The sequence below is a fragment of the Silene latifolia genome, chromosome 5 (assembly GCF_048544455.1).
Source record: "Silene latifolia isolate original U9 population chromosome 5, ASM4854445v1, whole genome shotgun sequence".
Classification (NCBI taxonomy): domain Eukaryota; kingdom Viridiplantae; phylum Streptophyta; class Magnoliopsida; order Caryophyllales; family Caryophyllaceae; genus Silene; species Silene latifolia.
This window is the reverse complement of record NC_133530.1, coordinates 40490216-40562304: the sequence shown is the minus strand read 5'-3', so window position 1 is coordinate 40562304 and position 72089 is coordinate 40490216. Positions and strand designations below refer to the sequence as shown.

Genomic DNA, 72089 nt, shown 5'->3' with positions numbered 1-72089 from the left:
ACTATAAATACATCAACTCAGACTCATTGTAATCACAAGTTACAAACAACATATTCAATCTATAACAAGTTATATTTCTTCATAGTATCTTCTCTATATTAATCCAGAAGCATTTCAAGCAATTTTATGCTTCCACGTCATCAATGTGCAGTTTTTTTTTTTTTCGGAAATTGAGTTAGTGGTGGGGCCTGCTGGTGTACAAATACATTTATTTGATAAAATGTCGCGCGATTAAACACACTTGATACAAGTCGATAATTAATTGTATACTAATTAACTTCGTAAGAATTTGTTTACAGAAATTATTTTCATTGAGGCAATTAATTACATAATTAATTATAAAGTCCATAATTACAATTAAATATTAAATATATCGTCTATTTAAATAGACTGTATTAAGGCAATAAATTTTGGACGGAACTAAGGTCTAAGAATAATATAAATACAAATTGACTTTACGCTACAACTTTTGCTGGAAAAATAGTTATACTAATAAAATTACCTACTATTATTATAAAGAAAATAGAGTATAAAATATTCATTTAAATTTATTAATATATTTAAAATGTCAATTATTATATAAATGTTCTTCAAAATATACCCGTGCAATTTTGCACGGGTTGAAAACTAGTCAATATTAAAGAGCAAAACTGTATACGTGAAATCCATGCAACTCCTACTACGGTTCTACCTGTCGTACGTTATTGTTGTTATTTGTAAAAATTTTAGCTTAGTAAACCCTTTTTTGTGCTGCAAATCATCTTCTTGCACTAATAAACATACTTTTTAGGTGCTTACCTATGCAAAAGTACTCATTTTTGTTTTCCTTTGAAAACAGGGGTTTTGGTTTAACGGAAACGACAAGCGATAATCCAATCAAAGCTCAAAAACAAATTATGTTGCTCCGTGAGCTCAATCATTTGCTCAAATTAATTACTCTAAAGATCACCGAAATTAGGATTTGGAGTTGGAAAATTTGAAACTTAATGAGGCAAACTATTAATATTATCCATCGAGTACGCTAAAAAAAAAAGCAAAAAAAAAAAATTGTGACACAAGAGTAAGTGACAGACTGAAAGTTGTATGCCCATTAAATGTAAATTTATAATCAATTACTTACTAAACTACTAAAACAGTAATATAGCGAAAGTAAGGGTCGAACCCATAAGGAAGGACAAAGTCAATTAAAGTGTCTAAAAGTATAGAGTGCAATAACCAGTTTAGGGGGTTGATTTGGTTTGATTAATCTAAAGAACTAAGATTTAGGCTTCGTTTGGCAGTACACTTCGTACCTGATTTCCCTCAAGTAGCTTTTTTGTCAAAAAAATCAGGTACCTTATTTTTTTTAGAGTGTTTGGCAACTACCTTTTTTGACAAAGGTACCTGAAATGAAATGCTACCTCATGTAGCATTTGAGAAATCAGGTACCTGATTCTTTTTTGTCTACCGATTTTACCCTTGTTTTTTAATGTTGTCAACTAAAATCTCATTCAATACCTTCTCCCAAATAACACAAACAACCGTTAAATAAAATTCTTCAATACACTTCATCGGAAAAAATCGGTTTTTTATATGAGTTTAATAGAGAACTAATGTTGTATTCATAGATACATTTTTCAATGATATATTGTTTGAATTTTTTTTTTCTTTTACCTAATCGTGATATGTTAATTATTGTTCTCATTCTCTTTGAAACATGTTGGAGACTTGCGCAACTACATTGAAAAAACTACATTACGAATTTCTTAATAACAACACCAATTAACCCTGGCAAAACGGGTCAACGGGTCGGGTTCGAGTTCGAGTTCTGGTCGAGCCAATTCGGGTCGGGTAAGTTCGGGTCTCTCATTGATTTCAAGTTAATTCGGGTCGGGACGGGTCATTTCGGGTTTTGGATCTGTTTCGGGTTTGTTGGTCGGGTCTATTTCGGGTCAAGCGGGTCGGGTTGTTTCGGGTCGGGTCATTTGCGGGTCAATGATTAATAGAGAAACATCATTTCAAGTCTTTTTGGTTCAATTAGAGTTATATTTTGTCAGGTCATTTTCGGGCTTGATGGTTTCGGATCGGGTCTTTTTCGGGTCAAGAAAGGTCGGGTCATATTTGGGTCAGGTCGGGTCAATTTGGGTTTTCGGCTCACACTCGGGTGATGTAGTTCGGGTCACTTCGGATCTCGGGTCAACATTTTCGGGTCGGGTCAATCGGATCGGGTTGCTTTTGCCAGGTCTAACGCCAATGATAATAACACAAGAATAATAGCAAAAACATAAATGATAACAATAATAACCATGCCCTTTTACGTCATTTGATCAAATATCAGCTACCTTTTCAGCTACTTTCCAAACACTTTTAATAAAAATCAGCTACCGTATCAGCTCCTAATTTTCAGTTACCTTTTCAGCTACCTTATCAGGTTTCAGGTACCTTTTCAGATTTCAGGTACCTTTTGAGGTTTCAGGTACCTTTTCAGCTAGTTTTGCCAAACAGAGCCTTATAAGCAAATAATAAAATGTACGAATACAGATGATTTAAAAGGTCTTAGAACCAAGCATATATCCACACTCAACAACAATTAATCATTGTAACACGGTTTCAATTACTAATCTTGATTACTCTATTGTGAATGTAAAATTCCAATTCTCCTTACGAATCCCCCTTACTAATAAGAGAATAAAAATTCTCTTAATTTAAAAGGCATATACACTACTACAAATACAGGCAACTACTACAAATACAGGCAACTACAACGACCCTTTAACAACGCTTATTCACGAAAATCATCAAAAGACGTTGCAGAATTGATGCCGCGAATTTTACCAAACTTAATTACAGCGGTTCTGTATTGTTAACCGTTGTTATTGGTTTTAACAACGGGTCATACTTGACAAACCGTTGTTAATATAAAAACTAATAACAACGGTTGAATCTGTAATACATTTTAACCGTTGTTAATAATTTGGCGCAAAATTAGTGAAAAGTAATCACAACGGTTATATTAGAACCCGTTTTTAATACTTTTTAACAACGGTAGTAGACTCAATAACCGTTGTTATTAATGTTATGAAAATCTTAAGAACAACAGATTGCTTTATTCTTCTATACGCTACAAAACACAAACACAAGCTAATACTGCTACTATATCATCCTCCATTCCTCCCTGATCGTCTCTCTGTCTTCATCTCCGTCACTGTTGTCACCGTCTTCTCTCCCTCATCGTGTTTATCAATCAGGTATATATATGTTTCTTAGCAACGCTTATAGATATAGGATTTTTTGGGTTATTATCTAATTTGTTGATATATTAGCTTAATTGCTTTCCTGAATTTCGTTTATTTGTTTGCCCTATTATTGTATTTTCTGAATTAGTTGCCTATTATTACGAATGTAGAATAATGACTCGAACTTGGATGATTGATGCAAATATGAGTGACCGCAACTATAAGGATGGTTTAGCTGATTTTTATGAAGTCGTTTCGAACAATTTGAAAGGTTCTTCTAGTATTGCATGTCCTTGTGAAAGATGTGGTAATATTAGCTATATGACTTTTTCGGACGTTAAATTACACCTAGAAAAGTAGAGATTTAGTCGATCCTATACACGTTGGATTTTTCATGGGGAATCATTAGAGGAAGAGAATAGCTCTGAAGAAGATAATGTTGAGGTACACGAAAGGCTAACTGATGATCCTGAGTTTGCCGAGTTTTTTGAGTTGGAAGAGTTGGAAGTAGAGAAGTTGAATGTTGGGTCTATAGATAATGAAGAGAATGATGATGAGTCGATTGCTTTTGAAGATGTAGGTGATGACACTAGTAATTGGGATGACCTTAACAACATGTATGAGAAGTTGTGTGAGTCTGAATCACCTCTGTATCCTGGTTGTAAGTTCACAAAAATGTCGGCTGTGGTGAAGTTGTATAATATCAAGGGGGCAAATGGGGTGAGTGACACGTGTTTCACTAGTTTTTTAGCCTTGATAAAGGAGTTGCTTCCTGATGGTAATGTTCTACCTGTTAAGACATATGAGGCGAAAAAACTAATAAGAGGAGTGGGTATGAAATATGAGAAAATACATGCATGTCCAAATGATTGCATATTGTATCGGAAATTATATCAAAACTTAACCAATTGCCCTAAATGTTTGAAGTGGCGTTATAAGGATAAGGAAGGGATCCCGGCTAAGGTGTTGTGGTATTTTCCATTGATACCAAGAGTCATAAGGATTTATGCGAATCCCGATGATTCAAAAATGTTAACTTGGCATGAAACAGGAAGAATAAATGATGGAAAGCTAAGACACCCGGCAGATGGTATGCAATGAAAATCGTTCGACGCTAAGTATCTCGAGTTCGGCAATGAACCTAGAAACTTACGTCTAGCGTTGTCCACTGATGGAATGAACCCATACGGAAACATGAGTAGCCAACATAGTACTTGGCCAGTAGTGTTGGCTATTTATAACTTACCTCTATATGTGTGCATGAAAAGAAAGTATTTGATGTTGTCGTTGTTAATTTCCGGCCCTAAACAACCTGGAAATGATATAGATGTATATTTGGAACCTCTTCTAGATGATTTGCGATTGTTGTGGGATAGTGGGATAGAAGTATTTGATGCATATAAGAACGAAACTTTCAATTTGAGAGCGATGTTATTGTGTACAATATCTTGACTATCCGGCTTATGGCGACCTTTCTGGGCACACAGTTCATGGGAAATAGGCTTGTCCATTGTGTGGGAGGATATCGAGTCTGATTACTTGAAGTCTTCTCGTAAGTATGTGTATATGGGAAATAGGAGGTTCTTGTATCATGACCATTGTTATCGCAAGATGCAGAAAGCATTCAATGGAAGACAAGAACTTCGTCAACCTCCTAGAATTTTGAGTGGGCATGAAGTTTATCAGAAAGTAAAGCATATTGAGATAGATTATGGGAAGAAGAGCGGCTCTAAATTGTCTACTCGTGGGTATAAGAAAAGATCCATATTTTTTTATAAACTTTCATATTGGCCTGACCTGGAGGTCAGGCATTGCCTCGATTTCATGCACATTGACAAAAATGTCTGTGATAATATTATCAATACCCTTCTGAATGTTCCTGGTAAAACAAAGGATAACGCCGCAGCTAGGGAAGATATGAAAATGATGGGTATTAGGCTAGAGTTGGCACCACAGAAGAGAGGTAATCGTACATTTTTACCGCCAGCAGCTTATACCCTTTCACGGAATGAGAAAAAAGAGTTATGTGCATGCTTGAATGGAATTAAAGTGCCACATGGTTATTCGTCGAACATCAAAAGCGTAGTGTCGATGCAAGACCTAAAACTCACCGGGTTAAAGTCACATGATTGTCACACTTTGATGCAACAATTACTACCTGTGGCTATTCGTTCCATTTTACCTGAAAAGGTAAGATATGCTATAACTAGATTCTGTCTCTTCTTCCAGTCCATATGCGATAAAGTCATCGATCCCGATGACGCGGATTCATTGCAGGACCTCGTTGTAACCTCTCTTTGTCAGTTGGAAATGTATTTTCCACCCTCTTTCTTCACTATCATGATTCATCTGACCATTCACTTGGTTAGAGAGATTTTGTACCTTGGGCCCGTGTACTTGAGATACCAGTATCCTTTCGAAAGATTGATGAAAGTCTACAAGGACTATACATCTAATCGGTATCGGCCGGAAGGTTGTATTGCTGAACGCGCTATTTTAGACGAAGCTCTTTCATATTGTTACGCTCATCTCTCCCATGAGGAGTTGATTGGGGTTCCTAAGAATCGTCATAGTGACTGGATGACCGGAAAAGATATTAGGGGCCGGGTTGAAAAAATTGTGACACCTGAAATGTTGCATTTAGCACATACGTATGTGCTAAACAACGAAGATGAGGTGCAACCTTATATTCAACAACACAAAGATGAGCTCAAATACGATCACGCAAACAAGACCGAGAAGTGGATTGCAAATGATCATACGAAGACGTTTGCAGAGTGGTTTAGGAATATTGTCTTAGAGTGTACGAATCAAACTGGTGATGACATCTCTCCTAGGTTACTACGTCTTGGTTTAGATCCAAATGCCAGGGTCACCTTTTACAACAATTTTGCCATTAATGGATATACTTTTTACACCCGCGAGCAAGATGAGTTGAGCACAATGAAAAATAGTGGTGTGAGTTCTGAATTTGAGGCAATGCACTTTGCTACTTCAAAAGATAAAAAGCCTATTTGGGGAAAATGCCTTTATTATGGTGTTATTCAAGAAATATTGGTACTAGATTACATTGATTTCACAATGCCTTTGTTTTGATGTAACTGGGTTGATAACAACCTCCATTGTGTCCGAAAGGATAAGATGGGATTTACGTTGGTCAATCTGGGTAAGGTTGGCAATAATAAGGATGATCCTTTCATAATGGCATCCCAAAACAAGTGTTCTATGTCACCGATCCTATGGATAAGAAGTGGTCTGTTGTACTGTCTATAAGGAGTAGAAGGAGTAGTCCATCCGGTAATGGTGATGATGATCAGGATGTCGTTTTTGAGGGAATGGATCACTCTACCACTGTATCTTATTTCGACGATGTTGACACTGATCATGAGGACACTGAAAGCATCTATATGCGTGATGACCATGGTGAAGGTATTTGGGTTAATGAAGAAACTATGACATCCAAGAAACGTCCCCGATCCTGAGATGGTTCATCAGGACACAGTGATATGGACGACCTACATTTTGAGTCATTTTTAGACCAATAATTTGATGGTTTAATTTATTGGTAAATCAATAATGGTCATTGTTAAATAAAAATTCCCAAATTTGCATGGCATGGTAAATCCTGTAGCTTAGATATGCAGTATGCATGCATCTTTCTTTGTTGTCTTATTTTCTTGATCTTATTATTAGATGTGGATGTTTGGTGTTAAAATTGTTTGAATAATGTTGCAAAGATATGGTGCTTCATTGCTTTATTACAGTATGTATTGTTACAGGTTTGGACTGTAATGGAATTACAGTAATTTTTTTTAAAAAAAAAGGTTCAACAATAACAACGGTTATATTTAAATTACCCGTTGTTAATACTTTCAACAACGGTTATAGTTACATTACCCGTTGTTGTTACAATCAATAACGGTTATAGTTACATTACCCGTTGTTATTACTTTCAACAACGATTGTAGTACCCCTACCCGTTGTCATTGATTTTTTTGACATATTTCATTTTGGCGCAAATTTGGTGAAAATATATTACAACGGGTATATTTTAACCGTTGTAATAAAGTTTTGACAACGGTTGATTTTTATTGACCCGTTGTTATTAACATATAACAACGGTTTTGCTTTGAGCACCCGTTGTCAATAGTTTGTCTTAATAAAAACCTAATTTACAAACACATACAGCATACCACACAAACACACACAACACCAGTTCAACCGTTGGTATCCTGAGTTTATTATTCTCTCTTCCTCGCTTTCTACATTCTAGTTGCCAGTCGTCGCCCAGATTCCGTTGCCTTCCCTTATCATCCTGCTCGTTCTCTTTATCATCATCATCATCTTCAGGTATGTTCACTTTAATTTTGTGTTTCGTCATTAGGGTTTTAAGACGATCATCTTTTTTCTTTTTCATGCATCTGCTTGTTTTTCGTCTTCTTTGTTATCTTTATCATCCCGCATCATCTGCTTCACTCCTCTTATTAGGGTTTAGGATTTTAGAAGCTCAATCTGTTGTTTTAAATTTTCATTCCTATTAGGGTTTAGGGTTTTAGATAATACTCTGCATGTACGTTGTTAAGTTGTTCATTTCCTATTTCATTCATATTTGGGTTTTAGGATTATCATGGGTGAAAACGGAAAAGAAGTCAAAAGAATAATAAGCCTGGGGATAATAAGCCTGGTGAGAGGGGTGCTACGAAGTGCCAGAAAGCCCTTGCAGCTATAGCCGCTAAAGACCCGATGAAAATAACATGGAGCTCGAAGGGTTTCCCTACTGGTCCAAATGCGGGTTATTTATCCAGTTGGATGACATTAGAAATTTGAATCCAAAATTGGCAGAGTTATACTTGGCTCGTGTAAAGGAAGCCTTTATTATACCCGATGAATGTCATGATAAGTATTTAATGCATAAGGCAGGGGATGTCCTAAGGCAGTGGAAGTGTGACGTTGCTAGGGATTGGTTGTATGTGGACAAGGCAACGGGGGAGATGCGTAATAACCCACCGGGAGACAATAAGTGTCCCACCATCAGTCAGGAACAATGGGATCTTTTAAAAGAGATGAGAACTACTGAGAAGTTTCAGGTTAAATATCCTCGCCTTTTAACGATTTACCGATCATTTTTTTAATTAATGAGTCCTTTATATAATCTTTTTATTATCTCATCTACTTGCGCTTTTATATAATTATTTAAAGGCCGTTAGCAGAAGAAATCGTGCTAACATTTCATGCATGAAGAGGAAATGGTATGGTTCTCGAGGCGGTTATGGAAAGATAGAAGAGAACCTCGTAAGTAGCATGCATTCCCCTGTGAGACCTTATTTTTTTAATCACACTTGGACTTCCATTGATACACATTTACATGTATAAATGTTACCATGTTAATGTGTAGGTGGCAAATGGAGTGACCAACTTGGATCGGCATATAACTTATAAAGAAGGGCACACGCCTAAAGGATCCCGGTCGCGTGACAAATATGATGAGGAAGTGTTGGCCAACATAGTAAGCATTATTTTATTAAGACGAGTTCATTACTAACTTTATTATTTTAGTCACAAATATAATTTGAAGTTTATTTAATATATTATAGGACAACGTATTGAAGGAGGTAGAAGAAGGGAAATTCACTCCCAATGGTCGTAATGACGTTCTTGCTAGAGCGATTGGCCGACCCGAACATCCAGGTCGATTGAGGGGCGTCCCGTTATAGGTTTGAGTAATGAAATATTATGGGACAACTGCTCCGATAAAGAAGAAAAGGAAGACTAAGTCTGAGAAGGCTGACATAGTACCATTTATTCTATTATTTTCATTTAAGTTCAATTCACATGTTATTGTTGGGATAAAAATTGCTGAAACATTACATTCTTGGCACGCAGCTTCAGTTAATGGCATCCGTACTACTAAAGTTGCATGCTGGAGGCAAGCTTTCCGAAGAAGAAGTGAAGATGATGGAGGATGTCATTTATAAAGGGGGTAATAAGGTACAACAGATTGGTCAAGAGGCCGCTACTACCTTGGCAATACATGAGAAGGAATTATCGGTCAACGAGATTCAGAAAGATCAGGTACCTAATGCTTCTGAAGTTGTAACAACTAAAGCCGATCAGGTACCTAATACTTCCTTATTTTTCTTTTCTTTTTTTTGGGTAAGATCAGGGGGTGTGTTCCCTGTCAGCTCTAATGCTATAACTTCTGACATCGTGCCATTGGTTAATTTTATTAGGTAAATAATGGGTCCGAAAAGGAGATGCAACTTGAGAAGACGGTGATGGAAAACAAAGATACATCCCCTTCAAATCGGTTCACTGTTTTTTTAAGGTATGCATGAAGTGTTTAATTAGTTAAATTTATATGAATTCTATTAAATTTTGGGATATAATAATGTATGTGTATATTCTTCAGGCCGTAAACAAGAGGCCAATTATTCTTGCTGACCCTAAATTCGAAAATCCATATGTGCGTGTTGGCGGGGTCTCGTAGAAATGCACACCAAATCAAGCAGAAAAACTTAGTTCATGGCGAAAAACTTTTGCCGAATCATAGAAAAGTAGAGATAACTATAGTCTTTCCAGGCCATGAAAACTTTCAACCGCCTGTCCCGATTCGTGACGACAATACAATTAAGGGAGATGCGGTTGGAAGTTTCATCCAATGGCTCAATCTCACATCTACTTGGCTCGGTCGTCTCGCCTCGGCCAAAAAGCGATTGGGGTTAGAAGAAATACTTTTATATATATGTTACATTTTTAATTGTTGAATGTTTTTATATGTTAAATTTATATGTTATTTTTTTTGTAGGGAACAAAAAAGCCGGCTTTGGCGGATAAGCCTAAGTCCACAGACATGTCAACTACCTCGTCGAGACAACAACTTGATGAGGTATTTAATTAACTTCTCCATTTTTATGAAAACCTCCCTTTAACTTTTTTTTGTTTCTGTATTTCTAAAAAGCATGGAAATTTTTTGTATGTAGGGAACAGAAAAGCCGGCTAAGGCAGATAAGCCTAAGTCCCCGGACATGCCAACTACCTCGTCCAGACAACAACTTGATAAGGTATTTAATTAACTTCTCCATTTTTTTAAAAACCTCGCTCCCTTTATTTATATTTTGTCTGTATTTCTAAAAAGCATGGTAATTTTGTGTAGGGGACAAAAAAGACTGATAAGCCTAAGTCCCAAGTCATACCTGCTACTACTACCTCATCATTGAAAGAGCAGGTTGATGAGGTATTTAGTTAAGTACGCTTTTATTTTTATTACTCCAACTAGCTAGCTAGGATATGTTACCTTTGGATTTTTTATTATTTTAATTATCTACATGTGTAGGCTGGTGGTAGTAGCACAAAATCAAAGAATCGTTATTTCCCCGAACTGAAAGAAGTTAGGAGTTTAAACTCCACAAAATATTCTGGGAAGGATTACATGCAAAGAGTAAGAACGGTGACGATGAGGAAACTGCATGAGGAGGCTTGCCGTCGCATAGCCAACGAGCAATTGATAATTATTCCGCTCGAGGAGGATATTCTAGGGGTTGAGCGCGAAGCACTTATGTCATGGGATATGCTAGCCATTTGGGCTGGCCTAGACCAGATTGATGTCCAACACCTATTTGTTTGGATGAAGTAAATTTCTTAATAAATCATTTTATATTCTAATATTCTGACTACTAGATAGTGTTTTAAATACCGGAATTAATACCGTAATAATGTAGGATATTGAAATTGAGAGTGATCCCCGAGAAGAAGATTCCATCTGATCAATACGGATTCCTGTGCCCCTATATTTTATCTTTATTTATTCCGGAATACTCGTTCGGAGATCGGGTAGATTATATTGCTCAGCAATTGGCGACAACCAAGAAGCTGATTTTTGCCCCTTATAATGAAAAAGGGTAATAAACAAATTAATATTACGTTTCCCCCTACAATTGCATTTTCATAACTAATATATGTACTTGTTAATAATGATGATGTCTCTTGATGTAGGACTCATTGGGTGCTACCAGCCATCATGCCGACAAAGAAGAAAGTTTTTTGGTTGGACTCTATACATAATCAACCAAGCGAGACTTTTAAGCGCTTGATTATTAAGTAAGTTTATAATACTGATTTATTTATAATAACATTAAGTTTCAATTTTTATTTATAGCAAAAAGCTCATTTTTGCCCCTAAAAAAATGAGTTTCTGCCTCTTTTTTTTTAAAAAAAAAAAAAAGGGCCTTTGAGAAGAGAAGAGCTAACGAGCAGGATCAACCCACGAAAGATTCTGATGATGGCCCTACTTTTATTACGATAACAGGGGTACGTGCTCAAATATAATACATTAAGTGCAAAAATCTGTGTTTAATACTAATACAATACCTAAAGTTCAAGATTCCGATGTGAGTCTTCTCTCGTTTGTTTGTTTTTATGTAATAATAGGGCCATCGCCAGCCGGATAGCATACAATGTGGATACTACGTTTGTCGGTTCATGTTGGAGATTATTAGGCGAAGATTTATCCTTATTCCAGAAAAGGTTATTAATTTAATAATGTGTTTATTACTTTTTTTAAATTAGAGCTGATGTTGTCTTGTTTGTTTGCTATACCCATGATGTTGCTATGCGGATTTGATGTTGCATTGTTACAATAATGTCTTGTCTTTGTTTTTTCCGCAGTATGTAATCAACCCATCACAAGAGATTCAGCCATACAAAAGTTTAGATATAGACGAGGTAAGGGACATGTTGGGCAAATACGACTTAGAACATAGAAATGCATGATACTCAGAGCTTAGATCAGCTTATTAGTAATTTTTTTGTTGAAGTTAGGGAATGATTAGTTCATGTAAATTTAACTCCTTGTAAGTATATATATATATATATATAGAGAAAATTGTTGATTACAGCCTTTTAAAAATCACTTTTTGAAAATTACAGCCTTATATAATTTTTTTTGTAAATTACATCCAAAATACTACTTTTCTTCTAAAATTGCACCAACTTGAGGATTCCGGTGAATTTTGATGATGTTTTGATGTTGTTTGGGGTGATTAATTGGTTTGTGTTAAGGAGAGGTAAGAAATCTGGGTAAGTAGGCTCTCAAATAATAAAGGGTATATCAATAGAACATCAACAAAATTCACCGGAATCCTCAAGTTGGTGCAATTTTAGAAGAAAAGTAATATTTTGGATGTAATTTACAAAAAAAATTATATAAGGCTGTAATTTTCAAAAAGTGATTTTTAAAAGGCTGTAATCAACAATTTTCTCATATATATATATATATATATATATATATATATAGAGAGAGAGGGAGAGAGAGAGAGAGAGAGAGAGAGAGCAAAGTTCTTCTAAGTCCCTTTTTTTTGAGTCCATAAGTCCCTCCCACAACCCTTGGATCATGCATGGTGCAAGGTTGAGATTGAAAGCAAAAAACACACTTAACACTAATTAATTCACTTCTCTCTCTAGTTTTAATAATACATTCACTAATTCATTATCATACACAATTAACACCATATTTTGTCTTATACTTCAAAGTTTATGAAAATTTTGTTAACATTTTTCCCTTTTCGGTTTTTTTTTTTTTTTTTTTTTTTTTTGAGACAAGTTTTTTATTGTTTCGTTTTTTTTTTTTTTTTTTTTTCGAGACAAGTTTTCGACATTTTAGGATTTTACGAGTGTAATTCTAACAAGAAAAAGTGTAATTTTAAGGAATATTTTCGAGAATTTAGCGTTTTACAAGTTTAACTTCAATTTTTTCCGAGTGATTTTAACGAATAATATTTTGAATTTTTGTAATTTTATCACAAGTTATTGTAATTTAGCATTTTACGAGTGTTATTTTAATGACAAACAGTGTTATTTTAGTCCGGATAAGTGTAATTTCAAATCCAATGAGATTGTTATTTTTAGTCAAGGAGAATATAATTTTAGTCCGAAAAAAGTGTAATTTTAGTACGAAAAAGTATAATTTCGGTCCACGAGAATGTAATTTTAGGCCATTGAGAGTGTAACATTAGTCCAATGAGAATATGAGAATATGACCAAGTCCATTGAGAGTATAACATTAGTCCAATAGAGCTAAGTGTAATTCTAACAGAGAATAGTGTAATTATAACAACAAAAAGTGTAATTCTAACAACAAAAAGTGTAATTTTAGCCGAAAAAAGTGTTATTCTAGCAAAAAAAAAAGTGTAATTTTAACAGAAAAAAGTGTAATTCTAACAACTAAAAGTGTAATTTTAGCCGAGAAAAGTGTTATAGTGTTATTGTAGCAAAAAAAAGTATAATTTTGACAGAAAAAAGTGTAATTTTAATGGAGGAAAGTGTGATTTTAACAGATAAAAGTGTAATTCTAACAACAACAAAAAATGTAATTTTAGCAGAAAAAGTGTAATTTTAGTCGAAAAAAGTGTTATTCTAGCATAAAAAAGTGTTATTCTAGCCGCAAAAAGTGTTATTCTAGCCGAAAAAAGTGTTATTTTAATAAAAAAAAGTGTAATTTTAGTGGAAAAAGTGTAATACCTTAAAAATAAGACTATATTTTAAATATATCTAAGATTAAAATCAACAAATAATCTTAGATCTATTTTGTACATCTAAAACTAAAATAAAAATATCTCACAAAATAAAAATAAGAACTAAGAAAAAAAATATAAAGAAAATATTTTATATTTAGTAGATTTAATATTAAAATATTTCATATTTAGTAGAAAAAAGTGTAATTTTAACCGAAAAAAGTGTTATTTTAGCAGAAAAAAGTATAATTTTAACAGAAAAAAGTGTAATTTTAATGGAGAAAAGTGTAGTTTTAACAGAAAAAAGTGTAATTCTAACAGAAAAAAATGTAATTCTAACAACAAAAAGTGTAATTTTGGCCGAAAAAAGTGCAATTTTAATGGAGAAAAGTGTAATTTTAAAAGAAAAAGGTGTAAGGAACACCCATCTCTACACATAAAAAACCAAGACAAAATGAAAGGAGAGGAGGCATGCGTATTTCATCTTCATTTGTTGAAGGTCTACACATAAACACCAATATACTCCGATTTTAGTATTTATCTTCATTTGTTGAAGATCTATAAACTAAAATAACCAAAAAAAAAATAAAAAAATTAAAACATTGAGGAACACAGAACAAAAAACGGGTATAAAAGGAGAAAAGGAGAACAAAAAAAAACGGAGAAAGAATAAAAGGAGAAAAGGAGAAAGAAGAAAAAAGGAGAATAAAAGGAGAAAAGGAGAAAGAAGAAAAAAGACAAAACAAAGGAGGACGCTATTTGAAAAGCAAACCAACAAACTGAAAAACGCTATTTGAAAAGCAAACCAAGACAAAGAAGAAAATGGACGAAACTAAGGAGGACGTGTTCTTGTTGTTGGCGGTAGGTGGAGAGCGGGTGCAGATCTGATGGTTGGTCAGTGAGGTGGTGGTTGGCGCGGGTAGGGCCGTGAGTGGTGGGTTTGACAACGGTGGAGGTCGGGGTTGTGGAGAGGAGGATGGTGTTGTTGGTGTGGTTGTTGTAGGTGGCGGTGGTGTTACATATTGTTGTTGTTGTTGATGTCGGTGGTCGAGATCTCAATTTCTTGAGGAGTCGGCGGTGGTGGTGTTGTTGATGTTGTGAGGTGTTGTGGTGGTGTGTGGCGGTTTTTGCGACTGGAGTGGAGTAGGTGTGGGGTAGTTTCGGTGGTGGTGGTGGGTGTGGGTATGCGGTGGTGGTGGAGTAGGTGTGGGGTAGTTTCGGTGGTGGTGGTGGGTGTGGGTATGCGGCGGTGGTGGTGTGTTATTGGCGGTGGGAAGGGAATCAGTGGCAGCGGGGTGGGGAAGTGGTGGTAGCCGGTGGGTTGGGCTGGAGAGAAAACGGGGGGAAATTTTTTGATTTTTTTGTTTTTGAATTTGTTTGGTTTTTTAGAGAGGAGAGGTTTTTGAGAGATAAAAAATGAGTGAAATTATGAGATATGAGAGAGAAGTGGTGTTTGGAAAAGTATATATATTAAATTAGTAGTTAATTAGGAAGAGTTAGTGATTAATTAGTATAGGTAGTGAGAGAGTGGGTTTAATGAGCTTTAATCCCCTTCTTTTTGCTTTCAATCTCAACCCTCCATCTTCCTCATCCAATGGCTCTAAAGGGAACTTATGGACTCAAATGTAAGAGGTGGACTTAGATGATCTTTACACTATATATATATATATATATATATATATATATATATATATATATATATATATATATATATATATATATATATATATATATATATGATGCTTCATTGTGGTTGAATTGAATCTATTGAGTTAAGATGAACCCACTCGATTTGTCTTTGGTATAGGGTGTCTTTCTTTGATATATGCAGGTTTTTGAATGGCATGAAACATATTTAATTTTTAAAAACATTAAGAGTTCGTAATAAAAACGGTTACTAAAAAAAACCGTTGTGAATACCTTTTACAACGGTTACTAAAAAAACCGTTGTGAATACCTTTCACAAATACCGCGCATAATATTCAACAACAGGTTTTAAACGAAGAACCGTTGTTAAAAGTCTTCACAATTTTGGAGGGAAAGTTACAACAACGGGTTTTAAACAAAGAACCGTTGTTACTACAAATTTCAACAACGGGTATGTAGCATATACCCGTTGTTAAAAGTCTTCACAATTTTGGAGGGAAAGTTACAACAACGGTTATACATATGACAACCGTTGTTATATTATTCCCACCAAAATTTTAAAACACTTTCCACAACGGCTTACACGCAACAACAACGGCTTTTAACCGTGGTGAATACTTTCGACAACGGTTTAAGTAAATAACCTAACCGTTGTAAATACCTTTTACAACGGCCGTTTTAACAAAGTCCGCTTTTTGTTTTTACAACGATTTTTACCCGTTGTTATAGCCTGTATCTGTAGCAATGATAGCTAAATAAGGTAACAAGTAAATTTTTTTTTCATTACGTTATTATCTTTTTAATTAATATATTTTTATAATTAAACTCTGATCTTTTAATTAAAATTCATATTTATGACTTTTTCATTAAAATCCATAATTTATTATGCAATCATTTCCATAGATATTATTCTTCATCAGTTACACTCTAAAATTACGCAAACCTGCTTCTTATGCAGTCTTTAACATAATTATTGTCATCACTTACACCCTAAAATTACGTAAATCTGTTTCTTATATTATCCTTCACCAATTACACTCTAAATATGATGTATATTTTAAAGGGCGTAAAAATTTATGTATTTTCTTAATTAAAAATAAAAAAATATTAGTCTAATTATTCGTAAATCGTCTTTTTAAGTGCGTGATATACTATTTTTACCTGTTTTTGTTATAAGTTTTATACGCGTTTTAATTAGATTTTACATTTTTACATCACTTAATTGTAATTTAATGTCACAAATTAGTTTCATGCAATGATATAGGATTATAGAGTTAATTTTTATAGTAAAGTAAAAATGATTTAAGACAAAAAATAACTTAACTTAAAGTGTCTTTCGATGGTAATAAACTTTCATTTTCTACCTCTTACTAAGATTATATTAGTACATTATAACATTAAAGGTACAGTTAATTTTAGCAATTAATTTAATGAGAATGTCTCTTTATAAAACAAAACTAAAAAAATACCTCACTGTAGCACGGGGATCTACACTAGTAGTCAATTAAAACGAATCTTGTTCTTAATCAACCCTAACTATTAAACAACCCTAACAATCCAGTTTAAGATTTAATTCAACAGCAGCAATATAATTTAGAGAATTCGATAGGGAACAAAGAGCGCTTACAATCTAGTTGCAGTTTAGATATTTATGTGAATCACTTCTTTTTTTTAAAAATTGTCATCTCATTAATAATCAACTAAGCGTAGGTTACAATGAAGATAACAAATAGATAAAGGAAAATCAAGATTGCTAACGTAAAAAATACATTCAAAATAACTATCTAAATATCGTAATGGCGCCGCTCCAAAATCATAAATTTCTTGAATCTATGAATAATCGATGTCTTTGCATCCTTCTTGATGGAGAGAAACAGTGTAGCCGTCTTGATGTATTCATCCACGAAACAAAAATCGATAATCTCCCGTCGATTAAAACTTATTATATTGATAACAATCCCACGAAAAAATGGAAAAACCCCGAAAGAAGGGACGGAACAACAGATCTCGCCAAAAGGGAGACTATTATTGAAAATAAGATAGATCTGCATAATATTAGTTGTTTAAGAAAGCTTTTGTGGGGCTTACCATTGATGGATGATCGATGGAAGCCCCCGAATAATAATGGAGGCTAGGTTTTTAGAGAGGGTTTTTTTAGAGAGAGAGAGAGAGGTTGTTCAATTTCCCAGTTTTATTTTTTCTAAATATTTTGTTTTCGATGTGAATCACTTCTAAGTACTAATATCAATGTATCCCGTTCAATAATAATTCTTAGATGTTACTAGTGTAAAGTTAATCTTAAATCCTATTCAATTAACAATACTAACAATAGAATGAAGAAATCGGTTACTAGTTGCCCACCTAACAATTATAAATCAACATTCATATAATTAAGAGCTAAGCAATTCACAATAATCAAGAAGAGAAATAAAAACATTCAAACTCACAACCGGATTTAGAGTGCTTCAATCGCTTGAATCCAAGATGAAAGATTAGATACACATACTCTAGAAAATAACAATAGGGTTTTGCTTCTCTAAAACATGCGTAAGTATTTTCTAAAACTGAAATAATAAGTTATATAGTAATTAGGTAAAATAACTAGATTAGGAAATAAATTAAAGTACTAATAATAATAAAATTATCGAAACAAACCGAGTAAAGTAAAGAAGCAAACACGAGTCTTCATAACGCTGAATTACGGGAATTACGGGACCAAAGCACAAACATGTGTCAAATGAAGGTCGCGCGTGTATCGCGCTGGTGTCGCGAGTCTGTTGAATGTGTGTCGCGAAATTTGCTGCTGCCAACTCCTCTTCTCTTTATTGTATGCGCGCATGAATAGTGCAACATATGCTTGAGTTAAGCGCGCAAATCAAAGTAACTTCATAGATTTCCCGTCCCACCTATCCTCGGACTTGGACTCCGTCTTTGACACACAAAACCGACCCACAAGCTCTTCTTCATCGTTTCCAAGCTTCATCTTCTATTTTGGGATCCAAGTTCCGCCATTGTTACTTCAACTCGGCATCGGTTTCTCAAATCCCATTACAAACTCTATTAAATAACTAAAAAACAAGTGTAATCGGTAGTTACATGATATAACTCACAAAGTACCGCTTTTGACACTTGAACTTCACCAATTCGACGTTCTTAATACATACTAAAACCGTCTCATCAGTAAGAATATGGTATATGCATCCTTTGTTTTAAGTTTATAAGAATTTATATGGTATATGCATTCGACGAAATTTTTATCTTGGTCATTTTGAAACAGACTCTTTGTGTTACTAACACAAGAGTAAGGTTGCATACATCTGATCTACTTTACCCCACAATTTGCCGGAGATAATGAGGTATGTTGAGTTTATGGATTCAAGTACCTAAGAGGGGGATGGGGTGAATTAGGTACTATTTTAAAAATTTATAACTTCAACTTTATTGAATTAAAGTGAGTTACAAGAACAAAAGAGATGAGAGGATACTTTGAAGAATATTGAAAGATTGAACAAGTATCACTATGAATGTTTGTTTAAGTATGAAAGCAACAATCGTTCGATTGTATCTATTTGTCTCATTTGTGAAATATGACTGCAGACCAAATGCGACAAAGATGATGAACTGTTGCTTCTAAGTTTAAGCGAAACAAAACAAACAAACAAAGTATAAAGCAGCGGAAATAAAGTAAGCACTTGAACACGAGATTTTTGAATTGGTTCGGCAAGAAACTCAAGTGCCTACGTCCAATCTACTTTTTTTATTACTTTCCTTTAGTGATCTACTCCGACAACTAAAAGACCCTTGTAATAAAAGACGCCAACCTACTCCGGTTGCAAAGCTAGTACAAGAACTACTCCGTTCTTATGACAAGCTAACTCGCAATCTACTCCGATTGCCAAGAGTTAAAGGACTACTCCGTCCTAGAACTCAACAACTCACAACCTACTCCGGTTGTCAAGAGTTAAAGACTACTCCGTCCTAAACTCTACTAACACACTTAGAATGTTATAGGATCAAGTTTCCACTAACACATTCTTAACAAAGAATAGAGGTGGACAACTTTTACAAGATCAACAATTCTTAAGCAAGAGAGTTTAGTATAGAAAAGCAACAGTAGCCACGACTGTAACAACTTGAAGACACTTGAAGACTTTTAAAGGATTTTGCAAATAAAACACGATTTTAAGCTTTAAAAACAATTTGCAAACATGAAAGAATTATTTCAGAAAAGTCTTGGGATTTAATGAAGGAGGGACACGGTTTATATAGAGGAGGTGAGTGAAGGGGGTTGCTAGGGTTTTGAAGGGTCAAAGACCTCACATGTGAAGGGCAATAGCAACCACCCAAAACTTGCACCAAAGAGGCCTCTTTTGCAAAGGTAAGAATAGAGAAAGATGGTTTGAAAAATAACCTTAAAAGCTCATGCAAATTCAGAAAACAAAGAGAGAAAAGACAAGTCACATGATGACAAGTTGACACTAAAATGGCAAAAGGCATTCTTTGTTTTCTTAAAGAATCAAAGGATTGAATTTGCATAAAGAGGAAACATTTTGAAAATAATTCAAACCACTTTTTATTGAATACCATCTCCTTAATAAAATCTGATTTTTTTATCTTTGAAACAATAAAGGTTACGTGAAAGCATTTGAAAGATAAAAAGGGGTCTTCAAGTTTTTACGAGTTGTGGCATAATCCAAACAGCTGTTTGCGTGTGAAAGCAATAGTCGTCTGGACTGTTTCTATTACTCTAATATACTCTACTTTCTTGCTTGTACATTAGATGACACTTGACTTATTACAATGGGATTAATAACAACTTCAACACTTCTTAATCCATGCTTGATATGATCGTATATCCTGAAAAGGTAAACTACGATGACACAAATCAAATGGGCATGTTATCATCAACATAAGGAACCCAACAAATTCCCCCTTTGATGATGACAAGCCCCAAACGAATGTATAAGCAATGTAAACACCTTAATTCAAGATTTAAGCAAGCAAGATCAAATGATAGAGAAGGGACAATATTACCTTACCTAAGGCAAAAGTTAGAATCAAATTACCATGACAATTTTACATTGCCCCAAAACAAGAATCAAGCTAAGAAGGTTAGACAAGCCATTAGTTTAATCAATAAGCAAAGAGATTCAAAGCATGAGTTTACCTTTTCCCCCTCTTGACATCATCAAACGGATAGGGATGTCACAAGCATTAGAGTGCAGATATTTCATAAGAAAACACAAAAAGACACATGGAATTGTGACAAGGTAACAAAGTCAACATAAACAAGGATTAAGCATAAGCTAACCAAAGTTCAACATAGCTAAACAAAGTTTAAAATACACCACCAAATGTCAAGATAACAAGCAAAGAAAATAGTCTTAGAAAGGCACAACCGGTGGGACAAAATGAAAGGGTACGGGTAAAAGTTTAATAGGCCGAGAGGGAAGGGAAGGCTAAGGGGAGGAAGCTTGTTCACCATCCGAGCCACTACCCAAAGGATCATCATCCACATGAGCATCATCACCAACTTCTTTTGTTGACACAAGGGTGGAAATGATATCCACCTCACCACGGATGAGGTCCATAGTAGAAGCAAGGGCCGAGATTGCCAAGTCCTTTTGACGAGCATCTTCCCTAAGCCACGCACCCAACTCAGCCACGACATTAAGCACTTCCCGCATACCACCCGTATTCACTTGACTTGATGACCCAACCTCCGGGTCCTTCTTAATTTTCACAAAAATTAATTCATCATTTTCAATCTTGATAAGCATCTTCCCCATTTGCCCATCACTCATAACATCACACATATCCAACGAACCCAAGCTAGTATTCACTAACACCCCTTTGTGCCTTGAGCACAACCGATAACCACATTCCATAGGGTAAGTGAATCATGCTAGAAGAAGGTCGACGAAGCTTGGTCGAAATAAGGTGAAAACGTTTAAACATTAACCCAACTAGGTTCACCTTCTTATGGGTAGCAATATGATAGATTAAGTATTGTTGGGCTATGGTGAGTTTTCCCCTATCACCCGAGGGATAAATGGAGCGACAAAGCATATTAAAAATGATACGGAGAGGAGGGGGCATTTGGGTGTTACTCACGGGTCCAGGAGAAACAGTTTTGGGACACACGACTTGGGCGACATTAAGTGGTGAGGCATAAGGTAAAGCTACCCAAGTTTCGGAGGGGAGTTTGTCGTATCCTCCGACAGGAATATTAAGAGCAGTAGCGAAATCAGATTGAGACAATTTAAGGGGCTTACCGTTCACCTTAGCCGTAAGAGTTTCACCCGACTTATCAACCCGAACAGTTGCAAAGAACTGAATCACTTCGCTCACAAATACCGGCTCACGCATCTCCAATAACTTCTCCCAACCTTGAGCTAAAACCATATCACGGACTGTGTGAAAAGCAGGCGGCTCGAACCATGTTTGGTTGTAAACCCGAGGAGAGTGAATTGCTTTGATGTTCATCAACCTCTCACAATTTTTGTAAATGGAGGTAGGGAGGTCGATACTCTCAAGGTGATCCCAAACAATGGCCAAGTCCCATTTTGGGGTTAGGGAGACCGGATCAGAGGGAGAAAGATACACAAGCTTTTTCTTCAAAGGTTTCGATTTTTTCAGGGGAGGTTCACTCGGATTTTCAATTGGGGTATCAACAATCGGGTTATCAACATTACTCTGCTCGATAGTTTCTGAAATTGGGGGTAATTGGGATGAGGAGGCTTTTTCCTTTCTTTTGTTGTTCTTTTTCGCCGGAGTCGGGTCAGACTCGCCGGACTTCGACGGATTTTCATTTAAATCAAATTCGGTTTCATCTTCAACATCTTCAACCAATACTGTAACCGGTTCAGAGGAGGAGCTCGGAACAGTGGAGCTTTTCTTCCGACCACCACGTGTGCGTCGTCCTACCATTGTGGAGATGGGAATGTCGTCGGATGATGGTGGATCAGTGGGGTTCAATGATGGTTGAGGGTTTGGTGTATCTGGGTTTGATGAAGGGGTCGAGTTTGAGGTTTGAGGTGGGAATGCATAGGATGTTTTGGTTGGGGTCATTGTTGGAGTAGTTGATGTCGGTGGGTTGGATGTGACAGGTGGTGAGGTAACTTTTGTGGGTTTGATGGGTATGGTTGTGTTGAAAGAAGTTTTTACCATTGTGGGTTAAGGTAGATTAGATATTAGATATGAGGGAGTTGTGGATTTGGGAGATGAAGGGTTAGTGGATTAGGTTATTTGGACGGGTAGGTGTAGGTGATGGGTTGAGGGAATTAATGGCCCATTTAATGAGGTAGGAGAGGTGGTTGGCCCAACTAAACAAATTTAATCACTCGAAATAAAAACGCAAGGTAGCATATAATAAACGTAAATTTAGATATGAGGTTGAGTGATTACCGACTCACAAATACGGTGTCAATTTTTGGTCTAAACATGAAGTCAATGCACTTAGAACACTTAATAACATATATCCAATTTTAATTTAATCAATTAAGGAATTTTGTAAAACTCACAATAAAATCACAAGCTATTAATTAACCCAATTTCTAGTCTAAATTTCTCAAAATGTTCTCTTGCAAGTGGCTTAGTAAAAATATCGGCAATTTGATTTTTGGTCTTACAAAAGATAAGCTTAATATGTCCTTTTTCCACATGATCACGAATAAAATGGTGACGAATATCAATATGTTTGGTTTTAGAGTGTTGAATAGGATTTTTGGAAATATTTATTGCACTCGTATTATCACACATTAAAGGAATGGAGTCAAAAATAATACCAAAATCCAAGAGTTGTTGTTTTACCCAAAGGAGTTGAGAACAACAATGTGCCGCACTAACGTACTCACTTTCGGCCGTAGAAAGAGCTACCGTGTTTTGTTTCTTTGAGGCCCAAGAGGTCAAGCAAGGACCCAAGAACGTTGCAATTCCGGATGTACTCTTTCTATCTACCGTGCACCCCGCATAGTCCGCGTCCGAAAAGCCTATAAGATCAAAAGGACAATGTAAAGGGTACCATAGGTAAAGATTTTGTGTTCCAATCAAATACCGAAGAATTCGTTTAACGGCTTTGAAATGTGATTCTTTCGGATTTGCTTGGAACCTAGCACATAAACACACGCTAAAGAGAATGTCGGGACGACTTGCGGTCAAGTAAAGAAGTGAGCCTATCATACCTCTATACACCTTATCACTAACATTCTTACCGAGTTCATCCTTGTCCAATTTGGACCCGGCTACCATAGGTGTATCATGAGGCTTACCATTAGTCATCCCAAATTTCTTAAGCATTTCCTTAATATACTTTTGTTGATGGATCATGATTCCATCCTTTGATTGCTTAATTTGGAGCCCAAGGAAGAATCCTAGCTCACCCATCATGCTCATTTCAAACTCCGATTTCATTAGTTCCGAAAAATATAAGTAAAGGAGTTCATTTGTTGCACCAAATATAATGTCATCAACATATACTTGTACAACCAACAGTTCACGGATCTGTTGCTTCAAGAACAATGTTTTGTCAACAGAGCCTCTTTTAAAACCATTTTCAATAAGAAATTTAGACAATCTATCATACCAACATCTTGGTGCTTGTTTTAAACCATAAAGAGCTTTGTCTAATTTGAAAACATGGTTAGGCAAATCATTGTTCTCAAAACCCGGTGGTTGCTCTACAAAGACATCTTCTTCCAAATATCCATTTAAGAAAGCGGTTTTGACATCCATTTGGAAGAGTTTAATGCCTTTGTGAGCCGCAAAAGCTATAAGCAATCGTATGGCCTCAAGTCTAGCTACCGGTGCATAGGTTTCATCGTAATCAATACCCTCTTGTTGGTTATAACCTTGCACCACTAGTCTAGCCTTGTTCCTTACAATTTCTCCCGAGTCATCAAGCTTGTTGCGAAAGACCCACCTAGTACCAATGACGGTGCGATTAGGCGGTCTAGGGACTAAGTGCCATACCTCATTTCTTTTGAATTGATTGAGCTCATCTTGCATGGCAAGCACCCAATTTGCATCGATCAGGGCGATGTTACATTTGAAGGCTCAATTTGGGATAGGAAGGCATTATGGGCACAATACTCATTGAGGTGAGCGAGATTGTTGACGGATGATCTTGTTCGGATTCCCGAGTTGAGATCACTTGTGAGATTAGTGAGTGGATGAGAGCTTTGATGTTTCCACTTCTTTGGAACAATGGTTTCTTGTTCCCCCTCAACAAAGATCGATCACAAAGATCGTTTTTCTATTGGCCTGGAAGGTTCTTCATTCTCACTGCTTTTGGGTTACTTGATTGAGGTGGATGCAACATCGTTGGTCTGTTGCTTCCAGAGAGGAATCAGAAGTACTACGTGTTCCCCCGAGTTGCTTTGCTTTCCTTTGAAGGTGACACAGTCTCGTGTCTGTTGCAATTCATCTTTGGGAGCTTCTTCATCCGTGAACACGAAGTCTTTTCGAACAAGACCAATCTCAAACTCATCATCCTCGTCCTCATCATCATCATCCATGTTTTGTACCTGTCCAAGCACACTAGATTCATCAAAAATGACATGGATGCTTTCTTCAATTGACAAGGTTCGTTTATTGTAAACTTTATAGGCCTTGCTATGATCGGAGTACCCAATAAATACTCCTTCATCACTACGTGGATCGAACTTACCCAAGTTGTTTTTACCATTGTTGTGAACAAAGCATTTGCTTCCAAAACATCTAAAATATGAAATGTTGGGTTTTCTTCCACGTAACGATTCATAGGGAGTTTTATTTAATATACTCCTTATCATGACACGATTATGAATGTAGCAAGCGGTATTTACCGCTTCGGCCCAAAAATTCTTAGGCAACTTACTAGATAATAACATTGTTCTAGCCATTCCTTCAAGGGTTCTATTCATCCTTTCAACCACACCATTTTGTTGTGGGGTTCTAGGAGCCGAGAAGTTATGGTCTACACCATTGTCATCACAATAAGCACCAAATGATGAGTTTTCGAATTCGGTTCTCATTGAAACAAGTTTTAAACCAAGTTTATTTTGAATCTTTCTTAACCAAATTAGAAACTCATCAAATGTCTCATCCTTAGAGCTTAGGAAGAGTGCCTAAACGAACCTAGAGTAATCATCAACAATGACACACACATAACGACTACCACCTCTACTTCTAGTTCTCATTGGTCCACATAAGTCGATATGTAACAATTGCAAAGGTTGAGATGTACTCATAATTCTTTTGGATTTAAAGGAACTTTTAACATGTTTTCCTCTAGCACATTCATCACATACTTTATCAAAATCAAACTTTATATTAGGAATGCCTTCAACTAAGTCAAGTCTTTTAAGGGTATTAAGAGTTTTTGTACTAACATGACCAAACCTTTTATGCCATAACCAAGGATCATTGTTCATTACACTCATGCAAGACATGGTGTGACCGGATAGAGAGTTCAAATTAGTTAAATAAACATCTTTGACACGTCTTCCTTCGAGTATTAGTTCATTAGTAGTGGCATCAAAAATTCGACACATATTGGCACGAAATTCAACAACATTACCCTTATCACAAAGTTGAGAAATGCTAAGGAGATTATGCTTCAAACCTTTGACAAGCCGCACATTGTCGACACAAAGTAAGGATGACTTACCAACTTTTCCAATACCAATTACTTCACCTTTCTTGTTGTCACCAAACCTTACCGTGCCACCATCATACGCTTTAAGTGAGAGGAATTGGCTTCTATCACCCGTCATGTGACGAGAGCATCCACTATCCAAGTACCAATTGCGGCCGCCTCTCACCAAGCCCTACACAAGATTAGTTTTTGAGTTTAGGAACCCAAATGAATTTGGGTCCCTTTTTGTGATCAACATAACTTGTGGTGTCTTTCTTAATGTTCATTTCTTTTAATGTTTTGGTGTTCTTATCAATGTCATCAAATCGTTTTGTACATCCATTGAAAACATGACCATTGTCACCACAATAATTGCAAATGATGTATTCGGGAAGACCTACATACTTCCTTCCTCTAAAATCGTTTTTAGGCTTCGGATGCAACAACAAACCCCGACTGTTCCATTTGAACCCCAAACCAAAGAGATTTATCACATTTCTCGGTTTGATTCGTGAGGAAGTTTAACACGGTTTGACTTCCTTCCCATTTTTCAGTGATGTTCTTAGCATTAACAAGTTCATTGGTCAAGTCATTGACACGTGAGAGAAGATGCAAATTCTTTTCCTTTTCTCTTTTAAGTTCATCATTGTTAACACTTTCTATGGACAATCTCTTCTCAACAATGAAGTCATGGGTGTGATTGTTGAGTTTAGACACGAGATATATGATTCTTTCTTTGGACTCTTCATATTTAGATGTCATCTCGTCAAGTCTTTTGCTTAGATCAACGACTTCATCGGATCTATGGTGAGGAGAAGAGCTAGAAGTGCTACATTCGGGCATACCTTTTTGAAAGAAGGTAAGCCTATCATGGAGATCTTCTATTTCATTTTTGAGACAAACAACCTCACTCTTAAGACACTCATTTTCATTTTCCAACCATTCACCTTTTCTTTTAAACTTGTCTAAATCGTGGTCAGAAGCAACAGTCTTAGACACTGTTTCTCTTAAGTCTACAACTTCAACTACAAGGTCATAGATCTCATTTTCAAGATCATCTTTGACCTTCAAAAGATCATCACGTTCCTTGGTTAGTGAGGAAACTTGCAACACCAAGGTAGTGTTGACATTTTCAAGGTCAGAGACGTCCGTGGGTGTCGACCTAAGACGCTCTAGTTCTTTAGTCAAATGTTTGTTTAACTTGTTGACTCTTTTAACTTCATTATATGCTTCAGATGTGACAGTGACGCAGTCTGTTGCTTTTAGTTCATTTTTCAGATTAAAGTTCTCTTGAGCAATTTCCTCAATCTCATTTTGCATTATATCAAGCTTATTAGTTTGAGACCGACACTTATCAAAAAGTTGGTCAAGAAGCTTACATACTTTCTCTTTGGAGTAAGTTCTAGCCTTGGCCTTTAGATGATTTACCTCGTTGTCGGAATTGGAGTCGGAATCGTCGGGGTTAGCCATGAGGCATCTTAAATTTTCAAATTTTGAGGTTTTTGAGACTTTTTCTTTATCATGATTTGCAAGACACATTTTAGCCTCAAGTTCCTCCTCGATGAGTTCCTCATCTTCCTCGGAGTCGGACATTCCCCATATAGCACTCATGACTCTATGTTTATAGTCCTTTTTAACCTTTTCTCTTCTTTCCTTAGATTTGATTTCTTCCCACTTGGGACATTCTTTAATTTGATGAGTTTTATCACCACATTTAAAGCATCCCACGGTGGAAGTAGGTCGTCTCTTAGGAAAGCGTTTTTTCGAGTAATTATTAGTGAACCCTTTGTTTCCTTGTCCATTGACCAACCCGGCTAAGTTCCTTGTGAACATAGCAAACTCGTCTTCCTCCTCATCTTCTTCATCACTTGGAGAAGATGTGAGGGCGAGACTCTTTCCCTTTGATGACTCACTAGAATGCTTATCGAGGTTAAACTCGTGAGCCATTAGTGATCCCATTAGTTCATGAAGAGATAGGGTTGACAAGTCTTTAGCTTCCTCTATGGCGGTGACTTTAGGTTGCCACTTAGGAGTTAGACTACGAAGGATTTTTCGAATGGTGTCCTCGGACTCGAAATTCCTTCCTAGACTTTTAAGCTCATTAATAATACAAGAAAAACGAGAAGAAAAACTATTTAAAGACTCGTCCTTTGACATTCTAAACATTTCATATTGTTGCATGAGAAGGTCAATACGGTGTTTTCTTACTTGGGACGTCCCTTCATATGCAAGTACAAGGGAATCCCAAATAGATTTTGCCGTAGGACACCCGGAGATTCGACTAACTTCCCCCTCACCAACACAACGTTGAAGAATCGACATTGCTTTGGAATTCTTTTCGGCAAGCTTGAAGTCGTTCTCATTGTAATTTCTTTCCTCTTTTGTCTTGGTGAAACCGTTAAGAATATCGGTTTCCTCAATGACAAGAGGTCCATTTTGGATGATGTTCCAACATTGACAATCGATACTTTTGATGTAATGTTCCATTTTGAGTTTCCACCAACCAAAATTCGAACCGGTAAAGACCGGGATCTTGGAGTGTTTCTCGGAATCCATTACCCACGAATCAAACTCTAAGGCGGTTAGCCTCGATCAAGAGCACGAGGCTCTGATACCAATTGTTGAGTTTATGGATTCAAGTACCTAAGAGGGGGAGGGGGTGAATTAGGTACTATTTTAAAAATTTATAACTTCAACTTTATTGAATTAAAGTGAGTTACAAGAACAAAAGAGATGAGAGGATACTTTGAAGAATATTGAAAGATTGAACAAGTATCACTATGAATGTTTGCTGAAGTATGAAAGCAACAATCGTTTCCGATCAGTATCTATTTGTCTCGGTTTGTGAAATATGACTGCAGACCAAATGCGACAAAGATGATGAACTCGTTGCTTCTAAGTTTAAGCGAAACAAAACAAACTAACAAAGTATAAAGCAGCGGAAATAAAGTAAGCACTTGAACACGAGATTTTTGAATTGGTTCGGCAAGAAACTCAAGTGCCTACGTCCAATCTACTTTTTTTTATTACTTTCCTTTAGTGATCTACTCCGACAACTAAAAGACCCTTGTAATAAAAGACGCCAACCTACTCCGGTTGCAAAGCTAGTACAAGAACTACTCCGTTCTTATGACAAGCTAACTCGCAATCTACTCCGATTGCCAAGAGTTAAAGGACTACTCCGTCCTAGAACTCAACAACTCACAACCTACTCCGGTTGTCAAGAGTTAAAGACTACTCCGTCCTAAACTCTACTAACACACTTAGAATGTTATAGGATCAAGTTTCCACTAACACATTCTTAACAAAGAATAGAGGTGGACAACTTTTACAAGATCAACAATTCTTAAGCAAGAGAGTTTAGTATAGAAAAGCAACAAGAGCCACGATCAGTAACAACTTGAAGACACTTGAAGACTTTTAAAGGATTTTGCAAATAAAACACGATTTTAAGCTTTAAAAACAATTTGCAAACATGAAAGAATTATTTCGAAAAAGTCTTGGGATTTAATGAAGGAGGGACACGGTTTATATAGAGGAGGTGAGTGAAGGGGGTTGCTAGGGTTTTGAAGGGTCAAAGACCTCACATGTGAAGGGCAATAGCAACCACCCAAAACTTGCACCAAAGAGGCCTCTTTTGCAAAGGTAAGAATAGAGAAAGATGGTTTGAAAAATAACCTTAAAAGCTCATGCAAATTCAGAAAACAAAGAGAGAAAAGACAAGTCACATGATGACAAGTTGACACTAAAATGGCAAAAGGCATTCTTTGTTTTCTTAAAGAATCAAAGGATTGAATTTGCATAAAGAGGAAACATTTTGAAAATAATTCAAACCACTTTTTATTGAATACCATCTCCTTAATAAAATCTGATTTTTTTATCTTTGAAACAATAAAGGTTACGTGAAAGCATTTGAAAGATAAAAAGGGGTCTTCAAGTTTTTACGAGTTGTGGCATAATCCAAACAGCTGTTTGCGTGTGAAAGCAAAGAATCGTCTGATCGCTTTATTACTCTAATATACTCTACTTTCTTGCTTGTACATTAGATGATACTTGACTTATTACAATGGGATTAATAACAACTTCAACACTTCTTAATCCATGCTTGATATGATCGTATATCCTGAAAAGGTAAACTAAGATGACAGAAATCAAATGGGCATGTTATCATCAACATAAGGAACCCAACAAGGTATTGTTGGTGTTATTGTTGGTGTTTCGAATGAAGTCGTTCTAGACTCTGGTCAACTACAAATGATTTAGTTCTAGTTTGAATAGACTCAATTTAGAGCTCGTTGCATCAGGACAACAATATACATCACCAATCACTTAAGTTAAAAAGATGGTAAACACTTATCAACCCTTTCGATGCAGTTCAATTGTATTTTTCCACTTTAGCACATTGGTAAGGTTTTCATGCACGAGTGAATTTATGCTTTTTAGAAAGAAGACATGGATTGCAAAAGTAATTTCGGAATTATTGAGCTTCTTTATTTATTGACCGATGACTTTCTAAATGAAGAAGTGTATGTTTTATTTGAGACGTATTTCAATGGTTTAGCAATAGTTGCCAACAATCTGGACACAAGTGTAGCCAGATACATTAATTGAGTAAGTTGAATAACTTCACTTTAATTCAACCAAAAGGAAGATGTTCATTTTTTTAATCGACTGCCAAAGTTGAGAAGATTACAAGATTGATAGCCATACCCATGGGTCACGATTGATTGATTATTATACATTTACAGGGGCGTACACATGTCAAAGAATTGCGTACGACAGTAGTGATGTAAATTTTGTTCATACAGCTAAATAAAGTGTTGTGGTATAACACTCCTTAAGTCCTTATACTCCATATGACAACATATTTTAATCATCAAATAGAGCTAGAAGCTCACAGTCCTACACTCGTTACTTGAAATTGGAAGACGGTAATATGATTGTTCTTTATGGCATTATTGGCATGTCGGCAGTGGCGGATAGCAGAGGCGCTCGTCCCGGCTGGAAAATGAAAATCCCGCAAGTTTTAGTTAAAATCTCGCAAGATTGACATAGGACGAGATACATGATGGTGGTGGTGAAAGGTGAAAATATATTTTCAGTTTAATACGGAGTACAAAATCATAGCGATGTCAAAATTAAACACGATTTATACAAAAATGAACATCCTCCAGACGGTCTCCGTTCGATTCTTCGTGAAGACATTTTAGGAGTAGCCATACCTCGTCTAGTTACTAGTTAATTTTGTTGTTGTATCGGGGCTTTGCCCCTCTTTTGCACCAAAAAAAAAAAAAAAATACTGCCATAACATTTGCTAATACATTAGAATTGGTATCCACTATCCCGTAATCCAAATAAAGGATTTCTTTAAAAAATGAAATTTATATTAAATTTTTCGTACACGAATACCGTTGTGAAAAGAAAGTATAAGCATCTTCTTGAAACGGTTAAAACTCTCATTTTCCAAGCCAAATTACCAAGAAAAAACCAAGGAGATTTCATCCTCATCGCCAATTATTATGCCTTATTTTTTTCTTTTACTTAATTTGGTTAAGTTTAATTAAGCTTCTTTCAAATCAATTTACGTAAGTTTACCTTAGATTTATCAACATTAAATTAATCTATAAATGACGTAAAAAGTTAATTAAAATTGCGTAAGACAAAATATGTCATATGGCACCACAATAGGAAGTACCCAAATGTTGGAGATACAGGAGACCCTATCATCAAATCATACATAATTAAGTAGTAGCAAATCATGTTAGACATTTAATTAACACCACTATACTAATTGAAAGGGGGCAGCTTAATTAAAACTCTTGTCTTAGTGGACAATAGACATCTCATTTTCATAGCTTCAGATTGGATAATTACACATGCGTCTCCATAATCTAACCAATTACTGAATTCAACATTTTTCTTATTCTTATGGCAATGCAAGACTCACACAAGTCTTCTAACTTTGTTTACTTTATTTACATGGATCAGGAGAAGCCTTCAACAAATCGTCAATCTTGTTGATTGGTAAATTTCTTTATTGTGTTTTTTTGTCTTTCATTGTTATATGATCTTGTAGCAACGGTATCGTCCAAGGATTCACATACGTTTATCACTTTATCTCATTTAATACGCATTATTACTCTCTTTCTATTGAGCTGGCCTGTTAGAAAAATCCCTACTTAGAGCCCCTTTTCTAAGTCTTAGGACTTGTTTATTAGCTTTTTTCTCACCTCATTTCAATTTAAATCAGCTCACTTTAATTCAGCGGCAGCTCATTTCAGTTCATAAATGTTTTTCCATGACTGCTTTGATGTTCTATGATTGGTATACCAAGTTTATACATTTAAATTAAATTATGAGGCGTGAAAGTGAAAACAGCAATTGACGTGATACCTTCTTTAAAACTTGAGGCGTACTCCCTCTGTTTTTTTATATATGACTTTCTCACATTTCGAGACACTCCCTTCTCTCTTCAATATCTCTTAAAATATAAGACTAAATATTATGATATGTATACTCATATGAAAGAGTTTTTCGTAAGGAATTTAATGGTACCATTTTTATATTTTTTGAACAAATATATTTTTGTAAATATTAAAGTCAAAGGCTTACCTCGTAAATGCAAAACGTCATATATAAAAAAATGGAGGGAGTATTATTTATCACTTTCCACTTTTTTTTTCAGATGTTCGTATATTTTTTATTATGTAAGGATATGTATTTATTAAACTCGCTTTTGCTTTGAAAAATGTTTTTCCTCTAATGTTATAGTGTAATTTTATCTTGAAAACTGATTCGATAGAGTAATGGCGGAGCCAGGATTTGAGTTTAGGAGGGAAAAATACTGCGAAGGATGTTAAAGATTGAAGCTTAGAGACATCGAAGGGCCTTGACACGAATATTTAGATAAAAGAAAAAACATAATAAATTTCAGACGGGGGACAATTTGTTCCAAAGTTTAATTAAATATGGTACGGAGTAAACAAAAAGCAGTTAAGGCGGGTTTGATTGCTCTTAATCTACGTGTTAAGTTTGTGGTCAGTAAGCTTCATTTAGGCCATGTTTTTTCTGACTTATTTTCAGCTCACTTTAGTTCAACTCAGCTATATTCAGTTCAGTTCAGCTCATCTTTGTTCAGTTCAGTTCAGCTCTCTTAAGTTCAGTCCAGCTCAGCTCAGCTCCATTCAGTTCAGTTCAGCTCCCTTCAGTTCAGCTCCAATAAATTCAGCCAATTTCAATTTTGCGAATCTTAAACTTAATAGTTTTTATTAATATTATATTTTTAATATTTTTAATATTTTTAATATTATTTTTAATATTATTATTATTTTATTTTTATTTTTATTATTATTATTATTATTATTATTATTATTATTATTTATTATTATTATTATTATTATTATTATTATCATCATCATCATCATTAATTTATTATTAATTAATCATCCTCATTATTGTTATTATTATGAATCTTATGGTTATTAAAATCAATAATATTCATATTAATATAATTAATACTATTACTATTATTATTATTAATATGAATATGAATATTAATTAATAATAATATTATTAATAACATTGTTAATTTTAATATTACTATTATTAATACCTAATTATTTTTTCATATACGAATTTTACTCTTTCACACAGACTTTTCATAACGTTCTATTATGTACCTTTTTCACCTCAAATTGAACCAAGTGAACTCTTAAATCAATATTTTTTCCTAAAACTAAATTTAGTCGCTCAAATAACTTAAAACTTACAAGATGGATTCTAATTTTTAAAATAATTAATTAATTTACTTGTTATCAATTATTAATATTATTTGTTGAGTTTGAATTAATCAACCAAATTTTATTTATTTGTTAAAGATGAAATTAGGGTCTGTCGATTTTTATTTATCTAATTAATTAAATTAGGATTGTTGGTGCTTTGTGGTGGCTACCTAATCTGTCAAATTAGGATGATAAACGGCTAGACTTTAAATATCAATCTAGCAAATTGGTGCTCCATTATTTCACCTAATTAGATTGATGGCGAACCGTGGTTCATGGTGGCTACCTAGTTAATCACTCAAATTAGTATAATTATTATTATTATTATTATTATTATTATTATTATATTTAGTAATAATATTAATATTAATATTATTTCAGTTCAATTCAGCTCTAATCAACTTAGTTCAGTTCAACTCAGCTTCATTCAGTTCAGTTCAGCTCAGTTCAGTTCAGCTCCATTCAGTTCAGCTCAGTTCAGTTCAGCTCTAAAAAGCCTATCTTCTTCCTTAGCCAATGTAATCAGGCTATTGTACTGTACTTAAAAGTTGAGGTGAGCCTCTCCACTCAAGTTTTCAGTGAAGTAACTACGTCGTGTTTTCGCGTAAACATAATTTAATCCTAATTATTTATGCAATTATGCAAATGTTTTAGCAGATGATTTGCTAAGGTACATGCATAATGTAAATCCCACTTCTTAAAAGACTTCTTAATTAATTAATTAACGGAGCCTTTCTTATTTTTCAGAAACATTGGTTCTGTTTTCAGTACGGCCATACGAGGTTAACTATGAAATTATGAATGGGTTAAAAGAAGTCATGATCTCCTTACTCTTTGAGTCTTTGAGACATTGGAACAACCCAGAGACTTTTTATTTGGGCTTACCTAAATTAAGCCCAACTATTCCTTTGAATTCACACCATCAATTTTATGCTAGAGTAAAGGCTCGATAATTAGTACGTACTCCTTCTATTCCGTTAATTGTTGTCCTTCGGTTTTGGCACAAGGACCAAGTAAAGAGGAGGAGATTATTAAATGACAAGTAGACCAAATTGTGTGTGTGAATGATCAAATTGCTCATCTAAATTTATTCTTAAATAAAAAGGATAATAATTGACTGAGAGACCCCAAAATAGAATAGGAGAACAAATGACCGGGACAGAGGGAGTAATATTATACAATTAGCGTACATGCACTATTTTATTGCAAAATTCTCGGTTGTGGCTAGACAAGACAAAAGCCTAGGAATTTTTTGGCAAATTGGTGTTTATTAGCAAAATAATTAGGGAGTTGGGGTTGGTTTGAAACTATTTAGATTTATGGTGTCCACGTCATCAGTTTTTATTTTTTTTCCAGTTTTTATGGTAAGCCGCTAAGTTTCTTAGCGGCTTACTATTTTTTTTTATTTTTTTTTTTTGTAAAAAAAAAAAAGTGAATAGTAAAGCCGCTAAGAAACCTAGCGGCTTTACTATTCATTTTTTTTTCAAAAACCGTCACCTTGTAACACTGATGACAGCCTATTCTAGAAATGAATAATCACCAAAGCCGCTAAGTTTCTTAGCGGCTTCCTTATTTCTCTATTTTTCATACACTTATGACATTTATTATCAAAAAAATGACAAAGAGACAAAGCCGCTAAGAAACTTAGCGGCTTTGCCTAAAAATTGGAAAAAAAAATGAAACTGATGACGTGGACACCATAAGTCTAAATAGTTTCAAACCAACCCCAACTCTCTAATTATTTTGCTAATAAACACCAATTTGCCAAAAAATTCAAAGCCTAGAGAATAACAAGTACCCACATAAGTAATACTTAACCCGTCGCGAATTTGTGACGGATATGTCCATCACAAGATAAACTTGCTCAATTTATTGTATTAGCTTGCAGTCTTGCACTACAAATGTTAAATCTACCATGAGATGGTCTTGAATTATAGGGTACCCTAGATAACCTATCTTTCGGACTAGTATTAGGTTCTACAAAATTACCAGGATTCGATACCCTGGCCCAAGTCAAGACTTTCCTATGGGCTACGATCTTTTGGGGTTATTTTCACAGAGACACAGACCACGGCTTCTTCGGGTACGATCATTTTGGGGTTATCTTCACAGACCGGGGGCCGGGACAAGGTAGATTTTGGACAAGTAAAACACAAGAATTCAAATTTTAACTGGTAAAAACACAGGAACAAGAACGACGACATGATCGCAGTTGATACTGTAGAGCAAAGAATACCAAGAAATTCTGATGGATATACCAGCACCACACAAATTAGACATAAATGGGACTTTTATTCACGTAATTGCTTATACGAGATCATGATTTCATAACTTGTCCATGGCTCAGAAAAAAGCAATAGTAACTAAACAGCGAATTAAGAACATCGCACACAAGAAAGAGTAACAAATCCAACACGGGTCTAACAACAGACAACGGAACCACCACGAAGGCGGAGGACAAGGTGGAGCGTGGATTCCTTCTGAATATTATAGTCAGCCAAAGTGCGCCCATCCTCCAACTGCTTCCCTGCAAAGATCAACCTCTGCTGATCTGGAGGGATCCCTTCCTTGTCCTGGATTTTCGTCTTAACATTATCGACAGTGTCCGAACTCTCAACTTCCAGGGTGATGGTCTTCCCGGTAAGAGTTTTCACGAAAATCTGCATCCCGCCTCTCAGACGGAGCACCAAATGGAGGGTGGACTCTTTCTGGATGTTGTAGTCAGCCAGGGTACGGCCATCCTCAAGTTGCTTTCCGGCAAAGATCAGCCTTTGCTGGTCCGGGGGGATACCTTCTTTATCCTGAATCTTGGTTTTGACATTATCAATGGTGTCTGAGCTCTCAACTTCAAGGGTGATGGTTTTCCCGGTCAGCGTTTTGACAAAAATCTGCATACCTCCCCTCAGACGCAGGACAAGATGGAGGGTTGACTCCTTCTGTATGTTATAGTCGGCCAAAGTACGTCCATCCTCCAACTGCTTACCGGCAAAGATAAGCCTTTGCTGGTCTGGTGGGATGCCCTCCTTGTCCTGAATCTTAGTTTTGACATTGTCAATGGTGTCAGAGCTCTCGACCTCAAGAGTAATGGTCTTGCCAGTAAGGGTCTTGACAAAGATCTGCATTCCTCCCCTCAGACGAAGGACAAGATGGAGAGTGGACTCCTTTTGAATGTTGTAATCTGCGAGGGTTCGGCCATCCTCAAGTTGTTTTCCAGCAAAAATCAGCCTTTGCTGATCAGGAGGAATGCCCTCCTTGTCCTGAATCTTGGTTTTGACATTGTCGATAGTGTCAGAGCTTTCGACCTCAAGAGTAATAGTCTTTCCAGTCAGAGTTTTAACAAAAATCTGCATGCCTCCCCTTAAACGAAGTACAAGGTGAAGAGTAGACTCTTTTTGAATGTTGTAATCAGCGAGTGTTCGGCCGTCCTCAAGCTGCTTGCCTGCAAAGATCAGCCTTTGCTGGTCTGGAGGAATGCCCTCCTTATCCTGAATTTTGGTTTTAACATTGTCGATTGTATCAGAACTCTCGACCTCGAGAGTAATGGTCTTGCCTGTAAGGGTCTTTACAAAGATTTGCATCACCTACACATAATCAAAAGCACCAATTTAATACTTAAATTCTCAGAAACCCAAAGCGAACAAATTACAATTATAAAATAAGAAATTGAGTATCAATCAATCAATCAATAAAATTCCCTAATACAAAACAGAATATAATATGAACCATCCATCATTAACAATCAGGTCATACGCTGCTCCCACCGTCTCAGCCATTTATCGATTTAGGTTAATTACTAATGATTAAAAATACGGGAAAGTATACGAGTATCAAATAAAACAACAATTATTTCAATAAAATAACAAAAACACAAATGTTTGCACACTAAAAATCGATCGCCACAAGTATACAACACGATAATTTTTTTAGATGAAATTGAGAGATGTTTGCATTTAGAATATCAGTTTGAACTGGTTTTCAGTTTTTTTGGTGACTAGTATTGGTGCCCGGCTTCGCCCGGGCTACCTCTACTTACCATTAATTTTTTTTTTTTTCATTAAATAAATTACTTAAAGCTGTATAACCCATAAATTTATCAATAATATATTTTTCAATGACATATTCTAAAATTACGATGAAATAAATTTTGAGACATTCACTACTCCCACTATTAATATTTTACTCTTATTAATTTTTTTGGTACATTATTTTACTCTTATTAATGAAACAATAATAATAACATTTCACTACTTTTCCCGGAATCATTGTTACTTTCACTACTCCCGCCGTAATTATTGTTACTATCACTACTGCCGCATTAATATTGATAATTTCACTACTCCCGTCGTAATTATTGTTACTTTCACTATTGTCGTATTAATATTGATTATTTCACTACTCTCGTTGTTGTTTCTATCACTTTCACTAATCTCGCTGATAATATTGTTACTTTTACTATTCAACTGAGTGATTACTATCATATAGCTATATCGTCCAATGTTACTACAATTCTTTTCTTTAATGACGAAATTACTTTTACTACTTAGGCATGCAATTTTAAGAGAATTATATATTTATATTACATATATTACATATATGCGTTAAATCAAATCGAAAGAATTATGCAATATTATAGATTATGGAATCTAACTTGAATTATTTATAACCTACTTATATTATATTTTTGTATTTTAAATAATTAATATCTCTATACATCTAATAAACTATAAAGTTTAATAAAACTGCATAGATTTTAATTTTAATATATAATTTTGTGATGATAATAATTAATACCATAAGTGTGCATTTTTATACTAATTAATTATTTTATTTTAAGGAAATTGACCATCTTCTATTCTTCTATAAATATTTAGGACAATTACCAAGCATCTTCTTTCTTTTAGAAACCTTGAAATTGACCATCTTAATTAATTATTTTATTTTAAGGAAATTGACCATGTTTTAGTCTCTTTCAAATGTTTAGGAAAATTATCAAGCTTCTATCATATTTAATTTTAACCCAAACTATATAATATTTGCATTGAAATCCCTTAATCGGGTCCATCACACGGTGCTAGTGATTTAAAACTATATAGTATAATTAATTTGTATAAATTTCTTTGATTACATTGAAATCCCTTGGTTTCTGGATTTAATATATAGTATTGATTGATTATATTGATAATATTTCATATTAATTAAAATAAATAAAATAGGAAGGTCAACACTCTTAATCCGAATAAATTAATGAATTTTACTTGATTACTTTGTCAACTTTATTCAGAAAATAAATATTATTATATATTATTATATTCACTAAAGGCATAAATCTCGTGGGATTTATATTATCAGATCAAATATGTATTTGTAATAAACTTTCTTATTCATATTTTAACTTAATACATACAAAGTTTAAGCTGATGAAAAATATTTATGGTAAAGATTGCATAAGAAGCAAATTTGCGTAATTTTAGTGTGTAACCGATGAAGGATGATAATTATGGTGATGATTGCATAATAAATTAGACAAGTTTTATGTCATGCGTAATTCGTAGATTAAAGAGATGGATGATTACATAATAATTTTAGGGTGCTGATTTTCGCAGTACACATTTTACTCATCTCATAACACTATTGACAATTATACCCCTCTCATTTTCCCCATCTAATTTTTCTCTAACCTATTTTCTCTAATGTCACTTACCCATAATCTTCTAATTTCATTCTTCTATTGTTCATGAACAAAACATTAGGGTGGTTCGTCGGCCGACTGCCTGCCGACGGTGAGGATATATGTTAAAAGTTAATGCTATGTTAATCATGTACTGATTAATAAATTATTTTGGTGAGCATAAATAATTATTTTTATGTGTATTGATAAATACTACATTGAAAAAAAAAAAAAACAGATCGACACCATTGTTACGTACTACTGTGAATCATAAATATGAACCAATCAAAGCTGGTTTACAAATGGCTGAGTGAGGAGGAGGCTAGCTAATCATATTTCTTCATTCAAAGTTAGGTTTTTGATTATTAATATATCATTTTTTTTATTGTTTTGGTCTACTCCCTGTAACTATGTCGGTAACCAGTACAAGATTACTCGTCGGCCAACCGTTGTTGTTCGACCTGTGCCGGCGAACCGAATTGAAGAATTATATACCTAATCGTCACTCGAATAATCATTCATATTGAAGAATTTTAAAGAGGATGAAGAAGGTTAATGCTTTAACAATAGAGAGAAGGTAGAGAGAATTAGGGTTGATGTTTTTTAGATAAGGGTAGACAAATGGAAAGTTTAGCGTAAAAAGTACTATGCTGAGTAAAAATTGTACAGCGAAAATAAATTGCGTAATTTTAGTGTGTAATTATGGAGATTGTATAATAATACCCTAGATTATTCTAATATAGCGAGGTGTACATTTAACTACAATTTAGTGGGCTTTTATCCATTCTCATTCTCATTCCCAATGATTTAATAATCAAATAAATAGGCCCTATAAGTAGAGCTGATCAAAAGCGGGCTTGGGCCGGACATGGGCCGGGCCTAGCTGCTAAAAAGTGCCCGACGGGCCGTATTTTATAGCCCGAGCCCGCTAAGCGGGCCATTTTCCACTGTCCGTACCCGCCCACTTCAAGAGAGCGGGCCGGCCCGTGGGCCTGACTAAAATAAAATACAAAAATTAGTGTTTTTATTAAAACACGAGTTTGTTATTGCTACATCCCCCTAAATCTTAACAATTATCTTTAAAAGCTTACTCTTAAAAAAGTATACTCATTTTCAAAAGATAAGTTTACTAGATTTTGGAAAAAATACAAGTTTGGCAATGTTCTACTACAAACATCAAAAGTTCATTTTTGCCTCGGTATTTGCGCGGCACCGTTAGCGGTTACATACACTTCTGTGTAAGTACTTGAAAAGTACTATCTTTATACGACAACCTGTTAGCATGTACAATCTCGGAGAATTTTTATGACAAGTGTAAATACCGACAATCTTCCACTTATACGTAAGGCAAAAGTATTCATTTGCTCTAACTAATTGATTTAGAGTGTAAAAATTGCAAATGAAATGAGCAGAGAACGTCTGAGAATTGAGAGTTTAAGGACTTTTATGAGATTACTAATAATAGCGGGCCTAGCGGGCCGCCCATGGGCAATTTTGTTTAGTCCAAGCCCGTCCATTTATTTTAGCGGGCCTATTTTTCTTGTCCGTCACCCGTTTAATTTTTTATTTTTCTTGTCCAAGCCCGCTATTTTAGCGGGCCGAACGGGCTGGGCCAAACGGGTCGGCCCGCACTTGATCAGCTCTACCTATAAGGATTATGCAACTTAGGCAGGAAAACTACTAAGGGGGTGTTTGGTTGGGACATTTGGAATGGATTGGAATTGATTCCATCCATTCAAGTGTTTGGTTGGCCCCTTTTGGAATAGAGTTTGATACCCAAGGGGTTCTAAATCCATTACAACCCCTTAGAATCTCATACCCAAGTGTCTCATCTCAAAATTCTAACTCCATTCCTCCCCATCCAAACCCTAAAGCTAAAAAAAAAAAAAAAAAAAAAAAAAAAAAAAAAAAACGGTACTTACTATTCCTAATTGTCCATTGATATCCCCTTGAAACTCCATTGTCAGGTATGCCGATAACTTTCATTTTTTATTTTTTTTTGTTTGATTAATGCATTTGTACGTAGGTATGTATAGGTGTATAGCCTTCAATTTGGTTTTTTTGTTTGATTAATCTTTATGCACGTCCACTAGCAGTGCTTTGATTATGATTTTTTTTAATTATTTGTTCTTTAAATGAAAATATGATTATAATCCTCTCTCTAGTTTTCTCTCCCCCTTCTCTCTAAAAAACAAAACCCTAAATCCTCCCCCTTTGCTGCCGCCGTTCTCCTCCTTCCTCCCACCGCCACCCATCAACCCCCTACCATGTCGCCGGGGATGGGGTCTCTCAAGACCTTTCTCCGGTGACCCGTCTCCTCTCTTCCGATTAACCCTCCTCCCCTTTCTTACCCGCACCCGGTTCTGGATCGTACGGGTCTGCCCGTTCCTCTCGGTCTACGTGGTGTATGTGGGCTGTTCGGGTCTTATCGGACGAGTTTGTTGAGGTGGTGTGGCAGGGTGGTGCTTGGATCTGGCGGTGTTGTGGGTTGGTAGGGAGGCGGTGACTTCCGTTTTTTTCCCGTGTTCCGCATTGTTTCCTTTATGTTTTTGTTTAATTTCCGCTTTTGTTTTTGTTTCGTCTCTCTTTCTGAGGGTTTTGTCCCCGTCTATCGGTGGTGTCCTTCTCTCAGTTTGAGAGCTTTCGTTTTCTGGTTCGTTTGCAGTTTTCTAATAAGTCAGCAGAAGATCAGCGTTGTTATAGATCGTTATATGGTTTTACATATTTTGTCCGATTCATGTCTACAATCAATCAAGTCAGAAGAAATGGATACTCGTCAAGGAAGATTCAGAGACCCTCTTATGGATGAAAGCCTTTTGCGGCGAATCGATGATAGAGACTCTGTTGCAGTGTTTCATTCTTTGAACAAGAATTTATTTCCTATGGTTGTAATCGATTTGTATCCGATTGAGCTTGGCATATGTTGTAGATGTCGTATGACTTTTTATTAATGATAATGATCTTTTCTAAAAAAAAAAGAAAATATGATTATACAAAATTTGTTTTTTTATACAACTTTATACATAATTAATTAGACATAAGTTACTCTTGAATTGGATGTGTATTTTTCTGACAATTTTTATGCGTGTGATGTTTAGACTATCGTATTTTTCATAGTTATGTGAATTTTTGTTGGTGTTAGAATATTTTGCTATTGTCGTAATATATGAGCATGTTCAATGAATTTTTATGGAGTAATTTGGATTTTTGCATTTGTTGTAGTTAATTATAATTTTAAATAATATTATTTTAGTTATCTATAATGAAGAAAACAAAATTATTAGGAACCCATTCCAAATGTGAACCAAACAATATGAATGACATTTAGAATCCATTACAAGATCAAACCAAACAAGCAAAGTATAGGGTTCTAACTCCATACCTCATTGGTATTAGAATCCATTCCATTCCATTCTAATTGTTTGAACCAAACGGCCCCTAAGAATTTTATTCTCTTAGTAGTAAGGGAGATTATTTTGGACTTGCAACAACTTGTATTGCCTCACGTATGTTGTTTTTAAGTTCTTTATTTATGGATGGAAGGTTTAAAGTCGGTATGCATTAACAAACAAAATTGGCCGGGTTACGAGTCAAATTTCACCGCTTTGTTTGTTTTGCTAGATTTGATTTCTACCAATATTATACAGAGTATAATTGTTTCATGTGTTTTCGGTATATTATAGTTACAGATTTCCAAAGTTGACCTTTGAAATGCCAACATTGAAAGGAGTAATTCATACATAACCCAGTTAATGTACAACAATGACCTTTATTGTAAAGAATACAATTTGTAAGGAATATAAAAGCTTCAACGTACCGTACTCTTCGAGTCTTTACAATAGGGTGTGTCCTAATAGCTTCTACAACCATGTGGATAACACTCCTTGAAAAAATGAGGAAGAGCAAAATTAGAACAAATTAGAACTCCAACCATGAGTATACATCAGCGATTATATGAGGAAGGAAACGCTGCGTGAGAAACCACAGAAGAAGACGAGGAGAACAAAGTGGGGTTGTAGTAGAAAAAGTACACTTTTTAATTGAATTTGGCACAAAACGACAAAGATTAATATGTAATTGAATTTGGCACACTGTTTGGGATGTAGTACTTGGTTGTACCAAAGAATTATTTACCGCTCAATTTTAAATTTTACCAAAAATTAATTGTAATTGTTTTTTTTTTCAAAAAAATAACTATACCATAATTCCTATTTTTTTTCTCTACAAATAGGTAATTATATTTGATATATATTGACATACTTTTCCTTCTCTTCTTTCTAAGATTTTCTTTACTCTATTAGATATCACTTTTCTAATGGACGTTTAAGATTTGTAATTTGTGGGGTAATTGAATAACATTGATAAAAACGATTATATTGATAACTGACAACTGATAACACATAAATAAAACTGATAAAAAATAAAGCTAACACGTAAATAAAGCTGACGGAAATAAAGATAACACGTAAACAAAGGTGACAACTCATGACAACGACATATATTAGACTTGAAATACTACCGTTAACATAACCACGCCACAAATTAATTCCTTAGTCAGTGGAATAACGTTCTGATGAAGAATTCTTTGGCTTTCATAACTCCTCTTCAATGTAACCGCAATAAATCTCGTAAAATTCGATCTTCTGAAGGAGGCCTGCGAATATCTCACCGGTGGCCATGCATAGGTGATATATAGTCATGTGAGAGATGATCGTTTCACACCTCTTGAATAACTCAATAACCTCAGCCTCCAGATTGCTTAAATCATCCCTCTACAATATGACAATTTCTGAATAAGAACATAAAGGTATAAAATTAACAAAAGCAAAAGCGGAAATGTATATTATAACGATTTAATTATAACACATATCTGTACCTCTGGTTATGTTTTCATCAGGAACATATGGATTATTGTGCCTGTAACGCGATCCCATCATTAGTGCTAGTGACGTGAGATGGGGTTCACCTTGTCGAAGAAGTTCCAAATAACGTCATTATTCACCACTATCATTAGGCGGTGGAATAATAACGGAATCCAAAGAACAATTTCATCAATTTTAATTTGTAAATAATTAACCTCTTCAACATTATTTATAGGCATAATAAAGAATAAAAAAAATGATAAGAGAGATTTTAGAGAAAATAAAGAAGAGAAGGCGAGTTGTGTGCAAATTATGGGTTGGTTTAGGTTACTTTAAATAGAGAAGAGATTAGGGTTGGTTCTATTCAGATTACGGATAAGATTGGATAAACTTATCTCTGATGTTTGACCAGGGTTTGTCTATATAGATTATAGATAAGATTGGATAAATATCAATAAATGAGATCCTAGTTGTTTGATCATGGTTGGTTCTATCCAGATTACGGATAATATAGGATAATGTCGATTGGATAAATTAAATCTCTGTTGTTTGATCATGGTTGGTCTATATAGATTACAGATAAGATTAGATAAATATCGATAAATGAGATCCTAGTTGTTTGATCATGGTTGGTTCTATCCAGATTACGGATAAGATTGGATAAAATATCGATTGGATAAATGAAATCCCAGGTGTTTGATCATGATTGGTCTAACTAGATTACAATTCATAGTTTTTTCTCTATAAATAAGTAAGAATATTGACATATATCAACACACCATTTTCTTTCTTACTTGTTTTATTTCCTTTACCTTCTAAATTTTTTTTTCTAATTTTATCATGGATCCTTATGAAACAGAAATGTTAGAAATTTTAGGAAAATGAGAGATAACAATTTGATTCCTCGAGTGGTAGAGTGAAATCCACAAAATGTTGGTTTGTTTTTTTAAAATATGAAATCCCGGTTGTTTGCTCATGGTTGGTTCTATCTAGATTACGGATAAGATTGGATAATATCGATTGGATAAATGAAATCCCAGTTGTTTGCTCATGGTTGGTTCTATCTAGATTACGGATAAGATTGGATAATATCGATTGGATAAATGAAATCCCAGTTGTTTGATCATGGTTAGTTCTATCTAGATTACGGATATGATTAGATAATATCGATTGGATAAATGAAATCCCAGTTGTTTGATCATGGTTAGTTCTATCTAGATTACGGATAAGATTGGATAATATCGATTGGATAAATGAATCCCAGTTGTTTGCTCATGGTTGGTTCTATCTAGATTACGGATAAGATAGGATAATATCTCTTGTCTATATATAGATATATACTTATTCTCTTAGTTGTATTATTCATCACACTCATCTTCCTTCTTTTTCACCTCAAATGGATTTTTCATTTGAATTCTCATCATCTTCATCCTTTAGCGATGACAATAATGAAAATGAAATAATAGAAGAAGCTATTGTTCATGTTATATCTCAAGTACCTCGAATAATAAATCGTAATCATCGAAGACGTCCTTATCAAAGAAGGTACATTGAGAGGAATCGTGGCCGGTCACGAGAATCTCTACAATGACTACTTCTCTCCTAATCCTACCTTTCCTCCAAACTTGTTCCGATGTAGATTTGGAATGCATCGACACGTATTCCTTCGCCTAGAGCAAGCAGTGGAAGCCTATGATACATTTTTTTCTCCCGGTCCTGACGGAAGTGGTAGAGTGCCAATATCATCTTTGCAGAAGTGCACTGCAACCTTACGCATGTTAGCGTATGGAGAAGAAGCCGTTAGAACAAATGAGTACTGCCGGCTTGGTGAATCAACAACATTTGTTGAATTAGAAAAATTTACTGAAGCTGTTATCAATGCATTTGGAGCAGATTACTTACGATCACCTAATGCAACTGACCTCCAAAGGCTCCTACAAATTGGTGCTCACCGAGGGCTCCCTGGAATGATGGGAAGTATTGATTGCATGCATTGGCAATGGAAGAATTGTCCGGTTGGTTGGAGGGGGATGTATCAAGGCCGAAATGGTAGAGCTACTGTCATTCTTGAAGCAGTTGCCTCACAAGACCTTTGGATATGGCATTCTTTTTTTGGGATTCCAGGGTCTTGTAATGACTTAACTGTACTCCATCGCTCTCCTATTTTTGATGATATGATAAATGGGCGAGCACCTCGTGTTAACTATATGGTTAATGGAAATCATTATAACTCGGGGTATTATCTAACCGATGGGATCTATCCATAGTGGACGACCTTTGATACCGTCATTTTGTATCAAAATTAAATTTATAATCCGAACTAAAACTATAGCTAGTGATAGTAAGGGTCGAACCACAGAGAGACAAGATCAATTCTATTTGCTAATTTTTAATCTATTGAAGTAACAATTTAAATGGGGGTTTTGAATTGGTTTGATTCTAAAGACTAATTGACAAAATAAAGAGTTTCTAAAATAAGATAAAAGAGAGATTAGGAACTTCGGTTCACCGTTGGCTAAGGTCAGGTCACAAAGGGATAGCAGAGGTCTTGTAACGGTCTCAGGGAGTAAGAGCAAGCCTTTCGATCTATGCTCAAATTTAACCTTACGGTCTTTTAATTCCCTAGAATTTTCTCAAGCTTTCGCTCAAAGGAAATTCCACAACTAAATCTAACCTACTAATCTTTCAATCTAGGAAGATGGATTTATCAAAAGGAAGTAAGATCGATACGGAAGAAATCATACTACTAAAATCGACCTAATTTACACCATGGCTCACCTCGTTCCCAATCAAGAAGATTAGCTATGCATGATTAAAATTATAACAATTGCAAAATTGAAGGCATACAATGAAATTGACATGATTGAAAATGAATTAAGGACAAAAGATTAAAATTGAATTTCTTGAATAAAAACTAGTAACAACAAGAATTGAATTAACAAGAAATAAAAGAAGAAGGAAATTGCATTAAAGAGCTTACTAAAGAATTGATGAACAAAGTAATTGAAATTGGAATCCGTCGTCTCACTTTCTTGTCTCTAAACTAGATCTAAAAACAGTTCTTGAATAATAAAAAGCATAACCTAAAATTGTTCCTCCGTTCTACTGATAAACATGCTCCAAAAGTTAATTACAATTGGGCTTTCAAAAGTCTAAAGCGTAAAATAAATCTCAGCCTCGCGGCCTGGTCGATCGACTAAGGGCAGCGGTCGATCGACTAGCCAGTGCAGTGCAGTATCTCCTGCTGAACGTCCACGGTCGATCGACTGAAGATGTTGGTCGATCGACCAACTACACTGTGCAGAAACATCTTCTTCTCTTCAAAACAGCCTCTTCACTCCATGCACGCATCCCGAGGTGAACGAGTCCGAACTCCCATCTTCCAAGTTTCCATAAAGTCGCTTCCGGAGGACGATTTAAGCTTGGTTTAGCTCACTTCCACTCATTCCTACAATAAATCATAGAAATTGCAAAGTAAACCATTTCGGGAGAAATAGTAGCTTTAAGCTAACAAATACGCATAGAAATACGTGCCAAAACTGCGAATAAAGTGTATAGAATATGCACGTATCAAATCTCCCCAAACCAAACCTTGCTTGTCCCCAAGCAAGCACTATGACCCAACTAAAAACCTAATGGAAAGGAGTATATCTCAGAGCTAGCTACAAGTCAATGTAAACCGTTTAATGCACATAATCAACTACTGCAAAGCTCAAAGCAAGAGAACAAATTTATGCATATTATGGAATTAAATCAGGAGTTCGACCTTGCAAGATTCATAAATTTGGACTCTCCCGGGTTACTCTTCCCTCAGCAAGGCAAATGGTAAGAATATATATGTAGAAGAGAGGGAAGAAAACACAGACTCTCACCTAGACTGCGACCGACAAAACATGTATGCTTGACTAGTATGAATAATGATTCTAGCTACCGTACACACGCATAACCACCGTCAAGGACCATTACATGCCGAACTATTGCACGATTTGGATGTGTGAGGTTAAGTGGGAAGAAAAAGGGCAAAACAAGTATGGAAATGTGAGGGTAAGAAGCCAAGCTAGTGCCTAACAAACCATCAGAAACCGTATCCCGTTCCTTCAACTCGAAATAAAAACCATTGCCTCTAAATGTCTAGGCAACACACTATCCCAAAACAGACACTTCCAATTCATAAAATAAGCACATGAGGTGTATTCTCAACTCAGCCGAATTATTATTTTTTTTTTCTCTTTTTTCTTTTTTTTTTTCTGGATGGGCAGTCGATCGACCATCAGACCCAGTCGATCGACCACCTCTGCTGGACTATACTCACTGTCCAGATCAACTTCCCTTTTTCTTTCATTTTTCTGAGTTTTTTTTTTCTCTCCTGGCTTTCTCTTTTTCAGGCTGACACATTAGCAACTCCTGCAATTCTCATAAATACTCACTCCAACAGTACAGAAACGAACCAAAACTGCTATAATTCGACAAATTCCTCTACTACTACCTAGCTCGGCATAATGGTAGGCTAAGTATGGGATGTAGTTGAGGGCAACTGGCAGATATGGCTTATAGCGGAGTTAAATGGGGTAAAATGAGAAAGGGGGAGATGCAATAGTTCTCAAAACATGTAATACCGACCACAAACCGATGCGTACAGGCAATAAGCAATCAAAACTCATACACATGCAAAACATGAAATGACGGGAGTACTACTCTCAATCCTAAATTAACCGGTCATGAATGTCACCAGTTATAGGCTCTATATCTCAGAAAGTATAAGTAGTTTGCCAAAAATAAATGAATCAAGTCTAGTAACCTGAAGTAAATTCCATAACAAAATTTGAGAAATCACTTTTAATTCTCGCTAAGCAGTTGTGAAAAGGCAAGGAATGGCATATGTTTGACTAATAGTGCGATGTCATCATTAATAAACTCCAATCCGACTCGACTATATGCAAAAGTAAACGTGATATTTTTGATTTTTATGAATTTTTTCGATTTTTTTCTTTGTTTTTGTAGTATTTGTAATTTTTTTTTTTTTTAAAGAAATTAACAAATGCAAGCTAAAATGCAATAAACGTGTGACTGAAATGCAATAAAAAACAAATGCAGATGCAATAGACATATGCAAATACCCTCCCCAAACCAAAACGCACAATGCCCTCATTGTGCTCAGCAGCAAATCACCAGCATTCACAACAATATAGGGAGGAATAAAAGCAACAACAAAAGAAAAGGAAACTAACAAAAAAAGGATAGGAAACTCACAAAAAACGACCTCCCCAAACCAGCCAAAAACGGGGGAGGTCGGAATGCGTCTAGTCACCACCATCATACTCAGAACCACTATCCTCCTCGGACCCCGAGTCGTGCTCCTCCTCCGCCTCAGCAGCGGCGACAGTAGTAGTAGTGGGAGCAACTCTCGTGGCAGGCTGAGGGTAACCGCCCACCGGAGGAACAAAGAAGGACGGGTGAGTCCAGGCACCTCGTGGGAGCATCCCCGTCCGAGCGTACTCCTCGTAAACTGGGTACAGGGCCAGGGCCGTGTCTAATCTGTGCTGATCAAAACTCCTGCACAGGTCACCCAACACACGTGAAACCGCCCTTTGGTCCATGACCGTAAGGATAACCATAGGTGGAGGGGGACGAAAAGTGGCCGGGAAACCCGTGGGGGCAGGAGTAGAGGAGGAGGAGGCCTGTGAAAAGGAGGCACGATCTCGCCTCGAAGTGCTAGCAGTAGCGGTGCCCGCCCCAATAGGGAGCCTGTAGCTAGGCAAGGGCGGGCGAGCTGCCCCCAAAACAGTGGTAAGGGGCAGGATAGGAGGGAGGCCAAGGACAGGGATGCGGTCGCAGATGAAAGAGTCAATCTTCCACCGACTCCGACTATCGACCCACTTCACAGACCTCGCGTAGGCAAGATCCATGAAGCATAAATCAGGATCAATAGGGGCCTCCTCTCGAGGGAAAAGAAGAACTAGACGGTTGGCGATACGCGTCACCAACCCACCACAAACAATAGTGGCCAAAGAGCCCTCACTTATAGTATGAAAGTGAGCATCGGTCAAATAAGCTATGTTATAGATACGAGCTACCCGACTTTCAATGTTCAGATAGCCCGCCAAGATAGATAATTCAATGGCATTCACATTATTTGACTTCTTGCGGCCGAAAATGGTATTACCCATCAGCCGTAAAAAATAGCGAAAAGGGGGTAAGTGAACGGAAGTGCCCGTCCTCTTAGGACCGTTCTAGTCAGAGATACACGACCACATCACCCGATGTACATCAGAAGTTTTCGAGGTGTTACCCCCGAAATAAAGATCCAAATAACCAGCAAATTCGGCCAATGTTAAAGAGTATGTGACATTGAATAGCCGAAAAGAAATGCAAGAGCTACTCTCGTTGGCTTCAAAGGAAGCCTGGTCAAAGGCAAAAGACGAGAAAAACTCGAGGGTCAAAGTGTAGTAAGTGAACTCAGCCATGTCCACAAGACCCGACATTCCTGTCCCATTTAGCAGAGACACAACAGACTCAAAACAACCTAATTTCTCTAAAGTTGGCCTGTGAAGAAAACGAGTGGCCTGAACTTTCATTTTTCCGACAAAGAGAGCGAATTTTGCTCGCTGAGTAGAGGTGGAGAAAGTAACCTGCGGATAGTCAGGTAGACTATCCGTAGTATCCTCGATCATCAATGGCGGACCCCGCGGCCGTTTGGCAGCTCCCTAATTGGACTGACCTTCGAACATCGTCTACTTTCCTTTCATCATTGTTGCTTCCTACAAAATTAATCAAATTAGCAACTAGCTTCCCTTAACCTTTAACAATGACGATTTATGAAAACCCGAAACAAAAATCAGAATTTGAAACGAAATTAGGGTTTCGAAAAATTGGGGAAAAGGGAATTAAGCACCTCCTAGTTGCTAAGATGTCTTGAAAATCAAGGGAAAAGGATAGCAAAGGCATTTAAAACATAAATTCGACAAGAAATCAACCCCAAATCGATTTTCCTCAAATCGATTTTTCGATCAAAAGGCAACATCGCTCGAAATAAGGGCATAGAGATTTAGCAAGAATCGAAAATAAAGGATTAGAAGAGGATTAGAGACATACCTTTAATGAGAACTCAGGAATTTGAGCAAGGAAAATCGAGAATAAAGGGGGATTTGCGGGGAAAATCGCAAGAAAGGGGAAGAACAAAGGGTTTTCCTGATTATTTTGATTAAGTGAAAGTGAAAGAATGAATGAAGAATGAAATAAAACTTCCCTATTAATCTTGCGTTCTGATCTCACGCAGGGGTCGATCGACTATCAGGCTCAGTCGATCGACCAGGCTTCCCTTATACAGCTCTCTGATTGTCGCGTGGTGGTCGATCGACTATATTACCCAGTCGATCGACCAATCTCTCTTATACAGTAGCCTCTGCCTTTTTCTCCTCAGTCGATCGATTGAGGAACTTGGTCGATCGACTGCATACGCTGGCAATTAATCTTATATATGTTAAAATTTGCCTTGCCAACTTAAATTTCCAGTCTTTCTCTCGCAAACATTCAGTAAATCATCCCGCGCACTTTGCATAAAATAAATTCCTGCAAAAATTCTCAAAGGCGCACGTCTTTCCACAAAAGTGAATGCTAAATAAAATCAAATAACTAAAACTCCTAATGCAAATTAAATGAAATAAAACTGTAAAGTTCCTAATTACAACAAAAAAGTACAAGCCGGGTTGCCTCCCGGTTAGCACTGGTTTAAGAGGTCCCGCACGACCTTTTTACCTCAGTTTACAGCTTCTAAAATTGGGTCGAAGTACAATACTTCAACCTTCCCAACGAAATCGTCTGCACCGTGATAATGTTTCACATATTGGCCATTAACTTTGAACCTTTCTCCAACAGAGGTCTCCAGTTCAACCGATCCGAACTTTGTAACTGCTGTGACCGTATAGGGGCCAGTCCACCTGGATTTCAGCTTACCGGGAAATAAACGGATACGAGCATTAAAAAGAAGTACCTTATCGCCAATATGGAACTCGCGCTTAATGATTCTCTTGTCGTGCCAGCACTTCGTTTTCTCTTTGTAGATCCTAGCATTATCATAGGCCAGCAGCCTAAATTCCTCCAGCTCATTCAGCTGTGTCATACATTTCTCACGAGAGAGGTTAGGATCCAAATTCAAATCACAAATAGCCCACCAAGACTTACGCTCCAACTCAAAAGGTAAATGACATGTCTTACCATAAATCAATCGGAATGGTGACATCCCAATTGGCGTTTTAAACGCAGTCCTATAAGCCCATAAGACATCATCTAACTTAAGACTCCAATCTTTCCGTGATTTAGAAACAACTTTAGCTAAAACTTCTTTCAATTCCCGGTTATAAATCTCAACCTGACCACTAGTTTGGGGATGATACCCCAAACCTCTACAATGTTGGACACCGAATTTAGTCAATAAAGCACTAAGTTGTTTCTCTTTAAAATGCATTCCACCATCGCTAATGACAACCCTATGGACACCAAAACGAGGGAAAATAATCTTTTTAAACAGTTTAATCACGGCCTTTGCGTCGCAATGGGGAGTAGCGATAGCTTCTACCCATTTGGACACATAATCTACAGCTACGAGGATATATTAATTACCTTGACTGCTCGGAAATAGTCCTTGATAATCAATGTCCCAGACATCGAAAATCTCAACCTCTAGAATGCCTACCTGTGGCATCTCATGTCTCTTTGAAATATTCCCCGATCTTTGACAAGCATCGCACTCAACAACAAAATTTTGACTATCTGCATGCAAAGTTGGCCAATAGAAACCAGATTGGAGTACCTTAGCCACAGTCCGGGACGGACCATGGTGACCACCATAGACAGAAGAGTGGCAGGCTTCTAGGATATCCTTCACCTCCCATTGAGGCACACATCTCCGGATAAGACCGTCTGCGCATTCCTTGAAAACATAAGGATCATCCCAAAAGTATTGTCTAGCATCATAAGTGAACCGCTTCTTCTGCTGCCATGAAAGCTCGGGTGGTATCTTACCTGTCACAGCAAAATTAGCATAATCAGCAAACCATGGGGGTGGATAAGACCCTGAAGTAGTAATAGCTAACAGACTCTCATCAGGAAAAGAATCATTAATAGGTAACGAATCCTCCCTTTCTGTCAGCTGCAGACGAGATAAATGGTCAGCCACCACATTCTCTGCTCCCTTCTTATCTTTGATCTCCAAATCAAACTCCTGCAAAAGGAGTATCCACCTCAAAAGCCTCGGCTTCGCATCCTTCTTAAGAAAGAGAGTCTTCAGCGCTCCATGGTCACTATAAATAACAACCTTAGAACCTAACAAATAAGACCGAAATTTGTCTAAGGCAAAAACTACAGCTAGAAACTCCTTCTCAGTGGTATAATAATTGACTTGAGCCTCATCCAGAGTTCGGCTCGCATAATATATGGCATTCAAAGCTTTATTTTTCCGCTGTCCCAAAACTGCACCAATCGCATAATCGTTGGCATCACACATAATCTCAAATGGGAGGTCCCAATCAGGCGGCTGAATGATTGGTGCAGAAACTAGAGCCTCCTTTAACCTGTTAAAAGCTAAAAGGCACTCATCAGTAAACTCAAAGACAACATCCTTAAGGAGCAATTGTGTAAGTGGTTTAGCAATTTTTGAAAAATCCTTAATGAAACGCCGATAAAAACCAGCGTGACCAAGGAAACTCCTCACTCCTTTAACATTCACGGGAGGAGGCAATTGCTCAATCACCTGCACTTTTGCCTTATCAACATGTATACCCTTATCAGAAATCAGATGCCCTAACACAACTCCCTCATTTACCATGAACTGACATTTTTCCCAGTTTAAAACAAGATTAACATCAATACAACGCTGCATGACTTTATCAAGGTTAGCTAAACAACGATCAAAGTCATTACCACAAACTGAGAAATCATCCATAAATACCTCTATAATGTTCTCTATATAATCAGAAAAAATCCCCATCATGCACTTCTGAAAGGTAGCTGGGGCGTTACACAATCCGAAGGGCATCCTGCGGTACGCAAAAACACCCTGTGGACAGGTAAAAGTGGTCTTACTCTGATCGTCCGGATGAATGGGGATCTGAAAGAACCCTGAATATCCGTCTAGAAAACAGAAAATTTTGTTAGAAGCAAGTCTTTCAGTCATTTGGTCAACAAAAGGGAGGGGGAAATGATCTTTCTTGGTGGCGGCATTCAACTGTCTATAATCAATGCACATCCGCCACCCTGTCACAACGACGGTATCAAAGTTTGATGCGTGTCATTTATATGATGTTTTACACCCCATTTTACACGCATTTCAGAGCTCATTTGTGTAGTTTATGCTACTATTTGCCCCATTTCGTCTACTTTCGTATTTTTATGTAATATTGTAGATTTATGTGAAAATGAGTAGATATTGAGCTAAAATCCGTCCCCGAGAACATTGCATTGCATTTGACATGAAGTATTTACTCAAGGAACGAGCTTGGTGCGCATTTCGAGGCCCGAAAGACAAATCCACGAGAAGTTAGATGTCAACATCAGCTACTTCAGTCGATCGACCGCTGCCTTCAGTCGATCGACCAACCCGCGAGTTCCAGTAGCTCTCGTTCGTAAGAGCGATCGATCGACTGCCTTGCATGGTCGATCGACCAAGCCGCTATTCCAGACGTGAATTAAAAGATCGAGAATTAAGAAGCCCATAGTACATTAGGTTAAGGAATAAGAACTACGTTGTATTCCTATATAACGTAGCTTTAGCATTCAGAATAAGGATCGAGTTTTGAATCTAATTTTCATTCATTTTATCAAGTTCTATTATCGAATTAGGGTTCTAAATATTGTTCTCATTTTCAATACAATTACTTTTGCATTCGGTTTTTGGGATCATTATTCTGCAATTCCGTTTGGTATACTCCTGCTCTTATTTCAGTTTGCTCTATTTCGTTGTAGTATAGAATTGCTAGTTAGTTTCCCGAAGCCAAAATTATCGTTTATGTTATTTGTTTATTCAATTATCTCAAGCATGAATTCAGTAGTTTATTTCATTAATCTTGTTGTTATTTTCATAATAGTCATGAGTAGCTAAATAACCTGTGCTAGGATGTAGGGGATCTGTAGGTTAGGCGGTATTAAGATTAGCATTACCTGAAATCGCATGCCGGTCGATCGACTGGGTTCCCTGGTCGATCGACTGGCCACGCTGAGATTGTCTTCGTTTTAATTGATTTAAATTCTATATTTGACGAATCGAGTGCACGCGACTAGTTGAATGCTTAGGAAATGACTGACCCATTAGATCGAAAGATAGGGAAGGTTGTTAGACTACCAATTAAAATGACTAAACTATTCTAAGATCGAAAGATAGGTAAAGTTTAGGTTTTTAGTCACTTTTCAGGATGAGAGTCAGTACTAGTGATATTAGGGACTTGTAGCGAGATCGAAAGATGCTGCTTGTTAAGACTGGACCGAGAGGACTTCTTAGTTTCCCGTCTCACGTTATTTATTTCAGGCCTACCTAGTATGCTGCCGCCGAACTACAGTGAACCGACCATCTTAACACCCTTTTAATTCTTGATTTTATCCGTTTAATTAGTTTACTGTCTTTTATTGCCTTTAGCTATAGACCAAATCAACTCAACCCCCCCATTTGTTACCTTAGGATTTAAAATTAGACAACTAATAATTGCATCGCCTCCCTGTGGTTGGACCCTGTTACCGCTAGCTTCTGTAAGTTTTAATAGGAATTATAAATTTTATCTTTGGTGCACACAACGACCGACATCAAATTTTGGCGCCGTTGCCGGGGAGGCAATTGTTTAAAATTTTTAGTTGTTTTATTTTTAGTCTTTTTCTTAGTTTAAGGGACATTCGTTCCTTAAACTATTCTCATATTCTTTTTGTAGTTTCTTCTTATGCGCAGGTCACAAGGTGGTGAATTACTACCGTTCAATCCCGAGATTGAGAAGACTTTCCGTGAGTTGAGACGATTATCTAGAGTATTGCCGACAGAGGAAGAGCTGAGTACTCTGTCTAGTTACTACGAGAACGAGCTATTTGAAGAGGATCCACATTCATCTCCTGTTTCCACTTCTTCAGCTGAGACCGTCACATCTCCAGATTTTCCAGTCATGGCTGAAGAAGCAAGTATAGCCAGTCACTCTGAGCCGACAACTGCGAATCTTTACAAAGGATTCGCACTACCAGGGGAAGACAGAAAATTCGAGCCGAAGCCTTCTTACATTAACTTGGTTGAGAGGAACCACTTCGGGGGAGCTGCAAATGAAGATGCAGCCAAGAATATGGAGATATTCATTGACTATTGCTGTTCCATACCCTCACCAACTGGTGTGACTCCTGATCAGGTGAAGGAGACTATGTTTATATTCTCCCTTTGTGATGCTGCAAGGGAGTGGTACAGAGACCTGGATCGAGCTGCTAATGGGATCACTGACTGGAATTCTTTGGCCCTAGCATTCTACAAGAAGTATTTCTCTGCCTCGAAGTCTAATGCCATTAGAGCTCAGATCACGAGCTTTAAACAGGGTCCGGATGAGAAATTTCATGAGGCGTGGGCCCGTTTTAAGAAGCTGGTGCGAACCATTCCGCACCATGGGTTTGAAAAGTGGAGCCTATGCAATCAGTTCTATAATGGGCTCTACGACGATCAGAGAGCTATCCTGGATGCTGCGGCTGGTGGTAGGTTCCAGGAGAATGTGGGAGAGACTAAGGGGTGGAAAATAATCGATGATTTGGCCACCCATAAAGCTGAGTATGGGAATTCCAGGGGAAATCAAAGGAGAAGTATTAAATCTCCTTCTATAGCTGCACTAGAGGCTCTCACGGCGAGGTTTGATAAGTATGAGTTGGGAGGAGCCTCAAAAAGAGGGATCTACCATGTGAATGCTGTTTCAGACGGTCCTTTCGTCTGCAAAAGATGTGGAGCTGAGGGACATGTTTCAGACAACTGTCCTAATCCCTTTGAGTCTTGTGCTGCCTTTCAACATTATAGGCAGACAAACACGTATTATGAGCCGAATACCCATCCCAACTTGAGGTGGAGTAGCCAAAATGTCTTGAATCTGACTCAACCTCCACAGCAGCAGCAGCAGCAGAATTATGTGCCCCCTCATAAGCAACAACAGTTCCAAAAGCCTCTATATGTTCCTCAGCACCAGCAGCAGTCCCAAGGCTCTGAATTTGCCGAATTGAAGAATTTGTTGTTGAAAGAGTCTCAAGCTAGAGAGGCCGGGATGAAAATGTTGGAGAGCCAAATTGCTCAATTGGCAAGCAAGAATACAACTCGAGCTCCGGGACATTTACCGACTCAGACGGATCAAAAGGAGACCCTTAATGCCATTACTTTGAGGAGTGGGTCTACCCTTGATGGACCCGCTATGGTCGAGGACATTGCTGAAAAAGATGAGGCGGAACCGAGTCGAAGAAAAAGCTGGAACGAGCGATGGAAAGAAAAAGACGATTGCCGGTATATCGATCGATCGACCGATATACCCATTCGATCGACCATCCGTGACAAACGGTAGCTTCTCGTCTGTAGTAGTCGATCGATCGATCGACCAACCTGGTCGATCGATTGGCGGTAAATAAAAAGGTGATTCTTTTCGTCCTCCAATGCCTAATAACTTGAGGGATCACTTGTTTCGAGGTACGACAGCTCCGAAAATATTGAGTCAAGACCCAATGTCTTGATGGGTCGATCCGGTTCCGAAACATGACCCGATGAATGGTTAATGGCTCATTTTTTAGACGGTCTGAAGAGGGTTCGAGCTTCAACAAAGAGAAGGTCGTGGATTGTCGGCCTAAATCCACCGATGCCGGCATGAGAGATTTAGAGGAGAGGGCTAAGTTGCTACTTTCATTATCCGAGAGAGATTGGTGCCGACGAAGGAACAGGTATCGTTTAATAAATTTGAAAATGTTGTTCGTAACTTAAACGTACAAGTTCCTTTTCTTGAATTAGTCAATCAAGTGCCTGCTTACATGAAATTTATGAAGCAATTATTGTCTAAAAAGAAGTCACTTGAAATTGTGCATACTTTATCGCACTAATTGAGGAGTCATGCTCTTATTTGACCCATCTTTGCACCTCATAAGCTAGAAGACCCGGGTAGTTTTTCAGTCCCATGTAATATTGGCACCTTTCCTATTGAGAAAGCCTTATGTGACCTAGGAGCCAGTATTAGTGTGATGCCTTTAAGTCTTGCTAGAAAGCTTGAAGTTGAATAGGTTTACTGATCACCAACATGACCGTCTGCAGATGGATCGTTCTGCGGTCCAGCCTATAGGAGTCTTAGAGGACATTCCCGTGCAAATAGGAAAGTTCTTTTTCCCTGTTGACTTAGTTGTACTAGATATGCCCTAAGATGCCCACATTCCTATCATATTGGGTAGACCATTTACTGCACACTAAGTGCGATTATAGATGTTGGTTACGGGACTTTGACCTTTAAAGTAAGGAAGCATTCCATCGTTTTGCCCAGACACTAAGAAGAAAGACCCCATGTGGCTGTTACTTGTAATACGGTTTACGAAAGAAATCCTATTTTGTGCTTCTGATTTGCCTATTTCTATGCCATTTTAACTATAACACCTCTTGCCCCAGGTGCCCAGGAGCAAATTGGAGGAAGATTCTTCCGTTTTAGATATTGCAGGAGCTGGTTTGGGGAAGGAAGAGCCGCATGTTGCTCCAGCTGTGAAGGAGCCAATCATTCAAAGAGGCGGTCTAGGATGCCTTAGCTATGGCACTGATGAGGAGCCCAATAATGAGCCAGTCAACGGAGTCCGATTTGGATTACGACGAGTGGAGGAGGTCATTGAATGGGAAGATATCGTACATGTTGATCCGTTGAGTTAGGATCTTTGGAGTGAGAAGAGTGCAGCTGAGAAGATGAGCACTGTAGAGGCTACCTCTAGTAGCCAGAAACCGACCAAGTGGGCCATTCCGTGGCCGTTATTGATCAACTATTAGTTGATTAAGATTTTACAAACATTTTATTGCTTTTAGACTCTTTTTATTGATTTGTGTGCGCGAGACTTCGCATTTTTAATAAGTTTGCTTAGGATTTTATATACCTTTATACTGTTACTTTGGGTTTTGCGCAATTTTGGGCGCGGTATTATGTGCGTTTGCAGGTTTATAGACCATATTAGCTCAAGTTCTCGAGCTAATTCGAAGAAATCAGAAAGTTACAGCAGTATTTCCAGTCAATCGACCGCCTACCCTGGTCGATCGGCCGAGTGCGACTTCGGGGAGCTTACATTCTGTTCATTTCGGTCGATCGGCTGCCTTATTTGGTCAATCGACCAAATTCGCTGCTGTACCTGTTCACGACCTTTCCCCTATTGTGTTTGGTCGTTTTACGGAATTGAGGTAGTCTTCTTTCCTCTTTATTTTCCGACATAATTCTATTTTCTTCCGTTTTTTTTTAATTTTTGCACATAATTACCGCTTCCACATTGCTTTCTCGGTTTTATGCGTGGTATTGTTGTCTTTTCAGGTACCTATTGGTAGCACTGCTGGCTACTGAAACCTCCTAGCTCACGTTGGTTTGGGGAGGTTTCCTTTTGCTGCGCTTAAAGTCTTGTGAGTTTCCATGTCCTTACTTCATGTCCTTATTTACTTAATTTTCTCGCAAATTCCCGTTTTCCTTTTCTTCATTACATGATTTTGTACAATGGGGACATTGTGCGATTTGGTTTGGGGAAGGGTTTTGCGTCGCATTTCATTTGCTTGCATTCACGTTTACATTTTGTCTTGCATTGTTATTTCATTTCCTATATATATATATCAGAAAATTCAAAAAAAAAATTGAAATATTCAAACAAATTCCCGCCAAAATGCACGTCTATTTTAGCATATAGGTTGAGTCGGAATGGTAGTATATCAATGATGACATTGCATTTGCATCTGTTTTATCGCCTAAGCCTTGCTAATTGACATGTTATTAGTAGAATCATATATGCATAGTCTACGAGTTTTCGTTAATTTACTTGCTGGACTTGAAAATTGACTTAGAAATTTGGCAAACTACTTATATTTTCTGAGGATTAGAGCCTATAACTGGTGACATCTATGACCGGTTTATCTAGGATTGTGAGTAGTTACTCCTTATGAGACATGTTACATCAATATGCATAAATATGAACTTAATCTGCTTAATACCTGTGTGCATTCGGTTTGTGGTTAGTTGACACATGTGGTAGAGGTCCCCTTTTCTCATTTTACCCATAAGCTCCACACTGCCAAAAATAGCCTTTTTGTCCCGTTAACTACATCCTACATTTAGCCTGCCTTTGTCAAGCTAGTACTTTAGTTTTGGGATTGTTACTACGTTTTTGGTGGCAAATGCTCTTTTGAGATGATGATTGGAAGATGAAAAAGGAAAGGAAGGAAAGAAGAAAAAAATAGAATTGGAAAAGAAAAAAAAAGAGAAAAAAAATGATGATTCGAAAAGAGAGTGCTGTACTGTTTAACGCAGTCGATCGACTGCTCTACTTGGTCGATCGACCGAAGCCCGAGAAAGAAAAGAAATCATTACGCATGATTCAAGTCTTCATTATATGGCGATTTTTGCTCCCATGTTTCATTTGTATCTTATGGGGAGTTGTTTGGTTATATCGGAGATTGTGAGATTTGTGCTTGCTATAGCACCGTTTATTGTTGAAGATTTTGAGCAAGAAGTTGGATATTGTCATATGGTTTTGTTACGGTACTAGCTTGATCACCCGTGTTACATTCCCATAAATGTTTTGCCCTTCCTGCCCATTACCTCACATATCCCTTATTTACCTCGGCATGTGTCATGGTCATCTGTTTGGTTGGAATGCATATGTACGGTTGTAGAGATCATTTTCATATTATATTGCAGGCATGTTCTTATAGGTCGTAGTTAGGTGAGAGTCACTACAAAGTAAATTTTTTCTATCCTTTACATATACTCACCTGTTTTTATTTGAGTGATTTAAGCGACCCGTGAGAGTCCATAATGATAAGTCTCTATAGTTGACGGTTCAACAGTTTTTGATGACTCCATAACTCGTTTGCATGATTCACAATGCTAATTGATTGTTAGTTGTGCATTAAATTGGTTTAGGCTTTACTTGTTGCATTTCGCTCTGAGATTGAACTCGTTCCATTAGGTTTTAGGATCGAGTCTAGTTCTTGCTTGGGGACAAGCAAGGGTTTGGTTTGGGGAAGTTTGATGCGTGTCATTTATATGATGTTTTACACCTCATTTTACACGCATTTCAGAGCTCATTTGTGTAGTTTATGCTACTATTTGCCCCATTTCGTCTACTTTCGTATTTTTATGTAATATTGCAGATTTATGCGAAAATGAGTAGATATTGAGCTAAAATCCGTCCCCGAGAACATTGCATTGCATTTGACATGAAGTATTTACTCAAGGAACGAGCTTGGTGCGCATTTCGAGGCCCGAAAGACAAATCCACGAGAAGTTAGAAGTCAACATCAGCTACTTGATCGATCGACACGCGCCTTGATCGATCGACCAACCCGAGTTCCAAAGAGCTCTTGTTTCGCGAAAAGCGATCGATCGATCCTTGCATGGTCGATCGACCAAGCCGCTATTCCAGACGTGAATTAAAAGATCGAGAATTAAGAAGCCCATAGTACATTAGGTTAAGGAATAAGAACTACGTTGTATTCCTATATAACGTAGCTTTAGCATTCAGAATAAGGATCGAGTTTTGAATCTAATTTTCATTCAGTTTTTATCAAGTTCTATTATCAGTAATTAGGGTTCTAAATATTATTCTCATTTTCAATACAATTACTTTTGCATTCGGTTTTTGGGATCATTATTCTGCAATTCCGTTTGGTATACTCCTGCTCTTATTTCAGTTTGCTCTATTTCCTTGTAGTATAGAATTGCTAGTTAGTTTCCCGAAGCCAAAATTATCGTTTATGTTATTTGTTTGTTCAATTATCTCAAGCATGAATTCAGTAGTTTATTTCATTAATCTTGTTGTTATTTTCATAATAGTCATGAGTAGCTAAATAACCTGTGCTAGGATGTAGGGGATCTGTAGGTTAGGCGGCATTAAGATTAGCATGACCCTGAAATCGCATGCCGGTCGATCGACTGGGTTCCCTGGTCGATCAACTGGCCACGCTGAGATTGTTTTCGTTTTAATTGATTTAAATTCTATATTTGACGAATCGAGTGCACGCGACTAGTTGAATGCTTAGGAAATGACTGACCCATTAGATCGAAAGATAGGGAAGGTTGTTAGACTACCAATTAAAATGACTAAACTATGCTAAGATCGAAAGATAGGTAAAGTTTAGGATTTTAGTCACTTTTCAGGACGAGAGTCAGTACTAGTGATATTAGGGACCTGTAGCGAGATGGAAAGATGCTGCTTGTTAAGACTGGACCGAGAGGACTTCTTAGTTTCCCGTCTCACGTGATTTATTTCAGACCTACCTAGTATGCTGCCGCCGAACTACAGTGAACCGACCATCTTAGCACCCTTTTAATTCTTGATTTTATCCGTTTAATTAGTTTACTGTCTTTTATTGCCTTTAGCTATAGACCAAATCAACTCAACCCCCACATTTGTTACCTTAGGACTTAAAATTAAACAATTAATAATTGCATCGCCTCCCTGTGGCTGGACCCTGTTACCACTAGCTTCTGTTAGTTTTAATAGGAATTATAAATTTTATCTTTGGTGCATACATCCGCCACCCTGTCACATCCCAAACAGCGCCAAAATTTGATCTTTGTCGTTTTGTATCAAAATTAAATTTATAATCCGAACTAAAACTATAGCTAGTGATAGTAAGGGTCGAACCACAGAGAGACAAGATCAATTCAATTTGCTAATTTTTAATCTATTGAAGTAACAATTTAAATGGGGGTTTTGAATTGGTTTGATTCTAAAGACTAATTGACAAAATAAAGAGTTTCTAAAATAAGATAAAAGAGAGATTAGGAACTTCGGTTCACCGTTGGCTAAGGTCAGGTCACAAAGGGATAGCAGAGGTCTTGTAACGGTCTCAGGGAGTAAGAGCAAGCCTTTCGATCTATGCTCAAATTTAACCTTACGGTCTTTTAATTCCCTAGAATTTTCTCAAGCTTTCGCTCAAAGGAAATTCCACAACTAATGAAAACCTAACCTACTAATCTTTCAATCTAGCAAGATGGATTTATCAAAAGGAAGTAAGATCGATACGGAAGAAATCATACTAATAAAATCGACCTAATTTACACCATGGCTCACCTCGTTCCCAATCAAGAAGATTAGCTATGCATGATTAAAATTATAACAATTGCAAAATTGAAGGCATACAATGAAATTGACATGATTGAAAATGAATTAAGGACAAAAGATTTAAACTGAATTTCTTGAATAAAAACTAGTAACAACAATAATTAAATTAACAAGAAATAAAAGAAGAAGGAAATTGCATTAAAGAGCTTACTAAAGAATTGATGAACAAAGTAATTGAAATTGGAATCCGTCGTCTCACTTTCTTGTCTCCAAACTAGATCTAAAAACAGTTCTTGAATAATAAAAAGCATAACCTAAAATTGTTCCTCCGTTCTACTGATAAACATGCTCCAAAAGTTAATTACAATTGGGCTTTCAAAAGTCTAAAGCGTAAAATAAATCTCAACCTCGCGGCCTTGTCGATCGACTAAGGGCAGCGGTCGATCGACTAGCCAGTGCAGTGCAGTATCTTCTGCTGAACGTCCACGGTCGATCGACTGAAGATGTTGGTCGATCGACCAACTATACTGTGCAGAAACATCTTCTTCTCTTCAAAACAGCCTCTTCACTCCATGCACGCATCCCGAGGTGAACGAGTCCGAACTCCCATCTTCCAAGTTTCCATAAAGTCGCTTCCGGAGGACGATTTAAACTTGGTTTAGCTCACTTCCACTCATTCATACAATAAATCATAGAAATTGAAAAGTAAACCTTTTCGGGAGAAATAGTAGCTTTAAGCTAACAAATACGCATAGAAATACGTGCCAAAACTGCGAATAAAGTGTATAGAACATGCACGTATCAATCTTCATACAATCAATTCCACTCCCACAAACACCAAGGGATAGATTATTTGCAGAGCGTCAAGAAGCGGCTTGTAAAGATGTTGAGCGGGCGTTCGGCGTACTACAAGCTAGATTTGCAGTCATTCATAAACCAGCACTTACTTGGAGCGAGCAACTGATGCGCAAAATTTTAAAATGTTGGTCATAATACATAACATGGTAGTGGAAAATGAAAGGGATACGTATGCTAACTACTCCGACCCTACTGAGTTCGACAATAACGATAATGAGGAAGGTCATCTTAATGTTGAAGGTCTCGAGTATGAAGTTGGATATATAGCTCCTATAACTGCGTACATTCAAAACAGAAATCGTATAAGAAACGCAAGGGCACACTAAGTCCTAAGAGCAGATCTAATTGAAAATATTTGGCAAAAATTTGGTGACCTCAACTAATATTGTATTATTTTCTTTTTCAACGGTCTTTTAATTTATTGTATTTTCTTTATCGTTTTAATTTATCTATGTAATATTTGGTGTGTTTGTTTAAATATTGTATTAATGTAAACTTGTAAAATATTGTTTTAAATGTTATCTCTTTTATGTTTTAGAAATTGTCTTGTAATTTTTTTTAAAGACAAAAAAACGTCTTACCTTTTTTCTAAAATAAAACCGAAGTCGGTAATTATCGAGTTGTAAATCCGAACAAATTACGAAAATATATTTTTAACGTAAAAAATGTGTGGGGTATTTTAACGTAAGAGAGATAAATAATGAATGAGAATGATGAGGAATAAGTATAATTATTGTGGGAAGAGTGTTTTGTTTGTAAATTGAAAAGTTGAGGAATAATGAGGTGGATGAGTAAGAAGTGATAAGAGACAGTGGGATGAGGAAAAGTATTGAGTATGGTTGGAGATGGTCTAAGAGCTTCCCTAACCATGCGGATAACACTCCTTGAAAAATTGAGGAAGAGCAAAATTAGAACAAATTAGAACTCCAACCATGAGTATAAATCAACGATTATATGAGGAAGGAAACGCTGCGTGAGAAACCACAGAAGAAGACGAGGAGAACAAAGTGGGGTTGCAGTAGAAAAAGTACACTTTTTAATTGAATTTGGCACAAAACGACAAAGATTAATATGTAATTGAATTTGGCACACTTTTTGGGATGTAGTCTCAATTTTAAATTTTACCAAAAATTAATTGTAATTGTTTTTTTTTTCAAAAAAATAACTATACCATAATTCCTATTTTTTTTCTCTACAAATAGGTAATTATATTTGATATATATTGACATACTTTTCCTTCTCTTCTTTCTAAGATTTTCTTTACTCTATTAGATATCGCTTTTCTAATGGACGTTTAAGATTTTTAATTTGTGGGGTAATCGAATAACATTGATAAAAACGATTATATTGATAACTGACAACTGATAACACATAAATAAAACTGACAAAAAATAAAGCTAACACGTAAATAAACCTGACTGAAATAAAGATAGCACGTAAACAAAGGTGACAAATCATGACAACGACATATATTAGACTTGAAATACTACCGTTAACATAACCACGCCACAAATTAATTCCTTAGTCAGTGGAATAACCTTCTGATGAAGAATTCTTTGGCTTCCATAACTCCTCTTCAATGTAACCGCAATAAATCTCGTAAAATTCGATCTTCTGAAGGAGGCCTGCGAATATCTCACCGGTGGCCATGCATAGGTGATATATAGTCATGTGAGAGATGATCGTTTCACACCTCTTAAATAACTCAATAACCTCAGCCTCCAGATTGCTTAACTCATCCCTCTTCAATATGACAATTTCTGAATAAGAACATAAAGGTATTAAATTAACAAAAGCAAAAGCGGAAATGTATATTATAACGATTTAATTATAACACATATGTGTACCTCTGGTTATGTTTTCATCAGGAACATATGGATTATTGTGCCTGTAATGCGATCCCATCATTAGTGCTAGTGACGTGAGATGGGGTTCACCTTGTCGAAGAAGTTCCAAATAACGTCATTATTCACCACTATCATTAGGCGGTGGAATAATAACGGGAATCCAGTAACAATTTCATCAATTTTAATTTGTAAATAATTAACCTCTTCAACATTATTTATAGGCATGATAAAGAATAAAAAAAATGATAAGAGAGATTTTAGAGAAAATAAAGAAGAGAAGGCGAGTTGTGTGCAAATTATGGGTTGGTTTAGCTTACTTTAAATAGAGAAGAGATTAGGGTTGGTTCTATTCAGATTACGGATAAGATTGGATAAACTTATCTCTGATGTTTGATCATGGTTTGTCTATATAGATTACAAATAAGATTGGATAAATATTGATAAATGAGATCCTAGTTGTTTGATCATGGTCGGTTCTATCCAGATTACGGATAATATTGGATAATGTCGATTGGATAAATTAAATCTCTGTTGTTTGATCATGGTTGGTCTATATAGATTACAGATAAGATTAGATAAATATCGATAAATGAGATCCTAGTTGTTTGATCATGGTTGGTTCTATCCAGATTACGGATAATATTGGATAATGTCGATTGGATAAATTAAATCTCTGTTGTTTGATCATGGTTGGTCTATATAGATTACAGATAAGATTAGATAAATATCGATAAATGAGATCCTAGTTGTTTGATCATGGTTGGTTCTATCCAGATTACGGATAAGATTGGATAAAATATCGATTGGATAAATGAAATCCCAGGTGTTTCATCATGATTGGTCTAACTAGATTACAATTCATAGTTTGTTCTCTATAAATAAGTAAGAATATTGACATATATCAACACACCATTTTCTTTCTTACTTGTTTTATTTCCTTTACCCTCTAAATTTTTTTTTCTAATTTTATCATGGATCCTTATGAAACAGAAATGTTAGAAATTTTTAGGAAAATGAGAGATAACAATTTGATTCCTCGAGTGTTAGAGTGAAATCCACAAAAGGTTGGTTTGTTTTTTTAAAATATGAAATCCCAGTTGTTTGCTCATGGTTGGTTCTATCTAGATTACGGATAAGATTGGATAATATCGATTGGATAAATGAAATCCCTGTTGTTTGCTCATGGTTGGTTCTATCTAGATTACGGATAAGATTGGATAATATAGATTGGATAAATGAAATCCCAGTTGTTTGATCATGGTTAGTTCTATCTAGATTACGGATATGATTGGATAATATCGATTGGATAAATGAAATCCCAGTTGTTTGATCATGGTTGGTTCTATCTAGATTACGGATAAGATTGGATAATATCGATTGGATAAATGAAAACTCAGTTGTTTGCTCTTGGTTGGTTCTATCTAGATTATGGATAAGATAGGATAATATCTCTTGTCTATATATAAATATATACTTATTCTCTTAGTTGTATTATTCATCACACTCATCTTCCTTCATTTTCACCTCAAATGGATTTTTCATTTGAATTCTCATCATCTTCATCCTTTAGCGATGACAATAATGAAAATGAAATAATAGAAGAAGATATTGTTCCTGTTATATCTCAAGTACCTCGAATAATAAATCGTAATCATCGAAGACGTGCTTATCAAAGAAGGTACATTGAGAGGAATCGTGAAACTGGTCACGAGAATCTCTACAATGACTACTTCTCTCCTAATCCTACCTTTCCTCCAAACTTGTTCCGATGTAGATTTGGAATGCATCGACACGTATTACTTCGCCTAGAGCAAGCAGTGGAAGCCTATGATACATTTTTTTCTCCCGATCCTGACGGAAGTGGTAGAGTGCCAATATCATCTTTGCAGAAGTGCACTGAAACCTTACGCATGTTAGCGTATGGAGAAGAAGCCGTTAGAACAAATGAGTATTGCCGGCTTGGTGAATCAACAACATTTGTTGAATTAGAAAAATTTTAAAATAAGTCATTATCGATGCATTTGGAGTAGAGTACTTACGATCACCTAATGCAACTGACCTCCAAAGGCTCCTACAAATTGGTGCTCACCGAGGGCTCCCTGGAATGATGGGAAGTATTGATTGCATGCATTGGCAATGGAATAATTGTCCGGTTGGTTGGAGGGGGATGTATCAAGGCCGAAATGGTAGAGCTACTGTCATTTTTGAAGCAGTTGCCTCACAAGACCTTTGGATATGGCATTCTTTTTTTGGGATTCCAGGGTCTTGTAATGACTTAACTGTACTCCATCGCTCTCCTATTTTTGATGATATGATAAATGGGCGAGCACCTCGTGTTAACTATATGGTTAATGGAAATCATTATAACTCGGGGTATTATCTAACCGATGGGATCTATCCATAGTGGACGACCTTCATACAATCAATTACACTCCCACAAACACCCAGGGATAGATTATTTACAGAGCGTCAAGAAGCGGCTTGTAAAGATGTTGAGCGGGCGTTCGGCGTACTACAAGCTAGATTTGCAGCCATTCATAAACCAGCACTTACTTGGAGCGAGCAATCGATGCAAAAATTTTAAAATGTTGCGTCATAATACATAACATGGTAGTGGAAAATGAAAGGGATACGTATGCTAACTACTCCGACCCTACTGAGTTCGAGAATAACGAGAATGAGGAAGGTCATCTTAATGTTGAAGGTCTCGAGTATGAAGTTTGATATATAGCTCCTATAACTGCGTACATTCAAAACAGAAATCGTATAAGAAACGCAAGGGCACACTAAGTCCTAAGAGCAGATCTAATTGAAAATATTTGGCAAAAATTTGGTGACCTCAACTAATATTGTATTATTTTCTTTTTCAACGGTCTTTTAATTTATTGTATTTTCTTTATCGTTTTAATTTATCTATGTAATATTTGGTGTGTTTTTTTAAATATTGTATTAATGTAAACTTGTAAAATATTGTTTTAAATGTTATCTCTTTTATGTTTTAGAAATTGTCTTGGAATTCTTTTTTAAAGACAAAAAAAAGTCTTACCTTTTTTCTAAAATAAAACCGAAGTCGGTAATTATCGAGTTGTAAATCCGAACAAATTACGAAAATATATTTTTAATGTAAAAAAATGTGTGGGGTATTTTAAAGTAAGAGAGATAAATAATGAAAGAGAATGATGAGGAATAAGTATAAATTATTGTTGGAAGAGTGTTTTGTTTGTAAATTGAAAAGTTGAGGAATAATGAGGTGGATGAGTAAGAAGTGATAAGAGACAGTCGGATGAGGAAAAGTATTGAGTATGGTTGGAGATGGTCTAAGAGCTTCCACAACCATGCGGATAACACTCCTTGAAAATTGAGGAAGAGCAAAATTAGAACAAATTAGAACTCCAACCATGAGTATACATCAGCGATTATATGAGGAAGGAAACGCTGCGAGAGAAACCACAGAAGAAGACGAGGAGAACGAAGTGGGGTTGCAGTAGAAAAAGTACACTTTTTAATTGAATTTGGCACAAAACGACAAAGATTAATATGTAATTGAATTTGGCACACTGTTTGGGATGTAGTACTTGGTTGTACCAAAGAATTATTTACCGCTCAATTTTAAATTTTACCAAAAATTAATTGTAATTGTTTTTTTTTTTTTCAAAAAAATAACTATACCATAATTCCTATTTTTTTTCTCTACAAATAGGTAATTATATTTGATATATATTGACATACTTTTCCTTCTCTTCTTTCTAAGATTTTCTTTACTCTATTAGATATCGCTTTTCTAATGGACGTTTAAGATTTGTAATTTGTGGGGTAATTGAATAACATTGATAAAAACGATTATATTGATAACTTACAACTGATAACACATAAATAAAACTGACAAAAAATAAAGCTAACACGTAAATAAAGTCGGAAATAAAGATAACACGTAAACAAAGGTGACAACTCATGACAACGACATATATTAGACTTGAAATACTACCGTTAACATAACCACGCCACAAATTAATTCCTTAGTCAGTGGAATAACCTTCCGATGAAGAATTCTTTGGCTTCCATAACTCCTCTTCAATGTAACCGCAAAAATCTCGTAAAATTCGATCTTCTGAAGGAGGCCTGCGAATATCTCACCGGTGGCCATGCATAGGTGATATATAGTCATGTGAGAGATGATCCTTTAACACCTCTTGAATAACTCAATAACCTCAGCCTCCAGATTGCTTAATTCATCCCTCTTCAATATGACAATTTCTGAATAAGAACATAAAGGTATAAAATTAACAAAAGCAAAAGCGGAAATGTATATTATAACGATTTAATTATAACACATATGTGTACCTCTGGTTATGTTTTCATCAGGAACATATGGATTATTGTGCCTGTAACGCGATCCCATCTTTAGTGCTAGTGACGTGAGATGGGGTTCACCTTGTCGAAGAAGTTCCAAATAACGTCATTATTCACCACTATCATTAGGCGGTGGAATAATAACGGGAATCCATTTACAATTTCATCAATTTTAATTTGTAAATAATTAACCTCTTCAACATTATTTATAGGCATAATAAAGAATAAAAAAAATGATAAGAGAGATTTTAGAGAAAATAAAGAAGAGAAGGCGAGTTGTGTGCAAATTATGGGTTGGTTTAGCTTACTTTAAATAGAGAAGAGATTAGGGTTGGTTCTATTCAGATTACGGATAAGATTGGATAAACTTATCTCTGATGTTTGACCATGGTTTGTCTATATAGATTACAGATAAGATTGGATAAATATCGATAAATGAGATCCTAGTTGTTTGATCATGGTTGGTTCTATCCAGATTACGGATAATATTGGATAATGTCGATTGGATAAATTAAATCTCTGTTGTTTGATCATGGTTGGTCTATATAGATTACAGATAAGATTAGATAAATATCGATAAATGAGATCCTAGTTGTTTGATCATGGTTGGTTCTATCCAGATTACGGATAAGATTGGATAAAATATCGATTGGATAAATGAAATCCCAGGTGTTTCATCATGATTGGTCTAACCAGATTACAATTCATAGTTTTTTCTCTATAAATAAGTAAGAATATTGACATATATCAACACACCATTTTCTTTCTTACTTGTTTTATTTCCTTTACCCTCTAAATTTTTTTTTCTAATTTTATCATGGATCCTTATGAAACAGAAATGTTAGAAATTTTTAGGAAAATGAGAGATAACAATTTGATTCCTCGAGTGGTAGAGTGAAATCCACAAAATGTTGGTTTGTTTTTTTTAAATATGAAATCCCAGTTGTTTGCTCATGGTTGGTTCTATCTAGATTACGGATAAGATTGGATAATATCGATTGGATAAATGAAATCCCAGTTGTTTGCTCATGGTTGGTTCTATCTAGATTACGGATAAGATTGGATAATATCGATTGGATAAATGAAATCCCAGTTGTTTGATCATGGTTAGTTCTATCTAGATTACGGATATGATTGGATAATATCGATTGGATAAATGAAATCCCAGTTGTTTGATCATGGTTGGTTCTATCTAGATTACGGATAAGATTGGATAATATCGATTGGATAAATGAAATCCCAGTTGTTTGCTCATGGTTGGTTCTATCTAGATTACGGATAAGATAGGATAATATCTCTTGTCTATATATAGATATATACTTATTCTCTTAGTTGTATTATTCATCACACTCATCTTCCTTCTTTTTCACCTCAAATGGATTTTTCATTTGAATTCTCATCATCTTCATCCTTTAGCGATGACAATAATGAAAATGAAATAATAGAAGAAGCTATTGTTCCTGTTATATCTC

General features: G+C 36.3%; 2 protein-coding genes across 2 annotated transcripts; one reads left to right on the top strand and one right to left on the bottom strand.

Moving 5' to 3' along the window:
• Nucleotides 1–36038: 36038 nt before the first annotated feature.
• Nucleotides 36039–37387, bottom strand: LOC141657314 (polyubiquitin 4). Its single transcript, XM_074464494.1, has one exon. It carries the CDS (start codon nucleotides 37342–37344, stop codon nucleotides 36187–36189), a length of 1158 nt encoding a protein of 385 aa, XP_074320595.1. The 5' UTR covers nucleotides 37345–37387; the 3' UTR covers nucleotides 36039–36186.
• Nucleotides 37388–45942: 8555 nt separating this feature from the next.
• LOC141655263 (uncharacterized) lies at nucleotides 45943–46563 on the top strand. Its single transcript, XM_074462350.1, has one exon. It carries the CDS (start codon nucleotides 45943–45945, stop codon nucleotides 46561–46563), a length of 621 nt encoding a protein of 206 aa, XP_074318451.1.
• The last annotated feature ends 25526 nt before the right edge of the window (nucleotides 46564–72089 follow it).

Excerpts from the sequence above, each read along its gene's own strand:
- LOC141657314 (XM_074464494.1), bottom strand. The coding sequence starts at position 37,344 with ATGCAAATCTTTGTAAAGACCCTTACAGGCAAGACCATTACTCTCGAG.
- LOC141655263 (XM_074462350.1), top strand. The coding sequence starts at position 45,943 with ATGCATCGACACGTATTCCTTCGCCTAGAGCAAGCAGTGGAAGCCTAT.